Below are 60,948 nucleotides of genomic sequence, written 5' to 3'. Positions count from 1 at the left end.
TTAAATGCATTTACAAGGCAGGGATAAACTGATGCTGCAGTGAAAGCTTGAAAAGATCAGACTATATCAATGCAAGTGAATCACTTCAATTTAAATAATTTATCCAGGTTCACAGAGAGCTCAAAAGAAAACACATAAGCTTGTATTTATTGAATATATTTATATTAATTTAAATGCAAAGATTAAAATAAACTGTTAATTTGTATAATAACTATATGAATATACTATGTGAATTCAAATAATTATAATTCATATAATGTAGCCTAAATGTATTAAATAGTTAGCCGCAAAAGATGGGCAATTTTGTCTCTAAATATTCTTTTACTATAAACTGCTTTAATTTGGAGTGAGAGATACAGGAGGAGTGGTTTTATTGCATCAGATACATGTCACTTTACTCACAGCTGACTGGTCCAGTTTTACCTGAGTAGCAACTGAAACCGGCTTCATGCAACAGGCCTCTGGGTTTATACCTCTCCCATCAACAGTCAGTGCAGCTACTCCATTCTCTCTTGAGGCAAGAAAAGAAAACATGTATTTAGTCTTATCATAAAAAAAAAAGAAAAAAAAAAAGTTTGTTAGCGCATATTACTAGTCTTGTGGTGAACAATTAATCCGTGCAAGTTAAAACACCCCCAAAAAATTTTGGGCTTCGTAATCTTTAATCCAAATCTGAAAATGCCCCTCCCCTCTGCATTGGAGGACCTTCCCTGATGACGTAGGTTTGAGGACTTGGGTTGGGAAACGCTTAACCACTCCCCTCAAATCGTTAGTCTGTAATGAGCGAGAGATGGAGAGGAGGAGCGCTAGAGTAAAACCCTGCCCTCTGTTCAATATTCCTTTTCACTGGGAAATACGTCACAGCACTGGAGAAAAGTCGTTTGCAACTTCCGGTTCACGTGGACTTTAAAAGTAATACTCACTGCTATTTTTTTCCATATGGAAATCAGTGCAACTGCAAGTCCCCCTTTAGTTAATAATTGTATCACATTTAAATGTTTTTTTTTTCCTTTGAAAAAAGTATTCATGTCATAAAATAGCTTGGATGTAACTCTACACCCTTGCTTCATTTAATATACGCGTAACCATGAATATGCAGATTAGCCCCGCCTCCACTCAGATCCACTTGGCCAACTTACTGAGGTAAACACTGCACAATGGTATGGCTCTTTACAACGCTGGACACATAACGGTAATTAGGCTAATGTGATTAGCCTTTAGCTTGACTATGTTATCAAAAAATAATGTGTTGCTAATGTTACACAAACCATGTTCCTGTTCGCCATCTCTTCTAACAATCATCAGAAACGCTTTGAACAACTCAGAACATCAGTGGAGAAAGACATAGTTCATCACAACATCGTAATAAACATCATACACCCGCTATATTGCTAAATCTACTCGATTTTTCATATCAACAGAAAAATATACCTGGATAACCTGGCATCTGTCGAGACTCCCCTGCTTCGCAATTAATGATATGCTAAAGCCCGCCGGCACGTTGATCTGATTGGTTACAAAGTAGCTTGTGACGTCAGAAACACCAGCGATTTCAAACTGTTCTTGAGACTGCCTCTGATTCACTGCAGTTTTAAAGAGAAATACACTGCAGGCTTATCAAAACAGTATTGCACAGTATTACACATCGACCACTAAAGCCTTTTTCCTAAAATGAGAAAGCGGATGGTGAGCGTCTTTTTAAAGTTTTGGTATCATGAGTAAAACAATTTATGTATAAATCATTCTAAATCATACATGTTTTTTGTTTTTTTCTGTAAAGGTTATATTTAGGGGTAGAGTTAGAGTTAGGGGATTATTATGTTTATGAAAAAAATCATTAGCATAAACATTACCTCATAAAACACACACAAAAAGTGTGTGTGTGTGTGTGTGTGTGTGTGTGTGTGTGTGTGTGTGTGTGTGTGTGTGTGTGTGTGTGTGTGTGTATACAGGTTTTTCTATCCCGGTGGGGACTTTAACCTGAACTTAATTTTTTTCTTTTTTTCTTTTTTTTATGTAAAAATGCAGAACGTTTTGTGTGATGTGTAGGTTTAGGGGTCGGATTAGTGTAAGGGGATAAAATATACAGTTTGTGCAGTATACAAATCATTAGTTCCCACAAAGACTGTGTGTGTGTGTGTGTGTGTGTGTGTGAGAGAGAGAGAGAGAGAGAGAGAGAGAGAGAGAGAGAGAGAGAGAGAGAGAGAGAGAGAGAGAGAGAGAGAGAGAGAGAGAGAGAGAGAGAGAGAGAGAGAGAGAGAGAGAGAGAGAGAGAGAGAGAGAGAAGATGAAACTGTGCAGATGAATCCACTAGAGGGCGCAATTGACCGTGAAATCAGATCTTCTGTTCACTGTCCCAAACTATTTCAAGACCAATAATCTAGAAGATCATCAACATTTTGCTTGCCATTATTGATGGAGCTTCCAGATTTAAAACAATATTCTCTCAGCTATAAGCAGAGTTTACAATAAGGCATATAACTTAAACAAATAAATTTGTTCAATAAAATTGTTATTAAATTTATTGACTTTAATTAGAGCCTACTTGTGTATAAATGACACACTGCATGGTTCAATCTCAGGGATTTCTGCAAAAAGGGTTTCATTAGTCATAATATTTGAAACATTTCACTTGTTTTAATGTGGAAAACAAAATCATATATATATATATATATATATATATATATATATATATATATATATATATATATATATATATATATATATTTATATAATTTTAATGTTTATTTTTGTACATTATGTTTAAATTTATATTGACCTAACATTGCACTGCATGCCCCCCATTTTTATTTAATAAAAAAAATATTATTCTTAGCATAAAGATTATCTATTAGCCACTCATCTATTTCAAGTGTTTTACGGGTTTGTCATAATTTGGTCAACTCAAGATTTTTTACTGAATATCTACAATATCGATCAGCAATAAAGTAGGCCCTATAATAAAGTAATTAAGTACATATAGGCAAATCAACGACATGGCCAAAATAACAGCATAAATGTTTAGTTTTTTTGTCCTCCAGTCTGTTGCATGTGTCGGCGTCGTATAATAGTGTTCCTCTCCCAGAGGCAAAAAACGGTAACCAAAACATCATGTTTTATTGATGAATCAGACTTTGCTCTGGGCTCTGTACATTCTATGAGTTATTTCTTCAGTGTGAAGCGATATGCCATTTATCATTGTTCATCTGCTTTAAGTGATGGGAAGAAGACTTCAAGATGCCTGTTAATTGTGCTTCACATCTATTTTTAAGATAGTTTTAAGGTTTTAAGTTTATAGGCACATACCTAAAATTGTTGTTATAATTCACGTCTTAAGTCAAAGATTCCCTACATTTTTTAGACTAACACACATTTATGTGATTGGACTTTTAATTCAAAAACTTATAGTAAATGAGACAAACTAATATAGCCCATGTGACAACTAGCCCCTGTATTGTTTTTAGGCATATTTTCCCCGTATATGTGCAGATCTGGAGCAGGTGTCGTGAAACCTGTCCTAACCCGTCTCTTGCACATTCTTCAGGTCCACTGTAGACCATTAGGTGGCGCTATTGGCTTAACTGAAACAGGACAAACACGTGCTGGGGGCCTATAGCACTCCAGATTTTCTACCATAAATAGCCTACCACAAATGGGATCTGCAATGTATAGGCTACAGATAGGTGTATGCAAAAGACAGCAAAGGATATTACGGTTAAAAAAAAAAAAAAAACGTTTGTACTTTTTGTACTTTTGTAGTCAAATACAACACCAGTTTCTATTGTTTCGCCACATTGCTTTTATTTCAGTAAAGTTGCAATTATAAATACAGGATCTCCCCACAACATTGTAAAAAGCTTTCAAACTTTTGTTAATTTGTTTTACACTAACAGTGATGGCTGATGGCTAATACCAAGTTACAGAAATGTGTAAATATTATTCACTGTAAAAATAAGTCATGACAACATATGTTTTTACATTACATTAACTCATCAAAACAAGTTCAGCAATTTTCAACTTTTTTAAGTTATACAAGATTCAACTATTTTTTAAGTCAGTTTAATGTAATTTAAGTTTAAATGTCTTATACAGTCAAGTTGATTGTTATCAAAAAAAATTTGTATGCAGCTATTTGTTTTTACAGTGTTATAACGAAAAAAAAAAAAGGGAAACGCTACAGTAAAAATTGTTATGTTACCCTATACATATAAAAAGTTTTAGCTATGAATTTTCATAAATATTTACAGCAAAAATCTTTTTTTTTTTGATGACGAAACAATGCATGTTCTAAAATTAAAACGTTACATTTATTTCACCTCATAATTTACAGTGTAAATCTGTAAAAATGACGTGCAGGAGTCTCTGCGTGACGCATCACTTTTATGCTATTATATTCATCATCAGTTATATAAGCTACATTGGAGAGTTTTATGTAGTACACTGGTGTTTATTGCATTATGTTACTAAGCGTCATACGCTGTAAAAAAAAAAAATCATGATCAAAAAGTTATGACAACATATTTTTACATTGCTTTAACTCATTAAAATAAGTAAAGCAATTTTCAAGTTATTCAGTTTTACAAGATTCAATTCATTTTTAAGTCAGTTTGATGTAATTTAAGTTGAAATTACCTAAATACCCAAGGTACTTAAAAAAATTAAGGCAGCAACTTCTTTTTTTTTCTTTTTTTTTTACAGTGTGTGTTACCCTGGTGTTTAGTGTTTGTAACTCTTTGAACCTTTAATTCAGCATGTACTCTTCTGTAAATATTGTAATATTCATCAGTAAACTATTTATGGTACAAATCAGATTTTAGTTGTTTAAGCAGGCTATGCTGGAATATAATTTTAGGTTACACTTTATTTTAAGGTGTCATTGTTACAATGTAATTATATATTTAAGTACTGAGTATTAAGCAACTGTACACTTACTATAGGGTTAGGGTAGGATAAGGATTTGGTTTAGGGTTACAGTAGCCTAGTTGCATGTAATTATGCATGTTATTACTATGGTAAGTACATGTAAGATATGTAACAAGGACACTGTAAAATAAAGTGTTACCTTATTTTATTTAATGAAACATTGGCATATACGGTTTTGAATTGAAACAAACGAGCACCAACATGTCATCCCATAGTGTCTAAAACTTTGTCATCGTAATGTCGGTGAATTTGTAGCAGCCAAAGTTGCCGTTTTTCCTGAAAGTTTTGTAGTTTTCGTTACTGGTGGGCATGAAGACCCCTCTGTACCCAGACTGCCGCCACTAGTCGCCCCCAGCGCCACGCGTCACATCACGCCCGTACTTGAACTTGAATCCCATTCCATTCTTCAGAGGCAACCCCTGCCACACACACACACACACACACACACACACACACACACACGCGGGCGCTGGGTCCTCCCTGAGACGTGATTGCTCGGGTCCTGATTGATCTGGAGAGGAGGTGTTGTCTTCAGAGGTTGAGCCATTCTGCTCTCTGATGCCAAAGCGCACATGGAGGACTGTGCCAAAGACTGCGCTCACCTGGCGAGCCCGCCGTCCACGGATCTTGGATTTCCATTATAACCGGACAACAAACTGTTTTACGACTTTTTAAAAGAAAGAATACCTGCATTTAAAGACTCGGAATCGATGTCGTCAGAGGTTGTCGTCGGAGTGATTTCCTCACATCGCTGTCTCAGGTTAAGTGGCACTTAGTTACCGCTTCACAACAGCCGAGACCAATTTATTCTGTTCTGAGAGGACAAGTGTTCGTTTGAGCCGTTGATAACGACCCGCGAACGCAGTGGGGACAATACCTGGACAGTGGAGGAAAGTTTGGAGAGCTTCGGGAGCATTAGTCCGAGTGTCCGTGAGATGCTGCTGTGAATGCGGGGCGATGTCCCGACGGAAGCAAGGAAACCCACAGCATCTGTCCCTCACACAGAGGGAGAACCGACCGAGTGAGTAGCCTACACACACTGTCACACACACTGTCTCCTACATACTTCATCAAAACTTACTTTCTTTCTTTCTTTCTTTCTTTCTTTCTTTCTTTCTTTCTTTCTTTCTTTCTTTCTTTCTTTCTTTCTTTCTTTCTTTCTTTCTTTCGCAAGCGCAGAAGGTGTATCTAACAAAAACAACAATCATTATCTGTTAGTCAGACTGATATCTGTAAGTAAACGCGATTAGCTTTTAAAAAAAAAAAATATTATGTAGCACTGCTAGTGTTACACGTTTATGATGATCAGCTCATAAACCATATAAGTACTATTTTTTGCCAAATGTAACTATGTGCACTATACTATTATTACAAGTTTATTTATCGATAAGCTATAACAGTTTGGGGCCTGTTAGTTTTTATTGTTTATGTCAGTCAGTCACTATGATGATACTGTGGATGATTCACATTTACTGTGAATAAATGATTTGAAAAATTTCCAAGTGCTAAATATAATTCATAGCTTACAGTCACCCAAAATACCGAGAGACCCCCACGCTCATCTGCTCTGTCCCACCTCTGCACACACACACACACACACACACACACACACACACACACACACACACACACACACACACACACATGGCTTGTCAAGTTTATTTTTATGCTGTTCATTTAAAAGGCCAAAACTTTGCTAAATAGCCTGCCGTTCATTTACATCTAAAAACAAAGTGCTTATACGTTTATAATTTGTTGTGTATTTTTATTATAATCTCTGTTTTACAATATCAGGGATCAGATGCATGGATGTTGATCATTCATCGTTCGTCCTTAATTTAGCCTTTTATCTAAGATGCTTTACACACTATTTCTTGTAAAACTTTATGTAAACGCGTCAAGTGCTCTAAACCCTTATTTAAGTTTTCTTTTGCTCAGTTTTTTTTATTCACCTAAAAGCTTTTTTATTTTGCACAATAAAAAAGAAGCATAAATTATCTGAAGTGTAAACTATTCAGAATTACACAATGCAACCTAATCTGTCTACTTTATAAAAGCTCAGTGATATAATCTCCACAAAATGTTCATAAGCATTTCCAACACTGATTGTAGCCACAAACAATAAAAGACCAGGAAGTTTATTTTTTACTTTTTATTAATAATACTTTGCATGTCATTGAAATGAATTATCACGTACTCCAGTAAAACATTTTATTGACTGACCTCAAGATGCATTTAACAAATAATTCATATTACAAATTATTGTATTTTTTAAATCTTTTTTATTTATTTATCTAACTTGACATTTTTATGCTCAGTGCTTTTTGCCTTGTTATATATTTAGTCATTTCTGGTTTCACTGAGAATGTGTGTACAACGCAAAGGCGTGCCTTCCTGAAAATATCTGATTCAGTCGTGAGTAGATGGTCTTTACACGTCAAATTTGACACTGTTTATGATGTTGGCGTTTTCAGAAAAAGTGAAGACAGGAGATGAGAAAAATGTGTAAAAGGAGTGGGTGGGCTTATAGAGAGCCGGTGGCCTTTAAATTCAAAACCACTGCTAGTCAGCCAGTTCATTTCACCTGATGCGGTTTATTTAAGCAGATAGTTTGCCACCCCCCCCATAGTTATTGTTTCTGGTTTCTTTCCAGTTTTTTTGATTAACAACAAACATGAAAACGTCGTGTACATAGTGCTTACTAACCTGTCCAGTGTATGTTTCAGTGTGCAAATGTGTTGAGCAGAATAATTATACTGTGTCTCAAATACAAACATCATTAGTCTGGCAGTAGTGTGTGTCGCTTGGCAAATGCGCAGTTTACATTGTGCGCTCTATACACTCCATCGCATGTGTACAGAGCGTAAACCGACACTTTTTTAAAGTGGACTCGGCTCAGGTTTGCACGCCACCCTCCACCCCAGCCTTCACGGGGCAAGATCCTCACGCTCTTTCAGGGGTGTCTGTCCGCAGGGGAAAACCCAAAAGTGCCCTCATTTGGCTATGTCAATGCTCTTGGCACAAAAACATGTCGGTTAGCTGGAGGTTGCACAATAGAGAGAGCGACAGGACCTATAGATCACACTCAAGGAAACAGGAATATCCACATACTTCCCGTCTTGAAATAAACGCGGGGTGCACTCTCCGCCCGCAGGTGTGCGCATTAGAAAAAGACGTCTCGAGCCGCGACCTAAAATGGCAGGGCTCTCGTAGATGCAAAATACGGGCTCTTGAGGAAGTCTTCGAGACGAAAGCGCTCGTATTTAGATTTCCGCAACGGCAGCCTCAGTTGAAACTCATTAGTTTTTCTTCATAAGAAGCATGTGAATTATGTGAACATGTATGATTCATTACATCTCTGCTTTTTTTTTTTTGGTGGATCGGTTGTGGGTGGGGGCCGTCCATTAGGGCCCTCACTGGCTTTTAAAATGCTAAAACGACTCTTGCTTTGAATGTTCACATGACGTTTTCCGTGATCTTTTAGTGGCCGCTGGTCACCGTGAACCACTGGACCTCTGTGCCTTTGATTTCTGAGAGTGGAAAGGGTCACATCAGCCTTTTACAGCTGGCTGACTTTTTTTTAGGAGTGATTTTATAGCACTCTCCAGCCTCTTTGTGTGTGTCAGCACAGCCTTGGAGAGAACTTCCTTCACAGACCGTGTGAGCCGAGAGCTGTTTGATGGACGTGCGGTTACCCGCTGATCGGACTCGTCTGACCTGACTTGGCAAATATTATAGGCGAGTCTCTGTTCGGTTTATTTCACGAGTGTCGTATTTGCTGTTTTGCACAGCTTCAGTGGAGTGTAAGTGTGCACGGTTGAAGCTGATAGGGGGTGCTGTAAGTCCTTACGAGAGGGAAAGTGATCGTGTGTGTGTGTGTGTTTTCCTTGAGAATCTGATTACTGCCTTCAGGAACCATGATAACTGTATTTATAATGGTTAATACCCTAAATTGCTATCTCTTCTCCCAAGTGTATCATTCCCACAACAGGCTCAGTATAAATCTCTTATCTTACGCTAAAGGTAATTAATTCAGTTTATTGCTGTATAGACTTCACCCTGGGGATCAGTAACATAGACGCTGTGCTCCTAAACATTTCACGTCCTCGCCTACACTAACTTTTTAAAACAATGTTTGTGGTTCTGCTTTCAAATATAGAGCTTTATGGGAGACTTCAGTCAGACACACGTGCATTTCAGAATTGTGCGCATTTGTTTGGCACACGTCCAGAAGCAGTTGAGAGTGTATAGGCCTTAAATGAAGATAAGCACGTCTGCATATGGATTTTTTTTTTTTTTTTTACTTGCACCTGTGAGCTCAGAAATCACAATTAGGCAAAGTCTTTTCACACATGCTGAAGACGTTAACAGATCCTCAAATATATAGCACTCACAATCTGTGAATTGTGCTGAATGCGCTCTGTGATGTTTGTCGTCCGCTACATGTGTGTTTATTTTTATTTATTATTACTTTAATCCAGGGCCATAACCATCATCATCAGATTTGACCTCAAATTATTCATTATATAGAATTATTCATAATTAGGCAAATTGTTGATGAGTATGGATTTTTTTTTAATGAGTAGTTCATAAACGTTTATCTTTGCTTCCAACACAAATTACTCTAATTACTACAGTGTTATTAAAATGCTTTTTAACAGGATAACTAGTCTTTTTTTTTTCTTCCTGAGGGTTATTCACATTTTTTATATAGATTGTTTCATTACACACTTTGTATTCTTAGTGTTATGTATACGTACTGGTTTCCTCTTCTTGTACATATTTTAAGTGGGGTTCAAAAGTCTGAGACCACTGCATTTGTTTATTATTATTTGTATATTATCGTATTCCAGTTTCAGTGAAATGTTGATTAAAAACAATAGATGCATTTCTGAAAATCCATTTTGTATGCCCCACCTTGGCTTTAAGAACAGAAGCACTTTAGCTGCATAAGCTGCTCCATTTGTGCAAAACCTGATTTTTTCCAGTATTATTCGAGAATGTTTCAGTGATCGTCTTACACTTCAGTGCAAATCAAATCTGACTATTTCTCCAAAAGAGTTTGCATGGTCAGTGTCACAAATGAGCTTTTTTGATCATTGCCTTAGTGAAGAATCTTAAATCAATCTCAGTAATTATATATCATGTTTCTTTGTTTTAAAATGGACTGTTTATTTCCTAATTTTCCTAATTTGAATTAGATTGCATATTATCTATGGACCTTTTTATTCTCCTGATCAGTGAGCAAATATCTGTAAATTTACAGTATTATTATTATTATTAATAGAAACCCTAAGCTGATGATGTATGTAATTGATAATAACAGCCTTGAAAGGTGTATGTTTCGGCGTCTGATTGAAATATCACACCACATACATCATCATCTGCTGTACACCTGTGGCTCCCACAACCCCCTTCTCCTGTCGAGTCCGCTGCTTTCGTCTGGCCTGTTCGGGACGGCTCCCTCCCAGCGCTCAGTTCCGTGGCATTGGACTCATTCCAAGTCCACGATGTTTGTGTTCTCCTCCTTGGCGTTCCTCCACTGCTCCGCTCTCGAGAGCCGAGTGTGTGGCAGCGGCCCGGTGTGTGTGATGTCGGTTTATATCTGTTTAGATATCACATGCTGCCGAAACTGACTTCAGTCAACTATATCAGGGGTTCCTAAAGCTTCCTCTCAGCTGAACCTCTTAGATGTAAAATATTTACTTAAGGTAATAATAACTTAATAATTTAACGACACAATCATATGTTCACGGTCCTCTGATGTTGATTTTCATGATTTGTTATCACTAACTTTTTATCTTTTGTCAAATTAACTTAGATAATTAATGTGGTTCAGATAACATAATATTTTTAGTTTGTTTTCATTAAACCAATCTCCTTCATTGTATTAACTCAAAAAAATGTATTTCAATGAACTCAAAATTTTAAGGCAACTTAGTTTTTTAAGTTAAACCGACAATACGTTTTTTAACAGGTGCAAATAAACAGATCAAATATTTCAGCTTTTTTAGTTGTCAGTGTTTTATTTCGTTTGTTTTCATTTTTAAATTCTTTATATAAATTCTTTGGCTGCATGCCAAAAATCACATTGCAATTGTTTTGTTGTGAGTTTGAAAGTGTTATGACATTTCATCTCGTATGAAAACTATAACTAAAAGTATATTTCAAGTCAAATCAAGTCTCCTTTATTTCTATAGCGCTTTATACATTGATTGTTTCAAAGCAAGGTAACACTTTATTTTAGTGTCATTGTTACATATGTTACATGTGGTTACTAATAATAACTATAAATTATGCATAATTACACGCAACTAAACTAAACCAACCCAAACCCTAACCATATAGTAAGTACATGTAGTTAATTAATATTACTCTGTACTTAAATGTATAATTACAGTGTAACAAGGACAGCTTAAAATAAAATGTAACCCTATAATGTTAGGAATAGGTTTAGTTTAGGGTTAGTTGCATGTAGTTCTGCATAATTTATAGTTGTATTGTGTAACAAACAAGGACACTTTAAAATAAAGTGTTAATGTTTTATTTCAATTAATTGTGGAGCCCCATTTTTTTTACATTCAATTTAATTATTAGCTTTTCATCCACTCACAAACCCCATGGGAAACCTTGAACTGTATGATGTCAGATGTTCTAAACTGAATACAGATCAAGATATACTGTTTTAAAAGAACTCCAAATATCAATTTGTCACTAAATGCCCCAAGGGATTGTGGGTCACTGTGCTGAGTCCAAAAAAATTCTACAGGAGTCAAGTTACTGTCGCTCTTCCCAGGATTTGTGTTTGTCTCTCAGGCAGAGACTGGAGTTGATTTGCTATCGGATCTCATACTGCTGCTGTTTTTTCTTTCTCTTTGTGAATCTGTTTTGTATCTCATTGTGGTTTTGTGTGTTGAGTCAGATCCATTTCGCAGCAAATAGTCGACTGTTTCGTCATCGATAATAATTTGGGCGTCGAGATGCCAAACAGGGAATTTCGAGAGGGTGCGAAATGACAAAGATGAGGCTGGTTTTCACACACGAAAACGGCTGTTTGTGAGGCTCCTTAACCACTGTTCCCAAGGTGCACCTGCGATGTGAGGCGACCCGTGCCTGAGAGCGTATTTTGAGGCTGTTTTGCGGCTTTTGCGAGCACTAGTTTTGTCTGCTGCGATATACCTGTATGGTGCATGTGCACCTCTCCAACATCCGTCCAGCGTGCAGAAAAAGTAGACCGGAAACACAGATACCACTGCAAGACTGCGACTGTACTACTTGCCACACACACACACACACACACACACACACACACACACACACACACACACACACACACACACACACACACACCTCCACTAATCTTACTGTGCAACTCACAGGTGTTCGTGTATGCTGTGTGATCTGTGAATTTCGCTTTTTTGCGGACAGTATCAGACACAGAGGACCATATCGACATATCAGTTCCACAAAGAAATGCTTGAGACAGTTTTGAGATTGTAAATATTGACGTTGTAAATATTTGAGAGTCCGTTTTCCTTGATACTAGTGCTACTATAAAAAAAGGTTGCTGCCTGTCAACTTGGATGTTTAAGTTGTGTCAACTTAAATTACATTAAACTGACTTAAAAATTATTTGAATATTGTATAACGTTGAAAATCGGATCACTTATTTTGATGAGTTAAAGCAATGTAAAGAAAAACACGTCATTACTTATTGATCATGTAATTTTTTACAGTAGCTTGAGATCATTTTTTTATTAACAGATTCTGTCCGTTGCTCTTTTTTGACACTCACAGTGATTTGTGAGGATAGCTTGCAAATGTGTGTGGAACATTTTGGTCCATGAAGTCGTTTAAAATAACTAATTTGTCGTCTACTGAGTCTATGGTACATGCAATTCCCCGACAGGCAAGTTAATCATGTCTGGACCAGTTTGATAGCCAGACAAAAATAAAGCAACAAATTTGCAACTCACAATAACTGAAGAGCAAAAATCACAGACACACCAATAGCAATTTGTCATTTAGAAACCTGACAGGTCCTTTAATTAGTTAAACCTACTATTTTAAAGTCAGCCTAGTGAAGGCAAGGCAATTATTTATAATATTCCACATTTTATATAGAACACAATGTTAATTCAAAATGCTTTACACAGTCGTAATAAAGAAAAAAGAACTATAAAGAAAGATATAAAAGACATATAAAATTATAATTTGTCATTACCTTTTCACTCTCATGTCATTGCAAATGGATGCGTTTTTTTCTCTCCATAGAAATCAAAAGGAGTATTTTTGAAGAATCTTCAAGGAGCTCTTTTCCATAAAATGACAATTCACTGTCAAGCCTCATAAATGACGAAAAAAGTGGCATAAAAGTAGTCAATTCGGTCTTCTGAATTCATATGATAGCTTTTTGTGACAAACAAGACAGCAATTTAAGTTGCAATTCACTGAAAGTCTTTTCTTCTATCAAATATGGTTTACATTACAGCTGAAGTAGAGAACATGAATTTCAGTGAACATCCTAAATAACTGTTATAAGTTCCCCACAAAAGCTATGAAATGATTTCTGAAGACCTGCAATATAGTGCTTGATATGTATGATGATAAATATATATATATATATTTTTTTTTTTAGCTGTTTTTGGTCTTTTTTGGAGCTTGACAGGCAAAATAACTGTTTGAAGATTCAACTCAGGATCAGTAAAAATTTCAGCACAGTGGTTAATTTGAGAATGCAAACAGATGTTTTCAGTCCGGACTTGAATGTGGTTACCGTTGGGGAACTTCTGACATCTTTTGGAAATCAAATAATCTTCACCTGCACTTGCCAAACATGGAATGTTGTTCACACTGCTGTAGTAAGTCACACTTGTCGCTAGCAGCAAATCTTGCAAATCACAAATGACAGCTGTCTTTGGTGAATCGCTATATATATATATATATATATATATATATATATATATATATATATATATATATATATACAGTAGTCAACATTTGAAGTGGATCAAAAAAGTTCATCAAAGTTGTCCTAAGACGAGAACGGGTATTGTTCAAAATTCATGGATAACTTTGATGAAAGGTTTTGATCCACTTCAAATGTTGACTACTGTATTATATATAGACAAATATATAGCTTCAGTGGTGCATTTTGTGACGTTGATAGTTACAGAAACAGCTTTGATTATTTCCTTTATTTATAATTTGGTATTGACTTAAGGTTGAAACTTAATTTAAATCCTATAAGGTTCAGATGACCAAAACATTAACTTAGACCCTTATGGATTTTATCAATGATAAATTAAATGGATTGGAAAATATATAAAAAAAAAGAGAAATAGCCAATGAAAACAATATTCAAATTGATTCAAACAGGCAGAAACACATTGAAAGACTTTTATATCTACATTTACAGTATTTGCAACTACCAGATTGATCTGTTACATCTCAAAATGTATTATTACAGGCCAGTCATTATTATTATGCTCTGTGCACTGATTGATATTTCCCCCACTGTGTTTCACGCCTCAGCTGGGCCAGATCATGACGCAGGGGTGGACCAGTGCCCATCGGACGGCTCTGTGGGCGGAGCCGGAGAGAGTGACCTGCTGACCTGCGGTCAATGTCAAACCAACTTCCCCCTGGGAGATATTCTAGTGTTTATCGAGCACAAGAGGAGACTGTGTCCTGGACCCAGCGTCTGTTTCGACAAACCGACCGACTCCGGCGGCTCCCCGTCCCCCAGACCCCCGCGGGTGGAAGTGTGCCGGAGGTCTGGGCCCGTGGAGGTTGGGATCCAGGTCACGCCAGCAGAGGAGGAGGAGGTGAAACGACTGACGCCCGCCAGAGGAATCTGCCCCAAGCAGGAGGGCGTCCCAACAGGTAGGTGTTTTAACACTGAGAGCTGGAGGAGGGGAAGGTTTAATAGTCTGAAGCTTGGCAGGAGAGAGAAGTCTGTGAACTTACAAACACACAAAGACTCTTAGTTATATTCTTGAAATGGGTAACACTCTTAAAGAACCAACAAAAAAGTATTTTCTGGTCAAGAACCTGTTAAGGGTTCTTCCGATTTTACAGTACATAGTAACAAAAAAATATATTTTTGATACGCTTTAAAAAGTGGTAACCTGCCATTGTTAAGTTAAAGAGCTATTTCTACCTGACCGTACCCTTAAATTGAGTTTTATTGGTGTAACCTAATATATTTAGATTAATTCAGTCATGTTAAAACAATTTTTTTATTTGAATACAATCAATTAATTTAGATTATTTAGGTTACCATTCTTTTAACATTTAACAGACAATTAAACTTTTATTAGATGGTTACTACATTACAGTATCAATATTAAAACCCATTCGATTCTAATTAGAACCTCACTTATTTTACATATTTTATAATAAATATTATATTTGGAATATTTTACACCAAATGACTCGTCATGTCATTTCAACCCTGTACTATTTTCTTTCCTCCGTGAAACACAGAGATGGCTGAGTTTTGAACAATGACACTAGTGTCAGATGATGTTGATGGGTTAAAGGTGCCATTCTTAAATTGAAAACAACCAATCATACAAATGATCTCATTTGAGATTTGTGAGCTATTCACACAAAGCTATTGTATGACTTAAATCACCATGAAATCAAATTTGACGATTCTTGTTTTGTAGAGAATATTGCAATATTTATTATAAAATGATTTATCCGCACACATCATTATTTTTATTTGATTCACATGCCCTCGTAATCTTTAAGCAAAGTAACTTCCTCTTCCTCTTGCAACGACTTCTCTTCTCTGATGATGTGTTTACTGGCTCGAGGGTGGGGCAACCTGTCACTCACATGAGATCCACCAATAGCAAACCACAAATCAATTCCCCATGGACAAAATCAAGTCTCGCCCAACATTTTTTCTTGTTCGAGAAGCCTATTACTTCATAATAGGATAGAAAAGAGGATATCACAACTTCTGTTTCATGCTGTCTTTACGAAATAATTCCAAAAGAGTACTTTTATGCTGCTTTTTAGACACAAAAAGCTGCTTAGCTTCACAAGTATAAATCACCATCCATTTTGGTTGTATGAAAAAGAGTACCTCAGATATTCAGCCTTGCATTCCCTTTTGGAATAATAATAATTATAACATTGGGACATGGTTTTAAAATGGTACTTTTTGAGTAAATGATGACAAAATGTAATTATTTGGGGTGACTTTATTTAAGTAGTTTTAAATGCTTAAGCGGTCCACACACTGTCCATGTGATGTAATGTTCGTCATTGGAAAAAGTGATCAGGTGACTTAACTTAAAAAAATTTAGGAAACCCGTTGCCTTATAATTATTAAGTAAATAAACGTCATGCTTAATTGAAAAAATTAAGTTATGTGAACTTGACAATTCCACATTGCTTAATTTTTTCGAATAAGCATGAAGTTTATTTACTTAATAATTTTAAGGCAACGGGTTTACAAACCAATTTTAAGCAAGTGAACTGAACACTTTTTACAGTCCGCGGACTTCCTAGCACATTCTTTTTTGTGACACGCGTATGGTGTGCGTACAACAGCGCATACTCACAGTGAATGTTGAGACAGAAGAGTCCGCTAGTTGGCGATACGCACAGTTCTGATGTACTGTTCAGTAGTCGAAGAAGAGTTCGTAAATAGCGATACTAAACAGTAAACAAAGCAGTATACCCTTCTCCATCGTTTTTGTTTTGGCTCTTGTTCTAAACTTTGCGCACAATGGCAGGTACACAACTATTCTTCTTCTTCTATCCGTCCGAGCGAATGCCCTGTAAATGACACGACTCAGTGCTGCCCTCTGACATCTGGTAGGGTATAAAAAAAGCAATTGTACTGCGCATATATACCTTGCAAGTATACCTTGAAAACTGTGCGCGAGACGGAGTGGACACGGAAAATGAAGAATACCCGGGCCTTTACTTCTGCTTATTACAACACAAACACACAAAGATATATATGAACACACACATACTGTTCACCGGTTCTGACTGGATCGCTTCTCTCAAAAGGTCCTTTTCTTTTGACTCGGGCCTTCAAGAGGGATTAACACCCCTTGCATGATTTTATTAGAGCAAGACGCAGCATCTCTGTCTGTCTGTCTCTCTCCCTCTCTCTCTCTCTCTTTCTCTCATCTTTAAGTGAAACATAACAGCCCTGAGTGCGCCAGCAGCTGAAACCAATTCTCTAAGAGGAACAAACTCCAGAAATCCTCACCCGACGTGTTTGGGGGAAATATCACCGTATTAAGGAAAAGAAAAAAAAAAAGGCTAAGAAAGCCCATTAAAATTCAAGTGCTAAGAGACATAGTGTGGGGATTAATGAAGAAGATTCCTTATTCCGAGGGTTAAAGACTCAGTTTAGCGTGCGGGGCCTGGAGGGGCCACATGTTATCTTCCACCACAGTGCCACCCACCCTCCTCTCAGCACACACAGCCTGGACAAGGAAATGCTTCACTTGCTAGTCAGAATATATGACAAATAGAGACAAAGTCAGCAGGACCCGGACTTCAGCCTCGTCAAGAGTTTTTTTTCTTCTCTTTTTTTAAAGTTATTAGTTTTCTGTATTTGTTTGAATGTGCCTTTTTAAAGCACAGAGTTATTTTTTTTTTTATTTTTTTATATTATCTGAACTCTTACTGAACAACTTCAGCTTTAGTTTTGCTTCGTTGACAGAAGTCGTCAAGGTTATCCACAGAAATGCAGGGCAGGAAGGTGCTTAGGGCTTGATTTTAATATTGCCAGAGCATGAAAGCTTAGCTCAACACCTTAGATTGCCACTTAACTGTCTTAAAGTTTCAGCCAAATTAGATTATATTTAATGGGGCTAATTAAATACAATATGGAGCTATGGTCGCCTAGAGGCAAAATCCATTCATGCTGTGGGCCAAAACGCCAAGTGTTAACCCCTTCTCTTCTCTTCTCATCTCATCTGGAGATGTTATGATGAATGCTGAAAATGGCAATTCAGTTCAAAAGTGATTTAAGATAAGTATGTTTGTTAAGATTTGTTAAAGGAATAGTTAAAATAAAAAGTAAAACATTTAGAAATCTTCCACTCCACTGCAGCTCTCAAATCTATAGTTTACATTATGGGTATGAATCTGATTCCAGAGTAAAAACAAACATACATTCTCTGTCTATTTTTTATTATTATTTTTTTTTATATATATATATATATATATATATATATATATATATATATATATATTTTATCAATAATGAGTTTTAATTGTGCATTTTTATTAAATAAATAATTAAATTAAATCACTTAATTATATGTACTTTTTAAAAATAATCCAAATTAATAATATATTAAAACAATTGTTTGTTAAGAATGATTAGCTAAATACAGCTTCAAGAGAACCGTGATGCATCAGAGAATCTTTTTTTTTTCTCCCACCCCTAATTTTCATGCTTTCAAATACAGTATTGTGCATTGAGACGTCAACACCAGATTTGACATCAATGACACTGTGCAACTGATTGCATAAGTTTGAATATATGCATATGCAAATGAGATTTGAGAAGATTCTAAGTAAACTTCAATTTCTATCTGTTCTTCACACAAAACTATTGAATGGCTTTAGAAGACTTACATATACAGTGCTTGATTTTTGGAGCTGAACAACCCTGATTCACTTTCATTATATGGAAAAGAGAAGCATGAACATTCTGCTAAACATCTCTTTTTGTGTTCTATGGAAGAAAAACAATAGAGCAAAGTACCAAAAATAGCAAAAGCTTAAACAACCATTATTTATTTATAATTTTTTTTTTACCATTTTTAAATGCCATTACTTTATATAGTCATATATCGATATATTTCTCTCTGTTCCTCTAATATAGAGAATTCAAGTGTTTAAACTAGCTATTTTTTCATGCTAGGTTTATTTTATGCTAGATAATAGTTTATTTAAAGCATCTGATAGTTCTCAGAAAATAAAAGATATGGGATTTATACATCAATTTCTATCCTATTCACGAGAAGTGCCCTTTACCTGCTGTTTTTGATAGGATTCCACCGTCAAGTGTGTACCATCATCATTCATGCTATTTTCAAATCTTTTCCCTCATATCTGAAACTGCCCTTAGTTTCTAATCAATCTCTGAACTATCTAGCTAATCATACTCCACGAACGCTGGAGAAAGTGTATACCGCATCGTGCGCTTGTCCTTTCCACCGCTCCTCTAATCACCTAGCATGCGCTCATTTAAATATTAGAGTAGGCTTTAATCATGGAAAGTAATCAGTGTCATGAATATTCATACCGTCCCGGTCTAACAGTCTCATTGTCTCACTCCTGTGCCAAATCGTGTCTTCCTGCCTCTCAGCTGTCTGCTCTGATGGCCCCAGTCTGGTATCAATGGAAAGAAGTTTAAAATAAATACACTATTCATACATGATCCTAAGAGAACCGTGTGTGTGTGTGTGTGTGTGTGTGTGTGTGTGTGTGTGTGTGAGTGTGTGTGTTGTGAGAGAGTTTCAAAAGATGAGGAGACTGATCCCTGTTCCAAGTGATGAATATTTGCACAACGGCTCAAGAAGATGCCATTTGCATAATGACTTTGTAGTTTTGCATTAATTAAATTTGCATATGAAACTGCGTTAATTACCTCTGATCATCTGTTTTCAACGTTGCAGCATTTGATGTCCAGCCTTCGGGGTTGTGATTAGGGGTTACAGTGGCTGTTTCAGACTGTGTGTGTGTGTGTGTGTGTGTGTGTGTGTGTGTGTGTCAGGGACTGAAGCAAAGAAAGTGAATTTGATGAGTCAGTTTCACAGTCCTTTTCCCTCTTTTTTAGGTCCAAACTCTTGCTAATTTTCTGGCATGGGAAAACAGCACTTCTGAATTCTGTAGTTAAAAGAAAAGACATGTTTTTGAAGTTCAGAGCAATTTTTTAAATGCACAGTGTCTTCAGCAAGCTCAAGGATCAGCTTTTGAATTTCCATGAAGGTGCTGTTTCAAGTACTCTTATACAGGCATTTTTAAAAGTAAAAATCATCAAGAGGTTTTTGTTTCTGTACATCTTTTTGCAAAATTTACCACAGATCCAGCAGTGCAGAGAGAGACAATGTTGTCTCACACCATAAAGGAAGTTGAGCTTATCCTTGACCACAAGACCTCAACATAAATCTCCAAAACTGTTTCAATATTCACATTTTTGGTTCTCAAATGGTTTTGTCTCTGGACCCATATTATACATGGGATACGATTGTTTAATAGACTTAAATCTGTTAAACTTAAAATAAAATGTGTCCTTATTACAGTGTAATTGTGCATTTATTAAGTAATGAGATATATCAATTAACTACATGTACTTACTATAGGGTTAGGATTAGGTTTGGTTTGGTTTAGTTGCTTGTAATTATGCATAATTTGTAGTTATTACTATAGTAACTACATGTAACGTGTACCAATCACACTGTAAAATAAAGTGTTACCAAAAATGGACAATTTTATAAATGCACAAGCAACCACAGAACAGTGATTTACAGTCTTTATAGTTTTTGTGTTTGTTTTATGAATGCAAATTGAATTTTGATAGTTCCATGCTCTTGGCAGCCAATAATTCACTGCTAAAAACACACTGTGGTCACACAAACCATATTTATTTTATCCTCTTTATCCTCTTTTATGTATTTTAATGTCGCCTGGGTCATATTTTCTTTTGCTGTGCATAGTTTTGTGCATGGCTTTCGGGGATAAGAGCATGTCACACAACCTACCCTCATTTTTTCACCCTTTTTAAAACTATTTTTTATTGACTATCCGTTTATAAGTAATTGCATTTTATTATTTGCATTTAGCATTTCTTTTCTTCTGCTGTCTGCAATCTTATCCAAACAGATCTGCGACCCATTTTTGTGTCGCCACATATCAGTTGAGAACGCTGTTATAGATTAAGATCAGTTCATTTTCAGTTCAGCAAATTCAACAGCAATAAATTCTCAACTCAAATTCAAACTAAAACCAGTACATCTTGATTTTTTTTTTTTACAGACAATATGAACTAATTTAAAATACAGATTATGTCATTTCACTTACAAATAGAGGCAAAACATACCATTGTATAACCATAATTTTTTGGAGATACCATGGTACTATTTGTAAAAACAAGGCACTTACAGTACCATGGTATGTCATATTCCACCACATACTTATTGTAAGGGTTGACTTAAAATTGAAATTTAAAAAAACATATTGAAATGTACAATTCCCCAAGTTTTTATAAAGGAAGGAGGGTAAAGATGAATGGTTTGAGGTATGTTTAAAAAAAAATTGAGAAACAGGTTTCTCCCCTCTACAAATGGTCAATAAACAGATAGCCCCGCCCAGTATTCATAATTTCCAGGGAATCAACCACACTGTGAAAAATGTTTATACTTCTCCAACTCAAAATTTTGTAGTGACTGGTCACATCTGGTGTTGTTGGTCCAATTTTTTTCTCACTTTGCCAAAAGAATTTTTTTTTTATGAGCAAACTACAGAACCCAAGATAACAAGGTTTATATTTTATCACATCACTTTATTAACAAACAAATTCCAACACAGGATATTTGGTGAAAATATCTTATTAATATCGTAAAAAACTGAATACATTTAAGGAGTCTTCTGCATAACAGGATGTGTTGATGTGGCGAAGAGAACTTTTAAAAGTGGCACTGCATAGGTTAAAAATCTGCAAATAAATATACGATCATGAAACCAATGAATGCATGAATCCTTAATAATTTTAAGTGAAGACCTTAAGCTATGATTAGTACAATGCATCTTTTTGCATGGCGATCATTATTTGGAAGTCATTTATTGAGCCAATATGTAATTGTCAGTTTCCAAAATTTTTCTAAATATTATTTTTTTTACAGTGCTATAAATGTCCTATTTACTATGTCAAGATAGAATAAAGTATTTAATCATCAAAACAATTAAACACTTAATCTTTTTGCTGATCTACAAGTCATCAAATATCAAATCTGGTCTCAGATCTCTCTATTGTGTTTGATGGACAGTACCAATTTCAGTCTCTCTGACCAGCAAAATGCATTGATGCCTGGCACTTAAAAAAAAACATACCCATGATCCCTTGCAACACCCATGCTATGCTATGCTATGCCAGCATTTCTGTTGCAGGGTGCCTGTGGTTAGAGCCTCTGGGATTTCAGGCCTGCTTATATTTTGGGATCCGTCCAAATGAGACCACCCCTTCGCAGTCTGACTGGTGCTGTCTGCCGGCAGGGGTCAACCTGGTCCATGTTGGACGCATTATAGAGCAGGACAGCGCTGCATGTGCGCTCCACGCTGAGCCCTGGAAAGAGTTAAAGTCTCCCACATGAAGGCATCAAACGCTCCACATACCACTTTATTGTAGTCATATGGCAGCAGATTTGATATTTTTCCTTCCACAGCAGGGAATAAAACTCGCCACTAATTTGGACTGTGAGCGTCGCCACTAAATTTCAACATGTGCCGATGGTGTTGACCAGATGTGTAACGCTTTTTTTCCCCCTCTTCCTCTCTGTCTCACTATCGCTCTTTTGTCAAATTATCCATGATTGGATTCAAGTGAAATATTTAAGAAGAAATTGCAAGGATGGTGAGATGACATGACAGTGGTTCATAAACGTTGGATGTAATTTGCACTGCTACCAATGGAACACTGCAGCTCTATTTCAAAACCTACACTTATAAGCTGGTTTGCTAGTCTTTGCTGGTTTACTGTAAAGGATTAGTTCACTTCAGAATGAAAATGTCCTGATAATTTACTCACCCCCACGTCATCCAATATGTTCATGTTTTTCTGTCTTCAAAAGAAAAGAAATTAAGGTTTTTGAGGAAAACATTCTTGGATTTTTCTCCATATAGTGGACTTCACCGGGAATCAGCGGGTTGAAGGTCCAACTTATAGTTTCAGTGCAGCTTCAAATGACTCTACACGATCCCAGCCGAGGAATAAGGGTCTTATCTAGAGAAACTATCGGTCATTTTATAAAAAAAAATTCACATTTACATACTTTTCAACCACAAATGCTCGTCTTGCACGTCCACGACTTCACGCATTACATAATCACGTTGAAAGGAGCGCGTGACCTGGGCGGAAGCACAGACCTAGTGTTTACAAAGCGAACATGCAACAACTAAATAAAACGCCATTTACAAAAAAAATTAAAATAGGTAAAAACGATGTCGGACGATTTTGAAGTTGGAGGAGAAAATGAGATTTAGTTTTTCGCCCTACCCTACATTTTCCGCCTACGTCAGGTTGCCGCCTGACCTTTCCAACGTGATGACGTTATGCATGAAGTCGTGGGCGTGCAAAATGAGTATTTGTGGTTAAAAAGTATATAAATGTTTTTTTTTTTTTGAAAATGACAGATGGTTTGGCTAGATAAGACCCTTATTCCTCGGCTGGGATCGTGTAGAGCCATTGAAGCTGCACTGTAATTTGGACCTTCACCCCGTTAATAACCATTGAAGTCCACTATATGGAGAAAAATCCTGGAATGTTTTCCTCAAAAGTGAGTAAATTATCAGAACATTTTTATTCTGAAGTGAACTAATCCTTTAAGCTGCTCTCTATGGTGGCATGATATATTGTAATTAAATCAATATTGTGATATGATTTATGGTTAGAGACCGGTAACCCGAAGGTTGCGGGTACGATTCTCAAAACCGGCAGGTTCCCTTGAACGAGGCACCAAACCTCCAATCGTTCCCTGGGCTCCGCAGAAAAATGGCTGCCCACTGCTCTGGGTGTGTGTATACTACTCACAACTCCTAATGTGTGTGCACTAACTTGGATGGGTTAAATGCAGAGAACAAATTCTGAGTATGGGTTACCATTCTTGGCCTTCACATGTCACTTTCACTTTCACTTTTTCACTTTACATGCGTGCAGCTCATGATACAGTGTTTCTGCATCTCGGTTTACAGTAAATGAACCACGAGATGCTGAAATAACATATAATGAGCTGAATGTGTGAACATATGAACACAGTGAAACCCAGCTTCACTTCACTCTGAAACCCACAGAACTTATCATAGGCAAAACAACAAAAGCACGATAATTAAGACATAAATTGTTGTACTGTAATTTTATAGTTCAGTTTCATTTGGAATAATATAATAATAAATAATATTATTTTATAGTCATATTGAGTTTTTTTTAGTTTTTTTTACATTATGGTTATATTTTTTCAATAGTGTGCAGCTTTTATTGATCTCTCAGCCTGTCATTATCTGGTCTTCCAGTCTGAACAGCTAGTAAGTCCCCAAACCCCCTCTAAAACCAGACTCATCTTAGGCTGGTCTAAACTGTTACTGTCACATCTATTCATTTAAGTAAAACAGACAAGTCTTAATGCATTTTATTTATCTTTCCCTTTTATTCACTTGACATTAGGATGTCTCTATACCAGTAAGGCATTACAATAGTCTTGGCACTGCAGGGTGAGAAAGCGTTTGCGTGGAGAGTTATTTGCCAAAGACTGACTACAGTGTCACAGTCAGGCAGCCAAGCCACACACACACACACACACACACACACACACACACACACACACACACACACACACACACACACACACACACACACACACACACACACACACACACGCACGCTGCTGCCCAGAGGAGAAGACTCTTCTGGCGGACTCTCTCAAACCTGCAACATGTGCAATCTATCTACTTTAATGTCCTCTTCCACGTGGCACAGTTTATTGACAACAAACATTTTACGTGTTTAGTTTAGAAAATCTCAGAGTCTGTGAACATTTGAAAGGATGTTAATAAAAACAGTGTCATTATCAAGACGAGATCTTGTTGACTGCACTGAATTAAAATGCATTAAACAGCAGTTTTTTTTACCATTGCTGTGGTTTAGTTTCAGAGTTTGGTGGCAAATTTCTGTCATTGTGTGTGGAGTCCTGCTGGGTGGCACCGTAAAAGTAGGGCTTTTAAAGGAGATTTTACTTTTTTTCTCAGTCCGTCTGTATTTTCACAGTATATTAATGCCGGTTCTACAATAATGTGGGAATTCCCTGGGAATGAGCAATGTTGTTTGTTTGCACATACTGTCTGTGTTTTTTCAGCATGCTCCACCCATAAATTAAAATTCTCTGATCATTTACTCACCCTCATGCCATCCCGGATTACTTTCTTTCTTCAGATGATTTTTAGAAAAATAATCCATGTGAGTCCGTTTAATGCAAGTGTACGTGACCTTCAAAGTTGACGCTTCAAAAACCACACAAAGCAAACATTACGGTAATCCACACAACCCCAGTTGATGAATAAATGTCTTCTCAAGTGAAACGATAGGTGTGTGTGAGAACAATACTTATATTTTAAATCTCCTAATCAAAACACAGGCCAAAAAAAAGCAGAAACAAGCGATAAAAGCATTGCTTATGCACTTTGTAATCTTTGAAGAGGAAAACATTTAGATTTTCTCAGCTTTTTTGTTTAAAATGTTGCTTTTTATGAAACTTTTTGTTGATAAAAAAAAAAAAAAAAAAAAAAAACGCGTAAAGCAGAGGCTCTGTTCTTTATTTTGATATATTTCATGTTCAGATATTCATACAACCAAATATTCTGGGGGCTATGACATTTTTGTGAAAATGATAAAAAATGCTGGAAATGGCTGGAAACTTTTCAAAAGAAAATGCTGGCAAAATATTATTATTTTTCTTACACACATCTCTCTTTTCACGTTGATTTATCAACTGTGGTTGTGTGGATTTCCGTCATGTTCCCTTTGCGTGGTTTTGAAGCATCACAGAGAGGGAATTTTGTTTTTTAATCTCAATTTGTGTTTTTCTGAAGAAAAATGTCTCATTCTGGGATGGCATGAGGGTGAGTAAATGAAGAGAGGTTTTTTTTTTATTTTTGGGTTGACTATCCCTTGCATAAATTAAAGGAATAATTAAAATCAAGTAATGCAGTTTGGATGTTGCAATTCTTGCAGGTCGCTTTGCAGCAGACTACTGCATTCTGGCATACTTTACTGGGAATATACAGTTGAATGTCTTTAGTATGAGATCACAGCAAGTTTTTTTTTATTTTATTTTTATTAGCTGTCATTTTGGTGTGTTCCCATCTCAGAAATCTAGTACTCCAAAATAAGGGGAAGGGGATGCTCTGTCATGTTAATAGTGGTTGATGACATTACAGTCCGAGATTTTGTAGGATGAGAGCCGCCATGATAATTCAGCTTTAAACCCTCCCTGGCATCCCACTGAATGAATAAACCCTGGATCTTATCAGTTTTTATTCATGCCAGTAAGGCTTGTTCTTGCATGTAGTGTGCGGCAGATGTGGCCCTCCCGGTATGTTTGCTGAAGGCATTGGCTAGATGAAAGACTGTTCTTAACCATAAGCTATGCGGGGAGCTGTGCCAAAAAGCTGAAAACGCATCATTGTGAAAACAGCCCTGGGAGAAGCTGATCTCCCCCAGCAGAGGATGAAGAGGGCTGAGGGCGAGATGACACACCACGGAGAAATCGGCACTCTCTCTTTTAACTTTTGTTCTCGTGAATATTACTGGCATGAAGCGGTTAACCGTCGATGTTGTCAATCAGATTATAACTGTAGATACAAAACTTCTCTTCGAAATTTGCATATTTCTAAAAGCAGTACATGTATGGAAAGTGTATGTAGTAAGATCAATTGTACAGGTTGATTTAGGTCTCACAATATTTATAATGCACAGTAGGAAAGATGTAAAAGAACAAAGGTCTACTGTCTGACTAAAAAAAATGTCATAAATAATAGAGGAGGGACTTCTGGGATGCTGGTTAGTCCTAGAAAAAGCTCAGAGAGTTATAACAGTGGCTTTTAATATTGAGTTGGTATTAGGCACGTTTGTGTGTGTGGTCTGAAACAGAGTTGGATAAACATGCGGTAATAAGTATAAATAACAATTATAATGCACTTTGTGGACATTTGCCTTGAGATAAACTTAGAAAGTATTTTATTTTCAACATGAGAACTTACATTATTATAATGTATTTTAGTGTATATGCATGTTAAATGCAAAAAAAAAAAAAGTTATGTTTAACATTATATTTAAAAACAGCATATTATTCCTACTCCATTCTGAACATATAGTGCAAATCTAAACTTAGGCAGATAAAATAGTCCACAATTAATAGCCAATATAAACAATATCTAATATTGATAGATAGATTTATGTGTGTGTGTGTGTGTGTGTGTGTGTGTGTGTGTGTGTGTGTGTGTGTGTGTGTGTGTGTGTGTGTGTGTGTGTGTGTGTGTGTTCTGGAAAAAAAGTGTATAAACGTGGTATTTAAGTATAAATAACAATTATAATGCACATAACATTTGTAGTGAGGTAAATAGAAAGTATTTCATTTTCAAAGTAAAAATTAGAACTCATTGTGTATACATTACTTATGTTATAAATGTATTTACATGTTAAATGCAAAAAAAAAAAAAAAGGGTCACACTTTAGTTTAGGGTCCAATTCTCACTATTAACTAACTATTAACTATGACTTTTGCCTCAATAAACTCCTAATTACTGCTTATTAATAGTTGTTAAGTTTATGTGTTGGGTTGGATTAAGGAATGTAGAATATGGTCATGCAGAATAAGACATTAATATGTGCTTTATAAGTGCTAATAAACAGACAATATCCTAGACATTTGCAGTGAGTAGACACCGTTCTAACAGAAAACCCTTAATGCACTCCGACCCGGTTTTCATGCATTCTAACTAGCTAGTTGATGGTGAGATTTGGACCCTAAACTAAAGTGTTACCAAAAATGTATAATAAAAATTAGATAAAGACAAAATGGCACGCCATCTTTAAAAGCAATTATGCTTTTCAAGAAATAGTTCTAAATGGGTTGATATTGGGATAATCTGGTGCTGCTGTCCCTTAAGATGATTATTGTATGCTTAATGATTATTATACTGGTATTAATGCATGGTTATGTAAAGTAGTATTCTGAAAATAGCGTAAAACTTATTCTAAAACATCATCGAGGTACAATTTTTTTGATGATTTGAGACTAATTTGAATATTGCACACAATTTAGCTTGATATTATGCAGCCAAAGCTTTAGTCTTGAACTACATGCTTTTGATTTGGCATCTGAGTTTGTGGTCACCTGTATCTGTGCTAGGGATTCTGGGTACTCACTGATTCTTGCACCATTCGTAGCGCTACAGCGTTGGTCCTGCTGAGCGCAACAGAAGTGGAATCCATTCACATGACTGGCATGTGTCGCAGATCCCGGCACATGAGGTATCGAAGGAGCTGTTTTACAGGGCCCTGATTGTTTGGGAAGGCGCACTGAGGGCCTGGGGATTTTTTACAGTGAGCTTTAAATGGGTATAGAAGCCTGGGCCCAGCTGGGGACCATTATAGTAGACGTAATCCAAAAAAATACCAGGGCAATTATTTCACATACGGGATAGCTCTCCGCTCTTTTCTGCTTCCCTTGCTCACACACATGAAAAATCCCAAATTTTATGTTGGTCCAGGCTGGTTTATGCTGGTGATAGTACTGGTCTTGCTGGAGACAAGCAAACCTGCAACCAGCATTTCATGCTAGTCCCAGCATGAAAAACATATAATTACTTAAGTTATATCTTAAAATTACTTAGGATATAAAGTAAAAAAAAAACTTTAAAAAAATTAAGTCAAGTCAAGTCACCTTCATTTATATAGCGCTTTTAACAATATAGATTGTTTCAAAGCAGCTTTACAGTGAGAATAGGAAATTACAGTAACACAGATTGTTTTGGCTTTACAGCAGCTCTAGAATAAAGTTATTGTCCAGCTAAAGTTAGTTTTGATTGATTCAATTCCGTTGCAAAGATCATTAGTTATTAACTTAGGGGCCGCTTACACGACACCATTCTAACAGAAAACCCTTTACGCACTCCGGTCCGCTCATTCGCACAACAACAGTGCCTGGTGGCTCGAGAACGCAAACCTTGAAATAGATTCCAAGGTTCAAGCCTTGAAGAAAATATATATATATAAAATATATATAAAAAAATGGAATCCAAAAATGAAAATTCTGTCATAATTTACTCACCCTCAAGTTGTTCCAAACTTGTATGAGTTTCTTTCTTCTGCTTCACACAAAAGAAGATATTTGGGTGAACTATCCCTTTAATTTAAAAGGAAAACAATTTTATTTAGCAAACTTTTTTTGTTGTTTTAAGCGTGAAGTCACTTAATTATCATACATTTTTCAGAAATCAAGACTTATATTATGTGATTTTGATTTTCATGTAATTGTATCATCATTTAAGAATGTTTAGATATTTGTACTAGGAAATACGATAAAACTTTTTTTTTTCTAAGTGTAGTCAGATTTAACGTTTAATAAAAACGTTTGTGTCCAGAACTGAGCGGCCACGAGCAAAATGTCAGAATTCAAACTGTGCACTTCTGGGAAGTCCTGCGACAGCCAAACAGAGATGAATGAGTATGCTAACGGATATAATTTTTTTATCGATCTTTACTTCCAAAAACATGTCAAATGGAAAGGATTAAAAGCATCTAAAAGGCAAAACTATTTCAAAGTAACAACTTAACTAACGCAAGGCTATTTTCATTCCGTCGCATGTCAAACATACAGAGATTAGCTATTAGCGCAAACCGCTAGATATACGGCTGGGAGATTTTGATTGTGATCCAGGATACGATTGCGATGACATGGAGCAATGTTTGCTTTGAACTGGTCCCTCGCTGTCCCCCTATTTGCTTTTTTCTCTCCACCCCGCTAGCTTTTCCGCGTCTCCCTTCAGCCGCAAGCACCAGTGTCATCCATCAAGTTCCTGCAGCTCTTCTTGAACGGCCTTTTCACGCCAGCCAGATCTTAACACAGTGACGCACACTCCAAGCTATGATTCAGACTAGTTGCAATGCCACAAAACGCTGTGCTAATGCACTTCTCTCTGTTCTCACGGAGCCAAGAGTCATAGCTCTTACTGACAGTTAAGTCTTTCCAGTTGTTTTTCACTGTCCTTTCCCGTCTGCGCCGTAGGACGTCTTCGCTCTGGCAGTATCAGATGATGACAGGGCACTCTAGGGTGGCATGTGTTTTCATTTAGATGGTTACGCTACCCTTGGCTGGCTTGTTTCTTCATGAGACTGGCAGTAAGCGTGCAGGAGGAAGAAGAAGGCTGATGGGGGTGTGTCATTATGGATAGGATAGGTATGAGGCTCATGGTGCACTGCAAAAAAATTTATTTTGTCTTGTTTTAAGATCTTTAAAGCAAGATAAATTTACTTTTACACTATATATATACATGTACACATTCATAAGATAACTCATCCACACCACTAGGTGTCAGTATAAGTCCCAGAGGAATGTCATATTAGCCTGTGCAAAACAAAACAAAACAAAAAAAGTACAAGTGGATCCTTAACCCTTAAACGCATTCCTCAGGTCTTAATCGACCCGGGATGTCATTCACTACCCTGTTAAGTTTGTTTTCTAATCATTTTATTGTGAAAACTGTATAGGGTTGCTAACGACCTGAGGTATGTAATAGTGTATGTTTTTTTCCCTGCACAAAAATAATTGAATCTCTGATGACTTAATAAGTGCAATTCACCTTTATTCCTCAATGATGACTCATAGTTCATCAATGACAATGTTCACTCATAGTTACCTCAGGCAGAAAACAAAAGAATAGGAAGTATCATCAGCAAAAGTTGAAATGGTTCGGTGATTTACTGCAGATCAGGTACTGAATTCAATCAAATATTAGGACAGTGATGATGGTATAAAACATCTGTTTTATATTATTAAAATATCAAGAGAGTTTAGAGATCAGTTAGAGATAGATCTGGGTCGCTAAAGACCCGAATATGTAATAATGATTGGCGAAACATTCATGCATTAAAGAAGTAATACATCTAAATAATAAAAAATGTATCTTGTTTTATTGATTTTTGTACATTTGTACCAGAAAACAAGGCAAAAAATACTGATCAGATTTTTTTTTTCTTTGCAGTGCAGGCCATGAGAATTGGCCTTAACCCAAACTGCTGAATGGATATTGTGTGTTAGTGGGTTTGGTTGGATTTATTATGGCGGTCAAGGTGTTATTTTTCTTTTCTTTTGTCTTTTTTTGGTTTGTGATGGCTGAGAAAATATACGTTTATTTGTTTTCGTAGGTGTTGGTGTGACTGTGGATATGAAGGTGTTTTTGCATGTATATGCATCAATATGCTTGTGTGTTTTGTGCTGTGAGACCACAGTTTGTGATGTCCCTCCTCTGTGCTCCTGCAGATGGAGACAGATTGGAACGGTTACTGCAACAGGCCTGCTTTCACTTAGACAGGAGACATAAGTGTGTGTATGGATGTGTGTGTGCCTGCCATAACCACTATGCCTGCCACTATCCTCTGTGGCTTCTCTACACACACAGTTTTTCCACTGTAGAATGGAAGTCTTTTCATATACAGTTGTCCGTCCTTATTATGGCCAGGAATCACAGATAACTCTAATCCACTAGAGCACTGAACTACGGGAGGATTATGGGTAAAAAAATTGATAACGGTAATCACTAGTTTAGTATTGCCAGGCTTTCACACTAAGCACCGGGCTTGGTTAGCAAGCTTGGTTCCTTGTTGGGCCAACAAACATTTGCACCCATCCATCCATCCATTCGTCCATCCATCCATCCGTCCGTCCATTCTTCCATCCATCCATCCGTCCGTCCGTCCATCCATCCATCCGTCTGTCCATATATCCATCCAAACGATATTTAATTTTTTTATAACTTTTTTATTATTTTTTATTTTTATTTTAACTTTTTATTTCTCAAGCAAATTTACCTTTATTTAAGCATTTAGATATTGTTAGTGGAAAACAAAAACAATTATTGATAGCTTGGTTCCTTGTTGGGCCAACAAACATTTGCACCCATCCATCCATCCATCCATCCATCCATCCATCCATTCGTCCATCCATCCATCCGTCTGTCCATATATCCATCCAAACGATATTTAATTTTTTTATAACTTTTTTATTATTATTTATTTTTATTTTTACTTTTTATTTCTCAAGCAAATTTACCTTTATTTAAGCATTTAGATATTGTTAGTGGAAAACAAAAACAATTATTGATAGCTTGGTTCCTTGTTGGGCCAACAAACATTTGCACCCATCCATCCATCCATCCATTCGTCCGTCCGTCCATATATCCATCCAAACGATATTTTATTTTTTTATAACTTTTTTATTATTATTAATATTATTATTATTATTATTATTACTTTTTATTTCTCAAGCAAATGCACCTTTATTTAAGCATTTAGATATTGTTAGTGGAAAACAAGAAAAATGATTGATTAATATCTCTGTTTGTTAACACCAAAGTTTTAAGACACACACACACATACACACTCACACGAACATATAGACACAGACACACAATTTGCTGCAGGCTGTGGAATTCAGCATGAAAATATCAGACTCCCCTCAAGAAACTGGTATAGTGGTTTTAGCCCCAGCATGTGGTCTGGCTTTCCACTCATCATCTTCCTGCCAAAATCATTCATTTCTTTGTCATAATCATTCATCAAACACAATATCATGGTCTGTTAAGGCTCACAGCTCAATCAATGTACAGTCTATCAAGTCTATCTATCATGAGGACTGAGAGAAATCCAGACAGACAAAGAGAAACAGTAAGAAAAGGATAGACAGGGAACCATCTATAAAATTCAAGTTCAAGTATGTCATTAAGTGTTCAAATTTTTTAATCTCAATGTGCAGAGTCAGTTATAAGTAGAGTTAGGGAGGGGTGTTCAGAAAACCTGTCGATAAACAGTCATTATTTTTGCAGTTCCATTTCGTACCACTAAAGGCTTAGAAATAGCAGGGTACATTTACATGACAACGATATGCTTAAAACGGAGAAGTTTTTCCTTTCAGTTTTCCACGTACAAACGACACCATTGTCAAAACGATCCCCATTCACACAGATCAGCGCAAATGGTTAAAAACGCTGTATTCTGGTGCCAGTCCATTAGATGGCGATGAAACACTATAGACTGAACACGTAATGCGCATGTGCATGACATCATCGTCTTCAGAGATTTGCGTTTTTGCTGTTTACACGGAGACCGTTTTTCAAAAACTTGTTCTTTGAAACCCATTTTCAAAACTTTGCGTTTTCAGGCTCCCAAAATGCTGTGGTCGCGTAAACGAACGGCCAAAATGCATAAAAAGTTTAAGCAGTCGTGTACACAGCCCCTAAATCAGGGGTGTCCAATCCTGCTCCTGGAGGGCCACTGTCCTGCAGAGTTCAGCTCCTACCCCAATTAAACACACCTGAACCAGCTAATCAAGAGTTTACTAGGCATATTAGAAACCTTTATGTAGGTGTGTTGAGGCAAGTTGGAGTTTAACTCTGCAGGACAATGCCCCCGCAGGATGAGTTTGGATACACCTGATTTAAATTGACTTCAAAGAATCAGTGATAAAAAACAAAAACAAAAAATGTATAACATATTCCACAGTACTCTTCCCATAGCAGCGCATAGTTATTGTTTATCTCTCTCAGACACAAACCCTCGCATCCAAATCACATCACCAGTCCCTAGAGTGTGTTGGTGGCACAGACAGCAGAGTTGCACTACACAGAATGCTGCACCTCAGTGTTTCTCATTAGCATAGTGGTCTGGCCCCCTGATTAGCCACGATCATCACAAACAAGACATCAGTGATGCGAGGTGAGGCCCCACAAGCCCCTGGGAGCCCAAGATCAGAGGCATGCTAATGAGGGCCCGTGTTACTGCGGTGTGAGGTGTCAGCCAGGCTTGTGACAGGTGCACAGAGGGGACGTTTGGGATGGGAGGGGAGGGTCCGGAGGGGAGTGAAGGCGTGTCGTAGTCCCCATGGCATCACCTCGTCCTTTGTTCTTTATGCAAATCCACCGCTGTGGCTTTCGACAGCTAGGAATGTAGCGGGTTCAAGGGGCAGAGCTGTGAGATTGCCAGGACCGAGTTGTACACACACATGCACATATGTTGTTGCATTGCAATTTTAGAATTGTGACATCATCATACTGGTTATACTGTATGCATTTACATGCGCACGTATGTCCTTGCATTGTGATTTAATCAACAGTCATTCGTGCAAGCTCTTGTCTTTGCACACACAGAGAAGAATTTGTGTTGTCACACGAGTTTCACACAATTGCACATGCTCATTTGTCTCTACGTTGTGACATCATCAAAATATGAAATCGCATGCATTCGTACGTGCTCTTGTCTTTGCGAAATGATTACAGAATACGTTGCATGAATTTGCACAAACTTAGATGCGTTTCATGCAACTGCACACATAGATGTTGCTGTCACGTAAGTTTCAGCCATTTGCACATGCTCATATGTCCTTGCGCTGTAACATCATCAAACACGTTTTACAGATTCGCACGTTCACTTGTCTTAGCGATGTCATTACCAAACGCATCCCAGACAGGAACATAGAACATCTGGATCTGGGCCGACACTATGTTGCTGTCTGGGATTGCATGTATTTGCACACACGTAGATGCCCTCGTGTTGTCACAGAAGTTTCACGCATTTGCGTATATTGCCCTTGCGTAGTGACATCATCAAACAGGTTGCACACACACGTCCTTGCTTTGTGATATCATCAAATATGATTCACACATGCACGTCTTGCAATGTGACCAACAAAACAGTTTCACGCATTCGCACTTGCTCATATGTCCCTGTGTTGTGACATTACCAAACAAGCTGCACATTATGCCACACACATATGTCCTTATTACGGCAACATCAAACGAGTTTCACACATTCGCACATCATCCCATGACTATTCCATTAGTCCAGCTTCGGTAAGTGATTGGTTCACGGTCGGGTAATGCTGGAGACAGCAGTAGCTAACGCTAATGTTGTTTCCCTCATGAAACAGCAGTGCTCTCTAGTCTGCCAGATTTGTCCGCAGATAATTAAAAAACACCCTCCAGCCCCTCCTCCTCACTTCTCTGTCACTGCATTCATGCTCTTAAAAGGAAATTAATTGCCACAAAATGTTGAAATCAACATATCTAAACCCAGGTTGGAGGTCCCTGAGGATGGACTAATTGGCCGTGAGGTTTTGTAATACTAAACCCAAGAGGGTGGATAAGTTTAGTGTAAAACCCCCTCTGCGCACACACACACACACACACACACACACACGTTTGTCATTAATCACATATCCTATACACACACACACACACATACACAAAGACATGCACCTAGACATCCCAGCACTGTTTAACACAACGAGAACGCTACTGCAGAGCTGTTAGCTTCATGCACGCCAACAGCCAGCTCTGTAATATAACAGCCACAACTCAATTTAGCTGTTTAACCTGTAATCCCGTCAATATTTATTGAAGTGCAAGAGGGAAGAAAATTAGGCTATTAGGCTCTTGCAATTGAATACATTGAGAGGAGAAAAGACACTCTGTTAACTGGCAGTTGACCTCTGCGGCCCGCAGCGAACGGTTTCATGGACGCGGACCGCGGTAATTACTGCAAATTGAATCACAGAGCGAACAGCGATGATTCTATAATGAGCACTTTTATTGGCTGGAGCGCTTTGCTGTGACATGGCCCTCCCAGGCCTCTGTAGTGTGACACACACACACACACACACAGTAGGACCCAATGGACCATGATCAGATGGAGATTTGTGTTCCTGAGGTGCCTGATGGGTAATTTCACACCATCATGCCACACAAGCTGCTGTCACAAGACATGGATCTCTGATGGGTCATTAGCATATCCTAACTTGTTCACTATGGGTTTCTCTCTCTCTTTCTCGTTCTGGCTTGTTTGGAAAGTTGATGAAATTTGTCTTTGGTCGTCATTAAGTCTGCCTGTCTGTTAGCTGACACGGTCCCTTAGTAACATATGGTGTTTTTTGTATGATGTGATAGGATGCAAATTGCAATAGCTCAAGCACACAATGTCGGGGTAAGAGCACGAGCGCACACACACAAATGCATATATTAGTGCATGCACGAATGCTCTATTACACATTTTGTCCATCCCATGTTATGTTTAGTCCTGTACAGCCATCAGAGGAATATGGGATGTTAATGAGGCTTTTTTTGGAACTAGCATTTGTGCAGAATATGTCCGTTGTTGATTTTATCCAGGCTTGGGCTCCTGTCCAGGGCCTCAATATGAAAATGAACAGCCTGTGTGTATTTTAGTTTCTCTCTCTCTGTTACTCTCTTAGCATCCAAAATCCCTCTTGCCAGGTGTCCATTTAAAGGCCAGCCAAACCAAACACAGGCTGTGGACATGTCATACACAACCATTTACACGTCCAGTGTCTTCCTCTCTCTTCCTCTTCACTGCATCAGTCAGGTGTTTTTCGGACAAACCTAAAGTCATATCTGCAAAGAATCACTCTCAACGAAATACGATGATCTTAACAAATCCTCAATATCACACCTTAACCATAAATACTTATGGTTCTGGGGACATATGGAACTTTTTTTTTTTTTACAGCAACTAAAAGCAAGTGCAAGTATGGATGATAAAATATTTTAAATTTGAATCAGTTAGCATATCAAAGTCACTGGCTCCTTTGCTAACCATTTTGGATCAGAATGATTTTTATTTTTACCTGTATTATATATTTTTTTACACAATTATCAGCATATTTACTCTATTTGGAAGAAAACAAAACTATAGTTTTTTCGCATTTCATGGAAAGAGAGCACAATTGCGTACAGAGTGGCCTTAAAAACTGCTAGATTTGCTTATTTTTCAACCCTATTAGAAGAAAATAAACAAAACCCTAGGTATTTATTTGAAACAGTGGCTAAATTAAAGAAAAATAAAGCTTCATACCCAGACGTTTCCAAGCAGCACAGCAGTAATGACTTTATGAACTGCTTTACTTACAAGATTGATAATATCAGGGAGAAAATTATAATGCAACCGTCTACTACAGTATCGCATCAGGGAGTGCATTGTAGTCTCTTTGAGGAAAGATTTGATTCATTCATTGCTATAGAAGAGGAAGAATTTTCTAAATTCGTTAAATCATCTAAATCGACAACATGTATGTTAGACCCTATGTCTAAGGCTATTGAAAGAGATTCTTCCAGAGGTCATAGATCCTCTTCTTAATATCATTAATTCATCTTTTTCATTAGGGTACGTAGCAAAAACTTTTCAGCTTGCTATGATTAAACCGCTTGTTAAAAAACCACAACTTGATCCTAGAGAATTTGTCAATTACAGGTCGATCTCGAATCTACCTTTTCTGTCAAAGATACTAGAAAAGGCAGTATCTTCCCAACTATGTTCCTTTTTAGAAAGAAATGGTATGTGCGAGGATTTCCATTCAGGATTTAGACTGTACCATAGTACTGAGACTGCTCTCATTAGAGTCACAAATGATTTGCTCTTATCATCCGATCGTGGTTGTGTCTCTCTATTAGTGTTACTCGATCTTAGTGCTGCATTTGATACTATTGACCACAACATTCTTTTAAATAGACAAAAAAATGATGTTGGCATTAGTGGAAATGCATTAGCATGGTTTAAATCATACTTATCTGACCATTATCAGTTTGTAGCAGTAAATGAAGAGATGTCTTATCGATCACAAGTTCAGTATGGAGTAGTGGTCGACCAATATTGTTTTTTTGATGCCCGATGCCAATGCCGATATCTTAGAGAGCAGGCTATATATATATATATATATATATATATATATATATATATACACACTTTATATTTATTTTAATCAATATTTTATAAATTATAAATAAATTATAAAACAAATCCTTAAAATAAACATGTTTATACTTTAGATGGCAACTTCTTGAATCTGCAATCCTATTACAGTATTTTCCACAAATAAAGTAATTGTTTAAAAATATATGAATAAAAAGGAAGTAAACACTGTAACAGGGCACTAATTTTGTGCGCACTGGTAGTCATATTTTTTCAAATAAAGACAAGGTAACGCTAATTTTACACACTGCACACAGTGAAACGATATGAATATGAAACAGTGGGCAACTGGATATAGCACAGCATATTTTAAAATTAAGGATTTAAGAAGATTTTCGTTCGCATCTCTTGTGAAGCTGATCTTCTGTTCGCATTCACTCACTTTGCACGGACCGACCCTCACTCGCAGTAACACGTTTATGCAAGCTACAAATGCACACTTCACAAGATATCACAGCTGGATTCGATTAAATCTGCAAGGTTTGTGAAATTAAATGTTTATTAGATAATTCAGAGATTTGTTTAAATGATGTAGATGCGCATTTGCTGAACATTGACAGTAAATGATAATGTATTTTAGCCTGATTGTTTGCCTTTTCTGTTACAAATAATATAAAAGCAACGCTTTACTTTTTCCCATACCATTTACTTTCTTTGTTTACCAGTCAGTGGCGTAACGAGCCAACACCGGGCCCTTAAGCAGGATTATCAAGGCGGGCCCCCCTACTACAACACGTGATGACGCTACGCGCACCAAAAAAAACAAAAAAAACCCAAAAAAACCTGCTGGTGACGGCGCACCATAACACATTGTTACTGTTACTGTCACTGCTATATACACATAGGCCTAGGTCCAAATACATAAAAAAAGATGCTCGCTTACATTATAGCTGCATTTAATCACGGAGCTGCTACTACCAACGGTCGCTTCAGGTGCTTGACTCGCTTCACTCTCTTTCTCCATCTCAATCTCGATCTCCCCCTGTGTCATCTTTTTAAAGAAGCTTCCTATTTTTGGTAATTTATTAATTCCAAATAACAAATTCCTCTTTTCATTTGCGCTTTTGAAAGCCACTTTTGTGTTTAAAATTTGACGACACCATATCTGTCTCAAGTTCAACGTTTTTTATGGTTTTGCACGCAATGCGCATGTTCACCCGGGGATCCCCAGTCCCAATTCGAAACAAATTACACCAAATTCATCATTGTTCGTTTCAAACATTTATTTAATGATCAGTCAAATATGTTGTTGTCATTATTTATTCAAATCAATTCGCAAATTTTTTAAATGCGATCAGACTAAAAGTAGTAAAATGCGATAGGGGGACCCGGCTGTCAATCAATATCTTCCAGTAACGCGGGCGGGCCCCTGATTGGTCCAGGCCCGTAAGCAACCGCTTACCCTGCTTACCGATAGTTACGCCTGTGTTACCAGTTCTGTCTAACAAAGTAATAGATATGACTGACAGAGATCGTAAACTAATGAAGACGTGAGTGAGCGTTGCCTGTGTGATCACGCGCTGCCGTTCTCTTCTCAGGCGCTGGTGTTCTTAACGCCGCCCATCAAAATAAAAGTCTGGAGCGCCGTCAAAATAATAGTCCCGCTTCCAACAATCAGAAAAACTTATCGGCCGATGCCGATATTTTAAAAATGCCAAAAATCGGCCGATATATCGTCCGTGGCGATATATCGGTCGACCACAAGTATGGAGTACCACAAGGTTCAGTACTAGGACCACTGCTGTTCCCTCTGTACATCCTACCCTTGGGAGATATCATTAGGAAGCATGGCATTAGTTTTCACTGTTTTGCTGATGATACTCAGCTCTGTAATTCTTCACGCCCTGACAAAACTTATCAATTCACAAAATTAACAGAATGCATAGCTGATATAAAAAAAAACCTGGATGACTTGTAATTTCCTACTACTTAACTCTGAAAAAACAGAGATTCTAATTATTGGATAAAAAAACGTCCTCACGTAATAACCTAGAATACTGTCTAACACTTGATGGCTGCTCTGTCAAACCTTCGTTGTCGGTTAGGAACCTGGGTGTGCTCTTTGATACCAATCTTTCATTTGAAAGTCATGTTTCTAGTATCTGTAAAATGGCATTCTTCCATCCTAAAAAGATCCTTTTCCTATTTAGCACCAAATCTGAAGGTTTGCGGTCAGAGTGTGTTAAGGGTTTTCTGTTAGAACGGTGTCATGTGAGCGGCCCCCTAAGTTAATAACTAATGATCTTTGCAACGGAAGTGAATCAATCAAAAATAACTTTTGCTGGACAATTACTTTATTCTAGAGCTGCTGTAAAGCCCAAATAATCTCTGTTACTTTACTTTCCTATTATCTCTGTAAAGCTGCTTTGAAACAGTCCATATTGTTAAAAGCGCTATATAAATGAAGGTGACTATTTACTCCATTATTTTTACTCCATTAAATGGTGTCAAATTCTATTCCCCCCACCAAAAAAAATATATTAAAAAAAAAATATATATATATATTATCCCCAAAATATCATATTTTTTTATAACCACTGGCCTTCTTAAACATGCGCAAATAATACATTGTCTATATCAATGCATGAGTTCAGATTACACTTCTGTCTGTACTAACATGCAATGTGATTTGCTTTATATTATTTTTAAAAAACTGACATGAATGTCTTCGCATGGTTAATATTCTTTTTTTTTTCAGTGTGAAAGCATGCACATGAGAGCATTGGCATGTATTTGCAAAGTACATTTTACTGAAAATATCATATCACAAAAATATAAGTGTATGGGGGACTGTCAGTAGCTAACTATGGGCCTGACTTTGTCAATGTATGGACCTATCAACGCGATTCCCTTTCATTCTCTTTCTTCCTTAATCCTCTCTTTCTCTTTCTTTTGCCACAGAATTATCTCCATATGGAAATAGTGAAAGGTGGGGGTGTCGGGGTTTTGAATGGGGAGTTCTATATTAACGTCTGGCTGACATTAGCATTAGCACAATGCGTTGTGGCCTGTGGGCGATACCTGCCATCTGCATTAGGCTCCAGCCCTCTGGGAGCTTCCCTGCTCTCACTAACCCCCTAGTGTGACTCAGATTCTGGGTGAGTCACATACAGGCAGATCCTCTTTGACACAGCTTTAGAGAGCAGCCGGCCCTGCCTCACAGTAGATAGCCCACTAGGCTATCAGAGAGCTCTTGTCTCCCCTCTTAGGGTGATGTAATTTTCATTCAATCTTATAAAATGGCTGTCGCCGCAGCACAATGAAATATCTTTCACATGTTGCCTGTTTAATTTTTAAACAGAAATGATCCATGAACCTCACCATAGAGGACTCTTTGCTTTGATTACATTTAAAGCCATCACCGAGAACAAACAGATGCGCAAATGACATGAAAGCTATTAAAGTGTGCTATCTCAACCTCCCCTCGCAACAGATCAGAGAGTTAATAGCTAATATGTATATATTAATTACATCCACTTGTTTTGTGTCTTCCAGGAAGAGATGAGCCCTCCAGTTACATCTGCACCACTTGTAAGCAACCCTTTTCCAGTGCATGGTTTCTGCTGCAGCATGCGCAGAACATCCATGGGATACGCATCTACTTGGACACTCACCCTACTAGCTGCTCGCTTACCCCTCGCATGGCCCTTCCTCCTCCACTGGGGGCTGATGCCTTGCCTCGTTCCCCTCTAGCCAGTTTTCTGGGTGATGGCAGCAACCCTTTCCAACTGTTTCGTATGGGTGCCCCACTGCTAAGAGAGCCTCCACCACCCGGATACATTGAAACCCGCTTGCCATCTACCCCGCCCTTTGTAAGTCCTCCGCCACCCCGTCATCCTCTGGAACGCCTTGGCCCAGAGGAGATGGGTCTACTGTCCCAGCATCCAAGTGCTTTTGAGCGAGTGATGCGACTGAACCATCAATCAATGGGCATTGAACCATCCATGGGCTTCTCTCAGCGTCTTCGTGAATTAGCGGGCAACAACAACAACGGTGGTCCGACTCCTCCTCTTTCTCCTAACCGTGTACCCCCTATGCATCGGCTTCTCAGCCCCACTCTCTTCCAGCCTGGCTCCAAACCTCTACCTTTTCTAACCACACCCTCACAGCCACCATCAGTTCCGTCCAGAGGCCATTCCTCATCACCACTAAATCAGGTCGGCAAAGCCAAGTCCTGTGAGTTCTGTGGTAAGACTTTCAAGTTCCAAAGCAACTTGATTGTGCACAGACGTAGCCACACTGGCGAAAGACCCTACAAGTGCCATCTCTGTGACCATGCATGTTCGCAGGCCAGCAAGCTAAAGCGCCACATGAAGACGCACATGCACAAGTCAGGCTCCATGGGGAGTTCACCTGAGCAGGGAGGGCAAGACTCAGCTGGAGAGGGGCTTAAAAACAGTGAGGACAATGGCACAAGGGAGGGATTGGATAATGAGGAGGAGGAAGAAGAAGAAGAGGAGGAAGAGGAGGAGGAGGAAGAAGAGGAAGAGCAGCAAAATGGGAGCAGGCCTGCATCCAACCTGAGCATGGACTCGGAGTTGAGCAGAAACAGAGAGAATGGCCCAAGGCCCTCCCCAGAGGAGAAGCCTCTGGCCACTGACAGAGTGACAGAAAGCCAATACAACAACCTCGACAATCACTTAAGACTGCCACCGGGCAGCAGGCCATGCCAGGAGATGGACACAGTTTCGGCAGCCAGGGATATCGACAGAGAAAGGCGGCCCATGGTGAATGGCAGAGGCTGCGGCCCGGAGGATTCCATCTCAGCGATGTTTCACCGGAAGCCAGTGCCTATTTCCAGCTCCAGCCTCTCTGGGTCTTCTGCCAAGAGGATCAAGGTGGAGAAGGATATGGAGCTGCCGCAGGTGCCCGTCATATCCCCGGAAAATGTGTATTCTCAGCTGCTTGCCGGTTATGCTGCATCTCGCCACTTCATAAGGGAGCCATTCCTGAGCTTTACCGACTCCAGGCAGTCGCCTTTCGGCACTTCTTCCGAGCACTCTTCATCTGAGACAGGCAGCCTGCGCTTCTCCACCCCTCCAGGGGAAATTCTGGAGGGTGGTGGGATGTCAGGGCGAAGTGGTAGCAGTACACCTCATCTCCATCTGCGGGGTCCTGGGCCAGGGAGACCACCCAGCTCCAAGGAGAGTCGACGGAGTGACACCTGTGAGTACTGTGGGAAGGTGTTCAAGAACTGCAGCAATCTGACCGTGCATCGGCGCAGCCACACAGGTGAGAGGCCTTACAAGTGTGACCTGTGCAGCTACGCTTGTGCCCAGAGCAGCAAGCTTACCCGGCACATGAAGACCCACGGGCAGTTTGGCAAAGAGGTGTATCGCTGCGATATTTGCCACATGCCCTTCAGCGTGTACAGCACCCTGGAAAAACACATGAAGAAGTGGCATGGAGAGCATTTGTTGACCAACGAGGTCAAACTTGAGGAGTCGGACAGAGCTTGAGACCACTTTTAAACGCACTGCATTATGGGTTTAGCTGGATAGCCTTTTTCTTGATATTTTGGAGTGATTTGAATTTTTTTTTGTTTTTTTTTGTTTTTTTTGTGAAAACAAACTGCCACCTGAGAAACAAGAACACAGGGAAATGTTAGTCTGCGGTTCTAAAAACCCTTCCTGCATTTCCCAGCAACTAACAGAGGAGTAGTCCATTAGGAATTCATGGAGCCTTTCTACTGTGCAATAATTTCTGTATTTATTGGATTATTTGTAATGACACATGGCATGTGCAGGTACAGTACATTATCGATGGGTTTCTAATGCATTCAGTTCCTGAAATTATATTTCTACACACCCCATCTTATGATATGACAAATACTGAGATTTTGGCTGTCAGCCAGTTATGTGTTCTAAACTAGCTTCCTCAAAGGAAACAAATGGGTCATTTCTAAAGAAGAGGTCGACTTCTAAAAATCTGAGAAAGTTTTCATGTTATTGTTGCTGTCAATGGCCCCACTCATCATGGGTTATATTCAGTAGATAGACGTAAAGCACTGAATGTCACTTTGACAATAAAAATACTCAACAATTTTAAGAAAAAAAAAATAAAAAAAAACCAGGGATGTGTTAAGGCAGCTGATGCAGTTTGACTGCATCTGAATGATTTTCTATTGACGACATTTTAAATGAAAGTAAATTAAATTAAATGAAAGTTCATCAACCATGACATTTATGTGGAAATGACAACAAAAATGACAATATTTCCTCTACATTATTATGATCCCTGTATATAAACAGTGTTGAGGCCGCCAGTGTTGCATTCCTGACATATTTTTTTTTCATATCCCAGATTTTACTTTTAAAGATCAAAATGTTTACATTCGCTCAAATTGACATCCATTGCCATTTCTTCCACCCTCATCTATCTGTTAATTGCGTTTCAGTGATGTCCAAACCTTGTACAAGGTCAAATCCTTTCATATGTTAATGGTATTATAAAATGTTTATTGTGCAGTCTTGACTAATTCAGACTGGATTCACTTGTTTCAAGGGAAGTCATAAGTTTCATAAGCTCAGATTGTTGCATTTACTAATAAATTATCAAAGGAATGTGTTCATTCACAAATGAATCAATTCTGAAATCAAAAATGATTTAGCAGCTATTTGGACACCAATATAAAACACAGGTGCTCACCTGAAGTATTCCTTTGAGTAAACGCACACAGGCCATTCATTTGTAGCAGCGTTCTATGCACCATCCTGTGCGTTGTTGAAACTGCAATCACTGAATTGTGTTGGGACTCTCTGGAAGCCCTGGGTGACTGCCTGTCCTCTAAAGGATCCTGGGATTAAATGATTTCCTCATTATGACCTCTGTTCCTACACACTGAATCGCCTCCACCTGTCTCTTTTCATCACAAGCTCAAATTTACACGACAGCCATCCCTCGCCTCCACTCGGCATACACCACTGTTCTGAATCTGCATATTCACTATTCACAACATCCTGCCGTTTATGTTCATGACTTTTTACAGTTTACATATTATTTGTGACTTGATTTGAATATAAGCTAAGGCTGCACATGTTTCCTGCTCGAAATTAGTCAGCGGGGCACATCATAAAGAAATGAACAACACAAGGATGAGTAATTTTTTTAATATGGATGCATAGTTTATCACCTACTCTTCAGATACTTTGCAAACTGTCAAACCTCTCTTTGCGTAAATGACAGGAAGTGGCCATAACTTGAAAGAAAATCAGGAGGAAATGTGTAGTCTAGAAAGCATGTTGAATTTAAGTGCTACCAATGGCTTTCGAGACAGACATAACCAGACAACACGGACGTGCCTCAAATTAATATTCAGCCTTTATCTTCTGATGTAGTTCAGACTCTTGGGGGGGGTTCAATCCATGAACAAACTATCACTAACCAGTATCATTTGAATTAATTAAGAGGAATCAAATCATATAAACTTGTAGAGGATGATTGTCTGTTTATTTGGGAAATGTAAAGTGTGCTTCATTTTTGAGAGAAAGTCTTAAAGCACAGATTTGTTTGAGAAATTACTAAGCCATTTCTTTACTGATTTATTTAGATGGACTAGAAAATTATTGACAGTGGAGGTTAAAAAAGATCAATTGGATTTAAAAAAAATAACTATGACACTGTCTTTAAATTATGTTTACAGTGTTGAAGTAAGAATACTGAGCTCTTCTGTATATGTGTTTTAAATGAGACAAATGTTTTGTCCTCTGTTTTTCTACAATATTGAATATCATAGCAGGGTTTTCTCCTTTTTCCCTTTGTTTTTTTTCCTTCCCCCCTTTTTTGGTGCAGGTATTTCCGTAAATTTCTATGGATATATGCGCGTGTATGTTTTGTTCATTGTTAAATACTCAATGTATTTGTAATTTCAGTGGCATTTTATGAAATGATGCAAAAAATCTTTATATTTTGCAGTCCATTATGAAATTGTGAGTCTATTCAAATGTTTTGTCACTATATCTGTTCATAATTTTGGTAAATCCATCCACAGGAGGATGTAAAAAAATAAAATAAAAATGAAAACAAACAAGAAAATCATCTTTTGCTAATGATTATTTTTCAATGTAATTAGGCGAGAGAATCTTTTGTCTGTGTTATGTGATTGTGCAGAGAATAAAAGTTATAATCACTTTAGGACCATATCATACCATTAATTAATTTTTGTTTTTTAATTCTCATACATTTTTTTCTGGTCTCTGATTTAATGGATAAATTAAATGTTGGTAATTAAAAAGCATGTCTAATTAAATCATGAAACTTATTTATTTAAAATATTTTTTTTTTCCTCTGTTCTGATTTAATACAAAGGTAGTAATCAAATGACAGCATAAAACAATTTATTAATATTTTAAAATGTAATACAAATTTAAAAATATATATTTTTTGGCAAAAAAGGTTTATGTTCAAATTAAAACAAAGAAGACATTTTTTTATAATTTCTTACATTTTTAATTATTATTATTATTATTATACTTTGAGAGGTACATTTTACTCTACAATAGTAATGTATTTCCGTCACTATCCCTTCAAGTTAAACTGAACTTGTATTTGTTTTCATTTTGAAGACCTTTGAGTTTCTGTGTATGACGATTGTTTTTTCTTATGTGAAATGGTGAAATGCTGGTGAAGTGACTCTCATGTCCTCATATAGTGGGACGGCAGACGCTGAAAACACCACGAACTTCACGTGTGCTTGTGTATGTCGAAACCGTGCCATTCATTCACATAGAGACACACAGAACATGCAGAATATTCACAAACACTAGTTCATATCACGATTTGACTAAGTGTACAATCCTAATTTCATTTTTATGACTGAATTCCATGATTCCTTCCCCTTTTTCCGGATTGCGAAATCATAGGGCCCAACATTAGATAGTCCGAGGAATCAGCAAACACATTTTTATCAAGTCTAAATGCATCTCTTTGTTCGATTATAATCCACTTAAACTGGCAAATTAATCCCATCAGGGCTGATTTGCAATTGACCTTTGACCTAAGCACTTCACTAATATGTAAACCCTCCATCTTCACTGCACCTGCCCTTCCTCCTCTTTAGTCTGAGTGCAGAGCGCACGAAATCTCGTCTGACCTCTCTTGACCTCTCTCATCTTGCCTCATCCCGTCTTGTCTTTTGTGAGGCAGGTGGGTCTTTTGTAGCTCCAACAATGTTTCATGTCGGGGAGGGGAACCACTTAAAAACTCTTCATAGGACATTTACACATGGCCAGTCACAGCATAGACATTCCCTTCTGAATGAGCCACTCATGTGGAGACCCATAAGCTGAAAACAGGTCTAGGTCTGACCTAGAGATATTGTAAACAAACAATTGTTTCACAGTTCATTCATCCCATGTTGTCTTGTTCATCCTTCATGTTTAGGCAACATTAAGTGAATGTCCCTTCAAAGAGGAAAGGATGAATATGGTTACAATGGAGCCGGACATCTGGGAGACATCTTCTGCCCGCAAACATCCCGGTCCCAGAACATCCCCGACGGCTTAAGAAGTCAAGATTCCCAGAGCCTCATTCATGGCACCAGTTTCCCCTCGAGGTCCCACTTTTTTCACACTCTAATTATGACCGGCCACACCAATGAACTGCCAAGTAGCTCTTACCACGTCCCCACATGAGCTGGTGTCGAAGTTCAGATATGGTGTGCCATTTAAGGTCTCTTTTAGTCTCTCATAATGGCAGGTCCCACTGGGCCTGTCCTCTCTCTGCCATGAGAAGAGACATATCTCTCTATGGTGGTAAAGTAGCCCCTTATTTTGTCAGGCCAAAACGACTAGGATCCAAATGGGTCACACACAGAGAGAGTGGCAGGCAAATGAGGGGTCTGAACGATGCGCGGTCGCAACAAACGGGTTGTCAGCAGAGGTTGTGGCTCATGCCTTGACCATGCATCGCTACCGCAGAGTCCTAGGTTTTTATCGGATGACAGGGAGTCTTCCCAACAGTCCCGTTCTATATATCCAGTTACTAATCTATGTTCCCCTGACCACTGCCCAATCAAACTGCATCCTGTGAGCAGGACGAGCCCATGAGGCAGACAAGACGGCAACCAGGGAAAATCTGCTCCAGCTGGCTTACCGTGGGAATGAGAGGGTATGGAGAGGATTTCTTTATAAAACAGAGATTCAGGGATGTTTGGTTACGCTGTGGCTATTCAGCAGCTGTGCGTTCTGAAGATCTGTCTGAAGCAGAGATATGACCTATAGGAACAAAGACTTTGCAGAGTTGAAGACCATATATACAAACTTCCTATCCTAGATTAAGATGCCTCCCGTTCCATTGAGTTACTGTTGAATGATGATGAAAACTAAATTGATATCTTTCTTGTTATTTATATGACTTAGGCTGCACAAAAGCAAATGTATGCAGAATTGCCTGTCGCAGAGTTCTACATATTCCCATTCCCTTGTGTGTTCATGCATTAAATATTTTGGCTTTTATGCATTATGCTTGGAAGCTACCAATAAAAATTTACACTGTTAGAACATCCATGGAGCTTTTTCAATGCACAAAAGGTTCTTTGTAGTGGAAAAAGCTCAATCCATGCTCACTGGAAAAATAGGACTCTACCTAAATTTCTGAAAAACTGAAAAAAATTAACTATGCATACATTTAAGTATGTAGTTGCCAGCTGAAGTGAACACTAGAGCCATTAAAACACTGACCACTTTTATTCATTTTCACACAAATTGGGATTAATGAAGTAAATTATCGATAAATAAAATGTATTTTCATGTGGTTCCTTGCACAATATTATGTCAGGACCTCAAAACACTTACACCATACTGCATGATTTTTGAATTAACACTTTTGGACGTTTGCATCACATAACCAGCTCCATATGTATGGCCTTCCTAATGTAGTAAACTTGCTTGGTAGCTCACCTGGTACAGTGTTGCACTTATGAAAGTCTCAGCCTCAGACGTCACGCCCACGGATCGCTGGCTGAACTTCTGATGCATATGGCACACTTAACTGGAAACACTTCAGGATTTTCAGTCTGATTGGTTGAATACAGGATGTCTGGGATACGTGTGTGTCGGTCCGCCTGGAAACAAAGCTGCTGTGACGCCAAACCCCCTCATTGAAGAAGAACGCCATTGTATTTACAACGGTGACAATGAGGATCAACTTAACGCTGGATTTTCAAAAGTATGTTAAACACAGTTGTAATTGAAATTATTCAACCCCCATTGCAAATCAGGTTTATTGGCAACATTTACAGACTTTCAGCTGTTTGCAATAAACAAATCAAACAAAAGTAATTGCACAACAAATGTTTCAAGTGGTTTCCCCCAATTCAACTGAAAATGCAACTTTACATGACTTCTGCAGTCTCAAAATGATCTAACCCCTTCATGGCAAGCATCAAGTTCAGTAATGTTCTTGGGTTTGCATTCTCCCACCAGAGATTTTCTATGGGGTTCAATTCAGGTGACTGTGATGGCCACTGCAGGATCTTCCAGGATTTCTTCTGCAACCAAGCATTGGTGGAATTTGAGGTATGTTTGGGATCATTGTCAAACTGAGATATTACAGTGTGACATGGATTACATCGGGGATCATATTTGTCCAGTCTGACAAGGAACAATCGTAAAGGACTATTATAAATCACACAGTTTGCCCCCGGCTTTAATGTGCAAGCTGAAACCTCAGTGCCTGTTGCCACCAAGTCTTGCTGCAGGTCTTTTGCAGTCACTCAAGGGTTTTCCTGCCTTCTCAGAAATTTGGAGCCGTTCATAGCTTCCTTTTTCTGCATTGTCCAGGTAGTGCAACCACTGTTCCTTTAACCTTGAACTTGCAAACTATGCTTCCAACGGTGTCTCTAGGAACATTTAGTGCCTTCGCTATCTTTTTGCATCCTGTTCCTTGTTTGTGAAGGGCGATGATATCTTCACTTAAATTTTTAGACCATTATTTCGACTATGGGCCATATTTATAACATGCATTTAAACTTGACACTCAACAAACCTAGCCAGTTCAGATATTTCATGTGTTTTAGCTCAAGGACACCTGGTGCAACTAATGAAGCCCTTGATTAGTTGCATTGCGTGTGCTTGAGACACTTGTTTTGCAGATTTGTGCTGTTGTGAGAGATTCGATTCAGGAGATTGAAATATTTTGAGACTGCAGAAGTCATTAAAAGGTTGCATTTTCAGTTGAATTTGGGGAAACCACTTTTTTTTGTGTTGCACAACATTTGTTGTGTTGAGCTATTTCAATTACTTTTGTTTGATTTGATCATTGCAAACAGCTGAAAGTCTGTACATTTTGCCAATAAACCCGATTTGCAATGGGAGTTGGAACAGGTTTTTTGAATACAACTGTATGTAAAGTTCATTGCATAGACTCTTTAAAATACCAGTGTGTTATTGTAGGGACAGTAGCCGCGTTTCCACTGTCGGGCCAGGGCCGGGCTAGGGCTAACAGCGAGCCGAGCCGGGCCAGTGGCCTCGGGCCTCAAGCACCGGGCTTGCGTTTCCACTGCCGGGCCATTAGCCCTGCAGCGCTGCCCTAAACCCCGCCCTTAACACGCCTTCCTGGATCAAACGTCATACAACCTCACCCATTTCAGCGGGAATTATGATGTTCATTCAGGCAGGAAGTTAGAAAACTTAGATTTTAAGAAGATAGCATGTATTAACTCACCGTCCGCCGCTGCCATAGTGTCCCGACTTGTCTCTCCACTAACAGATGGACGGTGACCCAGCACACCGTCCATCAAGTCGAACCATGGAAAGTTCCTTCTCTGGGCACCGCTTTGTCCATTGTGCGTTTTAATCGCCTTGTACTGCGCCCACAACTTTTTTTTTTTTTCCCGAACTTGAAGCGTTGTTCACTGAATGCTTAGCTTAGCAAGTTCAGCAACGATGTATTTTATAACGTCCTCGTTTCTGCACAGAGGAAGCTCCCGAAAAAAAAGTTGCTTTATTTTATGATAGTCCGGTATAAAGAGACGAGACGTGGGCTACTGACAGATAAAATAAAAACATGACTGTGATAGCCTTTATGATTGGTCGGATTTCTTCAAGCGTATGTTTTTTTACTATGCGTATCTTCAAGCGTTTACTATGTTTACTATGGTAACGGTTAGCGCGCATAGTCTTTTGCATCACAAACACAAGGCATTCAAACATGAACGCGAGTTAAATTATTTTAAAAGTCTTTAATGCTGACAGAATTATCCGGCGCTGCCGTCTCTCGACTCAGGTAAACTCCGCCTCTGTTCGTAACCACTCCTCTAGCCCGAGCTGGCCCGCTCTGGCCCAAGGTATTCGACGGGCCAGAAATCCTGGCCGTTGGCCCTGAGTAAGCCCCGATCAAGCCCCGGAAGTGACAGTGGAAACGCGACTGGCCCTGGCACGCACTAGCACGGCCCGGCCCTGGCCCGACAGTGGAAACGCGGCTAGTGACATTACATGTCAGGCCCCTAAACATGACCCTGAACAAAACGAACTGTGATTGGTTGCTTCATATGTCAGTCAGACATCCTCTTGGGGCGGTCCATGGCCAATTAAAGCTGCTATGGAGTCCAGACCTTCTGCCATCAGTCTGAAGGTCTGGCTAATCTCTGAATATTGCAGTCAGAGCGCTGATGTAGCATGCTGTAAACCGCTAATCGTTGGAAAAAGTAGCCTTCCTTGTTCCTGAAAAAGCTATTCTGCTAAAGAAAAATATATTTAAGCTACTAGTGTTGCTACTGGTTAGATACTCCTCAACACTGACTAAATGTAGTTTTAAAAAAATGGTTAACAACCAATGTTTTGTTTAGTTGCTAAGCTTGTGAGATGTACGTCACGCTAGAAAAGGGGGTGAGGGTGTGAAACTATATGTTGTTTCAGTCATATTGTATTCAATAGCATGCTGACACTCATTCTGCACAGTCCGATATTAATTTTCCCCTGCAGAACAATTCCATTTGTATAAATGAAATATGAGCTCAGGTCATGCTGATACAAGCTCTGGAGATACTTGATGACACATTGGAATGGGGGAAACAGTGAAGCGTAGCCTGTATATAATGAAAAACCACACCTACGGTCTGAATAATTGCCACCACTCTCTCCAAGATGCAGTCATTTGAATTCCTGTAGTCAGACCTCCCTGGAGCACCCAAACAGAGGTGAATTACTGAACTATTTAGACTGCCTCATCTCTACCTCGGGGGGAAGGGGGGGTCAGTGTAATTGTTGACACTAGAGTCCGCGAATGTCCCGGCAAAATATGAAATCTTGTCATTTGATTTGGACTGTAATTATGTCGTAAAAGCAAACTGGCTGTGAAACTGCTGCCCCGCCAGTTGAATTTGCTTTCATCAAGTGCAGACTGGCTTAATTACAGAGTACACGATCAGCCATCTTTCAGTGCACAAGCCTCATCTGTTGTTTTATTTTCAGAGCCGTATCGCTCCTCTGTTTGATGCTAATCACAAGGTGATTGTGCTGTTCACAGCGGCTTGAGAGGAATTTTGACAAAGAGAGCAAAGAATCTAGGTGATCTCTTGTGCAACTTTCAAGGTTGGATAAACTTCTAGCCCTCCTCATCTTTTAATGGTCAGGTATTTCTAGTGATAGTGCATTTTAATAGACGCAGATACTGCAAGAAAAATGGGTCAGATATGCCATAAATCAATGTCAACACTGCATGTGTATAAGTGTAATTTTGTTCAAGGTTAAAATATGCAGAGACAAGTACAAGTAAGCCATTCGTAGGTTGAGCCCCCTTAAAAATGCAAACGCTGTGGCTCGGTGGCACTATCAGGACATGTTTGTTTGCGCATCCCATCCAGCGGTGCAGTTCCGTCGTTACCAACACAATTCAATAAAACTTGCGACCATAGTTTGGATAACAATGCTTTTGGGAAATGCACCCCAGCCCAAAACAGCAACATATGCTCAACCAATGGTGTGAATCTGGGGTGGGACTGTTTATCAAAAATCAATGACAGAAAGGGGGAGTGTTTGAAAATAACCATTATATTTGCCCATTTGTTGCACACCAGTGGTGGGTAAAATACGTATTTTATTATAGTAACAGATTTAAAACAATAAATGTACTTGCTTTACTTTCTTATTGCATTAATAAGACTTAATAAAAAAGATCATTCGTTTTTCTTACATTTATTTGCTTACCCTTTTGTACCCCTATAAAATGTTTTATAAATCCAGCAAAACTAAAACTTAATTCAAAAGGGGCTACAGAATTCAGAAACATTTGTTATACAGTACGTGACACTGGTGGTCATTAAGTGAACTGCACTTATTGAAGCACGCCACGAGATAATACAAATAAATAAGCTTTCCATTGATGTATGGTTTGTTAGGTTTCTTTACAATATTTGGTCGAGATACAACTATTTGAAAACCTGGAATCTGAGGGTGCAAAAAAATCGAAACATTGAGAAAATCGCCTTTAAAATTGTCCATTTATGTGCGTGATTGTGCTGCATTCACTCACAAAAATAAATGTTTTATATATTTACAGTAGGAAATTTACTAAATATCTTCATGGAACATGATCGTTACTTAATATCCTAATGATTTTTGGCATAAAAGAAAAATCGATAATTTTGCCCCATATAATGTATTGTTGGCTATTGCCACAAATATACCCGTGCGACATGTGACTGGTTTTGTGATCCAGGGTCACATATGAGAGACTGCCCATGAATGTTCTTGGCAATGATTTTTCCGGGGTAGGTTGCCAGGTCTTTCTCCAATCCTCCCCATAACATGATCTGGGACTCACACACACGCATTCACACCTATGGACAATTTAGCATCTCAAAATCACTTATACTGCATGTCTTTGGATTGTGGGGGAAACCTGAGCACCCGGAAGGAAACTCACAGACACAGGGAGAACATGCAAACTTCACACTGAAAGGACTCCTGGCTCAGTCAACACTCAAAACGGGGGCCTTCTTGCTGTGAGGCCAATAGCCAAGACAAAATCTGAACTTGTGAAACGCAATATATCATTTGCATTATAACATTTAGATATGACAGGACTGGTTCTAGGCAGAGACCTTCCATTCCTGTGTGAATAAATATGTGCTCTTCTTTTACAAGCAGATAATTAGCTCCTCATATTCAAGTGACTTTTATATCTGTCTGTTTTATGGCAAGACATCTTGAGAAGTGTCTGCTCAGCACAGAGCTTGTTACGCGGTAAGTGAAGACAGATACTTTCACTCAAATGCTCCAGCAGGATACCATACGCTTTCAGGTTGTGCTGTGTTTCTGTTCACATTTAAACCCTCTAGACTGTCAAATAAATTGAATAAGCCTCTTTGTCTTTGGTTAACAACACCATCCATAAAATGTTCAAAGCTGCCAAAACCTATGTAGTCTTTTCACATCTTGCAAAATTATGTCTATACAAATAGCCTTCACATCGATACTACTGCGAGCCACCTTAAGTGAAACGCATTACAAAATCACTGCAGTCAAGAGCCAACCGACCATTTTCCAAAACAGGAAGACAGAAGCTTGAAGACCTCATGTGGGGTAAATCCCCAGTCCAAAACGTGAGCAGATCACTGAGTTAGAACAGACGGAGTAAAACAGGCCATGCTGGTGAATCTGGGCTGTCTGGAGTTTGACCTCTTGTGTCTCAAGTGCATGCTGAGGAATCAATGGGAGGGTCTGGAGGGCCCTGGGGTCATTGTGAGCGTGTCTGTAGGATGCGTTCCCATTGTGAGCGCTGACGGGAGTTCTTTATAATGCAGTCACCTGTGTTTGGGCAGGTGGCTGGAGAAGAGCTCACATCTTCCCGCATGAGGGTCCTCTTTGTCCCTCGGCTTAAAGGCTTTTAAGAGGTTAAGGAAAATAGACATTTCTGTGGCGTGAGAGAGAGGCACTAGAGGGTGAAGGTGAGAGGAGAGAGGGGAAATGCTTTTGATTCATTAATGGTGTGTGTTTTCACTCCTTTTTTCAGATTACAGCTGATAATTAATTGTTGTTAATGTTACTGTAGGCTAATTGTATTAAGAGCCACATTTTATCTGGTTTTACACAACATAAGTCATACAGTGTTCTCTAAAATATAAAAAATAAGCTATAGTTAGCGGTATGTTATCTTATACAATGACAAATTGTAAATAGTTTAACATTGTTCATTGCACAGTAAAATACTTTCAAATTTATGTTTTTGCAAGCAAAATATTCCCTGCATGACAAAGTTTTTTGTTACATTTAATGTTATTTAATTCATGTTAAATACATTATTTTAGTGCATTGTGTAAAGGCCCGTTCACACGAAGAACGATAACCATAAAGATAACTATAATGATATTACCAATGATAACCACACCAGCAAACAATAGCGCAATATATTATGACAATAGATAACTATATTACCAATGATAACCACACCAGCAAACAGCGCTCCGTTTACTCTAAACGGGCTGCGGTTTAAGTCGTCCGCTGCTTTAAATGTTCAAGCTCTTTAAAGCAGGATGGATTCTGATTGGCTGTCAATGTTTTTTATTGTTAATCAGCTGGATAAAATCATTCTGAAATCTTTTATATCTAGAACAAATTTAAGATATTTTGATCATTATTGTTATAGTTATCGTCCTTGGTGTGAATGGGCTTGAATGGGAAAAAATATATATCTTGTTATAAATCTCTTTTAAAATCTATAAATCGTACTCGGTTACTAACGTAACCTCGGTTCTCTCTAGAAGAGGGAACGAGTACTGCGTAAGATATCTTACGCTAGGGGAAAATCCTTTTTCCGCGAGATATTGAAGCCAAAAATTATCCTTAATTTTGTAATAATGCAAAACGCGTTGCGGCAGCATGCAGACATAGGCGAGGCAGCTCGCGCGCCTATTGGCTGCTCTGCGGCAACTGCAGCAGCCTATCGAGCGAGGCCTGGCGTGACGCCAGACCCAATCAGGGCACTTCGCGCCCGCTGCGTCACGTCCCGCCGAAATGGGCGTGGTCTAGGCCTATACATACCGCTCGCAGGCAGCTATTATCTGGTTTTTCATCATCGAAGCAACCAGAGCGTGTGCATGCACGGCAAGATACGCAGTACTCGTTCCCTCTTCTAGAGAGAACCGAGGTTACGTTAGTAACCGAGTACGTTCTCTTACGAGAGGTCTCTCGTACTGCGTAAGATATCTTACGCTAGGGGACCCAATGCAAAACGCCGTGCATGCTGAGATCTGACACCAAAGACCCAAGGGCGAAAGCCCGGGGTACATATAGTGCACAATCACTCAGGGAACTCACAGGGAGTCCGGGAAGAGGGAGGGGCGAAGCCGCACTCTTCCACATATGGCAGCGTCGCTGAGACGCGAATTTCATACAGACAGGGCGGGGTACGGCCTGAACTGATGGGGGAATGTGGGTCTTACACAGTCTGCCCAGGCACATCTCGTGCTGCTACTTTTTACTGTCGAACATTGAGCTGTGCTCAGTAGACGCAGCATTCTGAGCTGATAGTATCAGGTCAGATAATACTGGTAAACTTAGACCGACAGCAGCCTGGCCTGCAGGGCGGGAACCTCTAGGTTATAAAACCTTATAAATGTAGACGGGGAGGCCCAGCCTGCCGCCATACAAATATCTTGCAAGGCAATCCCACTTGACCAGGCCCACGAAGAGGCCATGCCTCTCGTGGAGTGCGCTCTGACACCCAACGGGCACTGCATGCCCTTGGAGGCGTATGCCAGCGCTATAGCATCAACTATCCATCTGGATAGGCTCTGTTTCGACGCGGCTAGTCCCTTAGAACGCCCGCTAAATGAAACAAAGAGCTGCTCCGTCTGTCTGAAAACAGACGAGCGAGACACATAAGCTCGTAATGCCCTGACTGGGCAAAGGAGGCTCGCGTCTCTTTCCTCCTCAGGGACCGGTAGGGCTGACAGGGAGATAACCTGCGCCCTAAACGGTGTGTTGAGGGATTTTGGAACATAACCGTGCTTAAGTTTGAGTATAACTTTTGAGTCATTAGGCCCAAACTCCATGCACGCCGCGCTCACAGAGAGTGCGTGTAGATCCCCTATGCGCTTCACTGAAGCGAGAGCCAGCAAAAACACCGTCTTGAAAGACAGGTGTTTCAAATCAAATGACTGTAAAGGCTCAAATGGCGCACCTTTCATGGCTTCCAGAACCGTAGAAAGGTCCCATACGGGGACTGAGGGAGGTCTGGGAGGATTCAGTCTCTTAGCCCCTCTAAGGAAGCGGATGACTAAATCGTTCCTTCCTATTGACTGACCAAGCGTTGTTCCTGAGAACGCTGCTATAGCCGCCACATAAACTTTGAGCGTGGAGGGGGCCCTGCCCTCATCCAACAGCTCTTGTAGGAAGGAAAACACCTCCGTCACACCACAGTCTGTGGGTGACACACCACGGGCTGTGCACCAGCCCGAAAACACTGACCATTTCGAGGAGTAGAGCCGTCTCGTAGACGGAGCTCTAGCCTGCGTGATCGTGTTTAATACTCCTTTAGGGAGTCCAACATGTACCCGTTGATGGCCCAGACATGAAGGGACCATAGTTCCGGGTGAGGATGCCAGACCGAGCCGTGGGCCTGTGAGAGGAGGTCTCTCCTCACTGGTACTGGCCACGGGGCAGTACTTGCTAACTACATCACGACTGGGAACTACATCACGACTGGCATCCTTCTTCCCTGATCCGTTCTATCACCTGAGGCAGGAGAGAGACGGGGGGAAAAGCATAGAGCGGGCGGCGGGGCCACACATGGGCCAGCGCGTTCCTGCTCTTGGAGAAAAATTCCGGACAGTGAGCGTTTTCTTGAGACGCAAACAGGTCTACTTCCGCTCTGCCGAATTTCTTCCACAGCAGTTGGACTGTCTGTGGGTCATTTCGAGGCAGTTTATGTGCAGGAGCTTTTCCCGTTCCGACCACTGGCCGAAGAACGGTCTGCCCTCGAGCAGCGCTCCCCATCCCGAGGTGGACGCGTCCGTGGACACCACTTTCACCCTCGAGGAAGTCCCCAGGCTTACACCTGATTGGTACCAGTCGTTCGCTCTCCAAGGTTTCAGAGCTGTGACGCACTTCTGATTGACCCTGAGGCGAAGCGAACCGGATGCCCACGCTCTGCGTGGGACTCGCGCTTTCAGCCAAAACTGCAGCGGGCGCATGCGGAGCAGGCCCAGCTGGAGCACTGATGATGCTGAGGCCATGAGACCTAGCATCTTCTGAAATTTCTTGAGCGGGACAGACGCGCCGCAGCGAAACGAGTTCGCTGTGCGTTGAATGTCTACCGCGCGCTGTGGTGATAGTCGCGCTATCATGGACAGCGAGTCCAATTCTGTGCCCAGGAAAGATATCTTCTGACTGGGTGACAGAGAGCTCTTCGCCCAATTGACACTGAGACCCAAATCCTCGAGGTGATCGAGTAAAATGGTCGTGTGTTCTATGAGCACTGCGCGAGATTGCGCTAGAATCAGCCAATCGTCCAAATAGTTCAGTACTCGCATGCCTCTCATTCTGAGGGGTGCGAGCGCCGCATCCATGCACTTCGTAAATGTACGGGGTGCCAGGGACAAACCGAACGGCAGGACTGTGTACTGATATGCCTGGCCCTCGAAGGCGAATCTCAAATATCGCCTGTGACGTGACGCTATCTGTATTTGAAAAATACGCGTCTTTCAGATCTATTGACACAAACCAATCTCCTTGGCGAATCTGCACAAGGATTTGTCTGGTCGTGAGCATCCTGAACTGTCGCTTCACAAGCACTTTGTTCAGTTGCCTTAGATCTAGTATGGGTCTGAGACCCCCGTCTTTTTTCGGTACCAGGAAGTATCTGCTGTATAGCCCTCCTTCGCTCTGAACTTGAGAGAGAGGCTCTATGGCCCCTTTGCTCAATAGTTTCGCCACTTCAGCTCGAAGTAAATGTGCTACTTCTGTTTTTACCGTGGTCTCGACGCGCGCCACATAGCGGCGAGGGCGTCGGCGAAACTGTAGCGAATAGCCTCTTTTTATAATGTTCAGCACCCACTTCGAAACCCCAGGCAGCTTTGCCCATGCGTCCGCATGAATAGCTAGGGGTTGAATACGCTCGCTCAGCGATGGAGAGGCTTCGGAGTGCTGTAACACAAGCGTCGCGCTCGTGACATTTGAGGCATGGAGCGCGCTGATAACAGCGGGCAGATTGCCCGCGCTCGACTCCTCTGCGGTGGTCAACCGCGAGAAGGAGGGCTGGGCGGTTCCCGTAGGAACTGTCATGTCTATGTGTGGATGTGGGCGCGGGACAGCGGGCACATTTACCACACTGAAATCATCGTTCGCTTGAGTGAAGCGAATGCACGTTGGTTTCGTTTTTACAGAAACCGTGAGACATGCATAACGTGGTGTTAGTGGGCACATTCACCATGTTTGAAGCGCAATCGATCTGAGTCGATTCATGTGCGCGAGCCCTGTGTGACGGGCTGTGCTTGTGTGTAGAGATGGGCACTGGGCAGTGGGCATTCTTTCTACACATAAAGCACCATCGGCCGTGGCCGGGACACCAGAAAAATTCACACTTATGGGATTTATCTGGGTAGCCGTAAAAACGGCGTTTGTGTGCAGGCAAGCGGGTGACAGAACCGACTTGTTTACTGCAGGATACACTGGAACAGTCACATTTACTGGAACTGAACGAGCGAGAAGTTGCCATAGAAACAGAGAGCGTCAACATGCTGGCGTGTATTGCAGGCCTGCGTGCATTACAACAGGCTTGTTCACTGCAATATTGACATTTCCAGTCGCCTGAATTCCAGAGGGGAATGGGAAATGTATAGGAAAAAGGAGGTTGGTCCGTCCGCAGCGGGACCAGAAAAACTCCCTTTTTTCCTTACGCCAGTGACGCACGGAACACCATAGAAACGGTTGTTCGGGTGCAGGCGAGCGGGTTGTACAACGCGCTCGTTGGCTGCAAAATACACATCTGCAGTCGCCTTTTCAGGGAACTGACAGAGCGAGCATTGACGGCATAATTTTATCTGCCGGTAGACCCGGGGATCGAACGCGGGTCTCTCGCGTGCAAAAACCTGAGAGTCTGCCACTGGGCCACAGGGGGAGACACATTATAACTCAGTTAGCGCGAGTATTATAAGAGAGCGTCAACGTGCTGGCGTTTGTTTGCAGGCATGCGTGTATTACAACAGGCTTGCTCACTGCAATACTGACATTTCCAGTCGCCCGAACTTCAGAGGGGAATGAGAAATGTACGAGAAAGAGGAGGTCGGTCCGTCCGCGGGGGGACCAGAAACGCTCTTTTCTCCTTTCGCCAGTGACGCACGGAAACCATAGAAACGGTGTTTGGGTGCAGGCGAGCGGGTTGTGCAACGCGCTCGTTGGCTGCAAAATGCACATCTGCAGTCGCTTTTCAGGGAACTGACAGAGCGAAGCATTGGCGGCATAATTTTAACTGCCGCTAGACCGGGATTCGAACTCCGGTCTCTCGTGAGGAAAACCAATGATTCCGCCACTGAGCCACAGGGGGAACACAAATGTTTTCGGATGCACGAGCATATAAGAGCGTCACATGCTTTCTTCGGCGTATGCTTGCAGGCGCGCTTGTATTAAAACAGGCTCGCCTGCTGCAATATTGATATTTCCAGTCGCATGATCAGGGAACTGGGAAATGTATGAGAAATTGAAGGTCAGTCCATCCTCGGAGGGACTAAAAACAGGAGGAGCAGTCTCGGAGAAGGATGCCAGGTGAGTCCTCAGAGTCACCATAGGCAGTAACTAGCTCGCAGTGAGGGCAGTCGCCGTCAGCGAGCGCGAGAGCTGCGTGATCAGGAAAAGGGGCGTCTTGAAAAAGACGCCCAGCTCTTTTAGTGCAATGGGAGTGTGTGTCGCGGCGGCGAGCACACACACATACATAAACACAGTAGCAGAGAAAGGATATAACGCCGGATAGCGCAGCAGGAAGGCAAGGAAGGCGGCGCGGCCAGCGACTTCAGTGACTCGTCCCGCTGAAGGTGCTCTCTTTCAGACGGCGCGGCTTCTTATCCAGCTCCAGCGATGCGTGTGCTTCGCTTGAAGGATGAAAAATCAGATAATAGCTGCCTGCGAGCGGTATTTATAGGCCTAGACCACGCCCATTTCGGCGGGACGTGACGCAGCGGGCGCGAAGTGCCCTGATTGGGTCTGGCGTCACGCCAGGCCTCGCTCGATAGGCTGCTGCAGTTGCCGCAGAGCAGCCAATAGGCGCGCGAGCTGCCTCGCCTATGTCTGCAT

General features: G+C 39.7%; 1 protein-coding gene and 2 long non-coding RNA genes across 5 annotated transcripts; 1 reads left to right on the top strand and 2 right to left on the bottom strand.

The window, feature by feature from the left end:
• The first annotated feature begins 5,297 nt into the window (after nucleotides 1-5,297).
• Nucleotides 5,298-45,757, top strand: bcl11bb (BCL11 transcription factor B b). The gene is made up of 3 exons (XM_082148467.1): nucleotides 5,298-5,944; nucleotides 14,458-14,808; nucleotides 41,216-45,757. Exons 1-3 carry the CDS (start codon nucleotides 5,881-5,883, stop codon nucleotides 43,177-43,179), a joined length of 2,379 nt encoding a protein of 792 aa, XP_082004593.1. The 5' UTR covers nucleotides 5,298-5,880; the 3' UTR covers nucleotides 43,180-45,757.
• LOC309482926 lies at nucleotides 18,158-30,706 on the bottom strand. Of its 3 annotated transcripts, none has more exons than XR_014200435.1 (4): nucleotides 29,894-30,706; nucleotides 29,016-29,055; nucleotides 28,112-28,272; nucleotides 18,158-19,803 (listed from the first exon to the last, which is right to left on the bottom strand). It is a non-coding gene; the product is annotated as an uncharacterized lncRNA (long non-coding RNA). The 3 variants fall into 3 exon arrangements; XR_014200436.1 differs by having other exon boundaries at nucleotides 29,016-29,052; nucleotides 29,894-29,909; XR_014200437.1 differs by lacking the exons at nucleotides 29,016-29,055; nucleotides 29,894-30,706 and having other exon boundaries at nucleotides 28,112-28,922.
• LOC309482940 lies at nucleotides 36,586-41,209 on the bottom strand. Its single transcript, XR_014200449.1, has 2 exons — nucleotides 39,666-41,209; nucleotides 36,586-37,668 (listed from the first exon to the last, which is right to left on the bottom strand). It is a non-coding gene; the product is annotated as an uncharacterized lncRNA (long non-coding RNA).
• Nucleotides 45,758-60,948: the final 15,191 nt, after the last annotated feature.

Source organism: Leuciscus leuciscus (genome assembly GCF_965113295.1).
Source record: "Leuciscus leuciscus genome assembly, chromosome: 19".
Taxonomy (NCBI): Eukaryota; Metazoa; Chordata; class Actinopteri; order Cypriniformes; family Leuciscidae; genus Leuciscus; species Leuciscus leuciscus.
Note: the sequence above shows the minus strand (reverse complement) of the source record. Positions and strands in the feature narration are given on the sequence as shown.

Coding starts and splice junctions, on each gene's coding strand:
- bcl11bb (XM_082148467.1), top strand. CDS start 5,881: ATGTCCCGACGGAAGCAAGGAAACCCACAGCATCTGTCCCTCACACAG. Junction 5,945..14,457: donor ACAGAGGGAGAACCGACCGA/GTGAGTAGCCTA, acceptor TTCACGCCTCAG/CTGGGCCAGATCATGACGCA. Junction 14,809..41,215: donor GCAGGAGGGCGTCCCAACAG/GTAGGTGTTTTA, acceptor TGTGTCTTCCAG/GAAGAGATGAGCCCTCCAGT.